Source organism: Panthera uncia, chromosome E1 (genome assembly GCF_023721935.1).
Source record: "Panthera uncia isolate 11264 chromosome E1, Puncia_PCG_1.0, whole genome shotgun sequence".
Taxonomy (NCBI): domain Eukaryota; kingdom Metazoa; phylum Chordata; class Mammalia; order Carnivora; family Felidae; genus Panthera; species Panthera uncia.
The window spans coordinates 44534898-44605125 of NC_064814.1; the positions used below are offsets into that span (position 1 = coordinate 44534898).

General features: G+C 52.9%; 1 protein-coding gene and 1 long non-coding RNA gene across 3 annotated transcripts in view; both read left to right on the forward strand.

The window, feature by feature from the left end:
- The first annotated feature begins 27455 nt into the window (after positions 1-27455).
- On the forward strand, positions 27456-33414 carry LOC125926882 (uncharacterized). Its single transcript, XR_007459189.1, has 3 exons — positions 27456-28097; positions 28239-28421; positions 33019-33414. It is a non-coding gene; the product is annotated as an uncharacterized LOC125926882 (long non-coding RNA).
- Positions 33415-58044: 24630 nt separating this feature from the next.
- DPH1 (diphthamide biosynthesis 1) overlaps positions 58045-70228 on the forward strand; it is a 15235-nt gene continuing 3051 nt past the window's right edge. The window contains exons 1-7 of one of the 2 annotated variants that reach the window (XM_049636765.1): positions 58045-58967; positions 63570-63637; positions 65746-65898; positions 66022-66085; positions 67731-67852; positions 68271-68428; positions 68557-68678. In XM_049636765.1, coding sequence (XP_049492722.1) covers positions 63577-63637; positions 65746-65898; positions 66022-66085; positions 67731-67852; positions 68271-68428; positions 68557-68678 — 680 coding nt within the window. In that variant the 5' untranslated portion in view covers positions 58045-58967; positions 63570-63576. Of the gene's footprint in view, positions 58968-63546; positions 64504-65745; positions 65899-66021; positions 66086-67730; positions 67853-68270; positions 68429-68556; positions 68679-70228 lie in introns of those variants that run through there. The other variant, XM_049636766.1, reaches the window with a different exon arrangement.

The window sequence follows — 70228 nt, forward strand, 5'->3', positions numbered from 1 at the left end:
CTCAGTGGCTCACAACAGAGGCTGGTTTCTGGCTCAGGTGGGACAGCAGGGGTTCTGCTCAGGGATCTGGGCAGAGAACACATCCTCTGCCCAGAACCCTGCCTATCTCGTGGCAGAGGGGACAGAGGACATGGCCAACTACTGCGTTTGGTTTCAAGCAGGACATAGCACTCCTACTCACGTCAGTCACATGGCCCAGCCTGTCCTCAGATGGATAGGGAAGAATACTGGGGTGGGGTGGGGATGTCAGGGAGCACCCAGAGGCCACTCATTCAGAAACTTGGCTATGAAGGGGGCAGAGAAACAGGGCAGCACCTGGAGGGGCGTGGGGTCCTGGGAAGTTGTTGTTGTTTAAAGTTTATTGATTTGGCGGGGGAGGGGGGAGCATGAGTGGGGGAGGGGCGGGGGGGTTGCGGAGAGAGAATCAGAAGCAGGCTCTGTGCTGACAGCAGAGAACCCGACGTGGGGCTCAAACTCACAAATGGTGCGATCATGACCTGACCCAAAGTCTGACGCCCAGCTGACTGAACCACCCAGGTGCCCCTAAAACTTATTGTTTATTTTGAATGAGGGGGAGGGAGGGGCAGAGAGAGAGAGAGAGAGAGAGAGGGAGAGAGAATCCCAAGCAGACTCAGCAGAGCCTGACGCAGGGCTCGAACCGACAAACCATAAGATCATGACCTGAGCCAAAGTCGGATGCTCAACAGACTGAGCCACCCAGGTGCCCCAGGTGTTTGTTTTTTGAAGAGAGAAGAAACTAGAGCCTGTTTGCATGCTTGTAGGCATGATTCAGGAGGAGAGAGAGGAACAAAAACTGAGGCAATAGGAGTGAGGGGGCCAAAGCAACAGACCCAGAGCAGTGCTGAAGGACTACCTCTCAGGACGCAACAGGAGGGAATCCCATATGTTCAAATGACAAGATGATGGAGTTAGCCTCCCAGGTTTCTTTTCTCCCTTAAGTAAAAGGGAGTCATTAGCTGAGAGTGAAGGTAGGGAGGAGGGTGGGATTTTGAAGAGAAAGAAGTCAGAAGGAGGCAGGATTCCATTTGGTGGGAAATCAAGCTCCCCCAGTCACATGAGAGGTTCGTGGGGGACGAGGAGGTAGGTGTTTGCAAACACAGCTCTCCAGTGCCTGCTCCCCTGGCCTCAGCCCAAGTCCCCCTCACCTCCTGCTGGACTTGGGGGCGATTGGCTCCTCTGATGAAGTCTGCTCACGTCACTCCCTGGCTGACAGACCATGCATTAGTTCAGCAAACATTCACTCCACCCCTTCCTACGGGCCAGGCAGCATGCCAGGAGGGCACTGGGGACAAAAGACCCAGTTCCTGGTTCCCAGGAGCTGGCAGTCTTCCCCCAGGTGCCTTCAGGATAGTATGTTGTGGACATCTGTCACTCCTCTTGGCCACCCAACTGCTTAAGCCTCTTCCTGAATTTGGGAGATCTCCCAATTTATATAAATGAGTCCTTCCCTCCCTGTGGAAGCTGGAAAGGTCAAGTCCTCACTTTCCCATCCTTCCTGGAAGATTGGGCAAGGCCAGTAACCCAGACTTTGAAGTGGGAGTTAGCGATACAAATAAGCATGGACCTACAAGGACAGAGGCAGTGGCAATGACAGAGCCAGTGGGGCAGCGGCTATGATAGGAATATTGGAAATACAAGCTGGAGGTGTCTGTCTTTGTTTGGGGCGTTGCTCCTGTCTGTGGAGTCCCCAACCCTCTGGGAGAGTCTGTGGGTTACTTTTAAATAGATGGGCTTTTTATTTAAATTAGTCAAGGCTGGATGTCTGTTGCTTGCAAATAAGAATCCTCACTGATGTGAGGTCCCTCCAGCTGAGCATGGCTTACAAGTCCATCCATGGTCTGGCTCTGCTCCTCTCATTCCCGCTCTGCCCCCTCATCTCAGCTCAGGGGCTTTCTGCTCCCCTCTCCCTGCCTTCTTGGGGAAGCAGCTCCCCAAGTTCCCTTGGGGGACCATCCCTTCCCCACTGCAAGTGATTCAGGATTCAGTCAAGCGGCCAGGCTCAGACAAATTAGACTGTCTTCTAGGAATTTCAACCCGAACTTGAAGCCAAGTGACTCAGCTTGAGCTGTTTCACCCAGGTGGGTCCATCCGGAGGACACTGCCTAATAGTTTTTCCACCAAGACTTCCAGAGCCACCCTGGTTCTTGCCCTTCCCAGACCTGGGTTGTTCAGCTTCTTCTTTGGGTCCCATTTTCTTTCTGCAGTGGTCCACCTAACATCCCTCTTCTTGGCTATCGGGATCCAGATTTCATTCAGCTACCAGGTAGCCATATACTCTAGAGGAGCTGGGTATGGAGGGAGGGAGTCTACTTTATTAGGCTACTCCATTGTCAGTGATTGGTTGAGATAGGAGCATGTGACTCCATTCTGACCAATGAGACACAAAGAAAGTCAACTGAAGGATTTGGGGAGGAGGGGTGTGTGCGTGTCTTTTTCCTCTTGAGAAGGGACACGAGGAAGGGGCGTTCTCTTCCCTGCCTCTGAGTGTGAGTGGGTGAAATGCCTAGTGCTGACACGCTATCTCTCGGCCATGAGGGGACTACCTAAAGACCAAACCAGTTTACCAAAGACTACGGAGCAAAAAGGTGGAGAGAACCTGAATCGTAATGACTTTCTTAAGTCAATGAGTCAACCAATACTGGGATTTCCAACCATTTTCTTTAATTAAAAATTTTTTTGTTTAAGTCTATTTATTTATTTTGAGAGAGAGGAAGAGCATGAGCTGGGCGAGGGGCAGAGAGAGAGAAGAGAGAACATCCCAAGCTTAGGCTCCACGTTGTCAGTGCATAGCTGGACAGCTGCGGTGCTCGATCTCATGAAGTGTGAGATCTGACCTGAGCAGAAACCAAGAGTCAGACGCTCAACCCAGGAGCCCCTCCAAACTTCTGATAGGACATAATAAATCTTGTTTTAGTCATTTTTTAAATTTTAATGTTTTTTTTTTAATTTTTTTTTTAACGTTTATTTATTTTTGAGACAGAGAGAGACAGAGCATGAACGGGGGAGGAGCAGAGAGAGAGGGAGACACAGAATCGGAAGCAGGCTCCAGGCTCTGGGCCATCAGCCCAGAGCCCGACACGGGGCTCGAACTCACGGACCGTGAGATGGTGACCTGAGCTGAAGTCGGACGCTTAACCGACTGAGCCACCCAGGCGCCCCTGTTTATTTATTTTTGAGAGAGAGATAGAAAGGACAGAGAAAGAGGGAGACAGGGGATCCAAAGCAGGCTCTGCGCTGACAGCAGCAAGCCCGGTGTGGGGCTCTAACTCACGAACCATGAGCCGAAGTCAGAAGCTCAACGGACAGAGCCATCCAGGTGCCCCTTGTTTTAGCCGTTTTGAGGTGGGTTTTCAATTACAGCCCCAAAACACCTTCCAATGGGTTCCTCTTTTGCTTAATCAGTCAGACTAGATTTCTCTTGCTTGCAACCAAAGAAGTCTAACTTGTGTACCTGTCACACACATGACTTGGCTCACACGGGACCTCTTCCAGGAAGCCTCCTTAGACCCTCCACCCTCCTCAGTGCTGCCTCCTTTCAAGGCACTCACCAGTGTCTTAAAGTCACCTGCCTCCAGCACTGGAGGTGTGGCACTGCTGGGGTGCCCAACTGGTACATGGAACTCATCCATATGTGTCTGGAAAGTGAACGAATGCATGATTTAGCTGATGTAAATCTAGCCAAAAGCCAAAGAAACCAGGTGCTTTCGTTAGCTGAAGCAGCTTTATTTTGGGTAGATGTAGATATACAATAAGTTTTAGCAGCCATAGGATCCCAGGCGCCTCATACCTAAGAGGATAAATGAGTTTACGGGGCATTTCAGGCCTTGCCTCACAGGCTTTTCCCTTTTGACCCCTCTGCAGAGTGCCTCCTGATCGGCCACTTAAGACACCCTGCAGGGAATGCTTCAAGTGTATTTGTGGTGTTCTGTGTCTTAATCTGAGCAGTAGACTCAGGGATGTTAGTTTTCTTATCCTCTATACCTTAAACATACTATATTTTGATGCATGCATTTAATATTTAATAAAAGAAATACATCATAGAGGAAAAAAAAAAAGACACCTTGCAGAGTCTAGCTAAGAATCTCAGGTACCAGGCCTTGACTTGCCTCCTCCCTGCTGTCTTGAGTCCCGCACTTTCTCCAGGGGCCTACCTCCAGCTGGCCACTTACACATTTCAGCCTCTAACCCCAGGCCAGGGAGCTTTGACCCAGGTAGAAGCGGCACAGGCTTCCTGGTGTGGTCCCCAGGAACTATTTTTCCCCATAAATTGGTTGTTTTTTTTTTTAACATTTATTCATTTTTGAGAGACAGAGCACAAGTGGGGGAGGGGCAGAGAGGGAGACATAGAATCGGAAGCAGGCTCCAGGCTCTGAGCTGTCAGCACAGAGCCCGATGCGGGGCTTGAACTCATAGACTGCGAGATCATGACCTGAGCCGAAGTTGGATGCTTAACCGACTGAGGCACCCAGGCGTCCTAAGTTTTTGGGTTTTCTTTTTTATGGTTTTTTTTTTTTTTTTTGAGATGGACAGAATGTGAGTGGGGGAGGGACAGAGAGAAAGGGGGACAGAGGACCCGAAGCAGGCTCTGTGCTGACAGCCGCAAGCCCGATGTGGGGCTTGAACTCACGAACCCTGAGATCACAGCCTGAGCCAAAGTTGGGTGCTCAACCGACTGAGCCACCCAGGTGCCCCATAAGGTTCTTTTTTTTTTTTTTAAGCCACTCTTCGTCATTTATTTTAATTTAAAAATAATACTTGCCAACTGTGGAAAATGTGGAAAGTGGGGAAGTAAAAAAGGAAGAAAAATCATCACAACCCCATTAGCTTTGACAACCATCGAGAGTGCCTTGCTGTGCCTTCTTCCTGTACTTCCTTCATTTATGTAGGGATATATAAAATTTAAATAAAAATTTTATTTAAAGCAATAAAATTGGGATCATGCTATATAGGAGCTCTGTTCTCTGCGTTTTCTGCTTAACTTAGATCATTCATCCATTCAGCAGCTCGCCAGGTGCCTTCCTCTGTGAGGCTCTGCACTAAGGCAGCCACGGGGTGCTCAGCAGGCAGAGTGACCCCACCCTCCAGGAGAGTACAGTCTGAAACAGATACTCATCAAATGGCCACATCCACATATGATCACACTCCAAAAGGAGAAGTATAGAGAGAGAGGTCCGAGGAGCTATGAGGAATGTGGGGGCCCCCCTTGTCAGTGGGAGGGGGAAGGCTAGCAGACTCTCAAGATTGAGAAGGACTCCACTGGGGGGTGGGGAGCAGGATTCCAGGCAGAGGGAACAGCATGTGCTGAAGGCCCGAGGCCAGAGAAAACACACAGTTTAAGTAACAGAAGAACGGTGTGGTAACAGGCATGATTTGTAGGGGCTGCGGAGTATCCTTCTGTATGAACAGACCATTATTTATCTGTGGAACATTTAGAGCGTTTCTCATTTTTCATGGTTATAAATTATCATGGCAAAATTGGTAACATTAGTTGCCTCCTGGGAGGGCTACCAGAAGCTCGGGGACTAGGGGCACCTGCAGGGCTCAGTTGCTTAAGCAGCCAACTCTTGATTTTGGCTCAGGTTATGATCTCACAGTTCGTGGGTTCAAGTCCCACATTGGGCTCTGTGCTCACACACCCGAGCCTGCTTCGGATCCTCTGTCTCCCTCTCTCTGCCCCTCCCCAACTTGTGCGCATACACACGTGCTCTCTCTCTCTCTCAAAAAAAAAAAGTTAAAAAAAAAAAAAGAATAAGCTCAAGGACTAGGGAGAGGGGAACTTCACTGTATACCTGTCAGGAACGTTTGGTTTATTGCCATGTGAATGTATTTATTGATTCTTTTAAGAGTCAGTTAAAGTAAATAATGTTGGAGTGAACATCTTTGTGTATAAAGCTTTGTCTGAATTTCTCAGCCTTTCCCTAAATCATATTCATTGAGCCAAAGTCTCTTAAGTCACCTTCTGGACAGTTTTGCTCACAGAACCTTAAGTGCTATACCCAGAAGACCATCAGCCTTGGGGACTTTCAGGGACCCCACACTTCCCCATTTGCCTTCCCAACTAGACTGAGCTACTCAGAAGAGACAAGAGCTGTGTGGTTCATATGGAGAAGAGATCTCTGGGGTGGGGAAGCAAAGGACAGGAATGTGTGTTGAATCCCTCCTGTGTTGGTCAGACCCACCCATAACTGGGGGCACAACACACATTCATTGAATATTCCCCCAAGAACTTATTATGAAAGTATTAGTATCTGGGGCACCTGGGTGGCTCAGTTGGTTAAGCATCTGACTCTTGGTTTTGGCTCAGGTCACGATCTCGTGGTCTGTGAGTTCGAGACCCGCTTCAGGCTCTGAGCTGACAGTGAGGAGCCTGCTTGGGATTCTCTGTACTCCTCTCTCTCTCTGCCTCCCCCTCTCAAAAATAAACAAACATTAAAAAAAAAAGTATTAATATCCCCATTTTACAGTCAAGAAAAATAAGGCTCAATAAAATGTGGGCATTCACCCAAGATGGTGGAGCCGGGATTCAAACCAAGATCTCTCTTTTGAGGCCACTGCTCTCTCCCAGGCTCTCCGCCAGCCTCTTTCCCTCCAGCACCCAACAGGCAGCCCCCCTACCTCCCGTGAACTGTGTGCTTGCTCCCTTGCCAATAACTTCATTCCTGCCCCCGTCTTCATTATTTATTTTCTCTCCTGGTGCTTCACACTCATGAGGCTGGGAAAATGGACGAGGCAGATGGGGAAGGAAGTGGAAATTCTGTGTAATACCATCATCTGTATCACAAAACTTGTCTTAAGTGCCAGCCCCAGGGATTTGCTGGAGTTGGTGCGACAGAGGTGGGGCTGAAGGTCAGATTAAATTGGACTAGTAACCCCAGGGGGATACTTGAAAGAGGTTGCTAAAGAAAGCGTTTCCAGCAGGAACGCTAGCGGCTGAGGCAGCAGCGGGCAGCATGCTGGCCGGCCGGCTGGGTCAAGCCTGCTTAACGGGGCTTGGTGGTGACAGGCTTGGGTTCACACGTCCTCCCCCGGAAACCTGGAATCTTGCCTTTTCCCCCCCAATAATGAGTTGGTATAAAAATGGATCTTGAATAAAATCGTCTGCAGTTTTCAAATTTCAAACTGCATTAGTCAAAATATATCAAATTTCCGTGTACTGACTTACCACCTGCTCAAAATCTGATCCTTTTTCAGCTGGAATATATTGAAATATGAATCACCTCTCCTGAGAGGAAAAAGGGAAAAGCAGCCGAGGGAAGGCCCTTTTAAAATGTGCTGGTGGGTGAACTGCACTTGTGTGCTGCTTTGGGCTCCCCCAGCCTCCCCCAGCCTCCCCCAGCCTCCCCTTGGCAATGGTTGCTGGCTGGTCCAAGCCCCTCGGTTACTTCCCCGTGACACCTGGTTTCTTGCTCAAACCCCTATGCTCTGGGCAGTCTATGCCGCATGCTACATAGCATGATCGCCTCAAGTCCTCAGCCTTTAACAAGTGTCAACCACGGGAGCACAGATGCACCACACAGGCCGATCAACAGTCATATTGCTGAATCCAATAGTGATCCTTTCGTCACTCCCTCATCCGCTCACACTCTTGAGAACACTGGACACAGCTGGCCCTCCCTTTTGGAAGCACTGTCTTCTCTTTACGTCAGAGACAGGGCTCTGCCCTTTCTTCTCCTACCTGGCTGGCCGTTCTTCTCGGTCTACTCTGCTGGCCGTCCCTCCCCTGCCTGGTCTCTGCATATCCCGATTCCCCAGCACTCAGCACTTGGACCTTCCAAGGGTCCACATCTATCCCTAGCATCTATCGGGGTGCTCACCCAGGCCCAGGTGTTAAGTACAATCTCCAGGGGGGACAAAGGCCGAGATACACGTCTCAGTCCGGAACCCCAGACCAGCCCAGGTGACATTACCACGTGGATATCTGACAGGCAGCTCCACCCGACGTGTCCTGAAGGTGTTTCCCACACAGGCTTCCCCATCCTAGTAACTGACAACCCCATCCTTCTGGTTGCTCAGGATGAACATCATTCCATGTTCCTCCTTTTCCTCTGTTCTCTTTTCCTTTAATCCATCAAGTCCCGTTTGTTCTAGTCTTGAAACGTCTCCCAAATCTGTCCACATCACTCGACCCCCACTGCCGGCGCCCCATCCCAAACTGCCATCCTCTCTCCCCTGGACCGCTACAGTGGTCTTGCTAGCTGGTCTCCCTGCTTTTATCTCAGCTCCATCACCACCCACAGCCCACATCACAGCCACGAGGATCTTTGAAAACAGTAAGAGCTATCATGTTACTTTCCTGCCTGAAATCTCCCAGTGGCTTTCCACCGCACCAAACAAAATGCAAACTCCCTACCAACCCAGAGCATCCTCCTGACTGGCCCCCACCACCTCTCCAGCCCCACCCTGCACCATTCTCGCCTTCACTGGCTGCACCAGCCTTCCTGTTCCTAGACCGAGGCAAGCTCATTCTTTTGCTTTATTTTATGGTAAAGTACACATAACATAAAATGTACTATTTTAACCGTCTTAAAGCGTATGATTCTGAGGCATTTAGTACATTCACAGTGTTGTGCAAACATCACCACTATGTAGTTCTAGAACATTTTCATCATCCCAAAGAGAAATCCCATACCCATTAGCAGTCACTCCCCATTCTTCCTCCCCCCGGCCCCTGGCAACCATTAATCTGCTTTCTGTCTCTGTGGATTTACCTCTTCTGGATACTTCATACAAATGGAGTGATACAATATGTTTGTCTGGGAGTGTGAGCACTGACTGTTCCTGACCAAACAAGGCCCCCAGGCCCTTGCAGGACCACCTCCTTCTTCTTCACATTCAGGCCTCAGCTCAAACATCACCTCCCGGTTTAATGCAGATGCCCCTATCAGCTCTGGTCCCCCCCCTTTTTTTTTTTTCTCCTAGTCCCTCTTGATTACATAAGTACCCTGCTCTATTTCCCTCTTAGGGCATAACACTCACTGCGAGCGTCTTGTTTAATTATTTGTTTACATGTTTATCGTCTTCCCCCTTGCCTGCTTGTTCGCTGTGATGTCCCCAGCCGCCAGGACAGTGCCGGGCACCCAAGAGGCGCTTTCGGGGCAATTATCTGTGGATTGAATGAACCAGGGCACTACCGGTCCTGTGATGGAGTGTCTACAATGCTATGGAAACGTGGATGAGGAAGAAAGCAAGCAGTGCAGCCCTGAGTGGAGTCCCAGCAGGAAGGCAACCTCCAAGGGCATTGGGGGGGTGGGGGGTGCCGGAAGGGGTAGGACATTCTGGTAGAAGGAACTGCACGGTCAAAGGCCTGGAGGCACGAGAGAACATGTCCAGTTTGGAGGCCTGTGCTGTCTTCTCTAGTTTGCAATTCGTCCCCTGATTGCTTCCCAGCCTCCCGCAGAGAAGACATCATATACAGCTGGGTGTTGGTTTTGATACAAGATGTGAGGTCCTGGCAGGGAAGAAAGGGTGGAGTCTGTTTCATTTGTTTCTCCCACCCTGGTTTCAGCATGTGCGGGACACCCTCACAGACACAAAAGAAGACAGACTGGTTCCAGGTTTTCTGATTTTGGAGTCACCCTGCAACCACCTTTAAGAGAGACGGAAAGGGGCGCCCGGCTGGCTCAGTTGTGAGAGCATGCGCCTCTTAGTCTCAGGTTGTGAGTTCGAGGCCCACACTAGGGGTAAGAGATTAGTTAAAAATAAAATCTTTAAGGGGCGTGCGGGTGGCTCAGTCGGCTAAGCGTCCAACTTCAGCTCAGGTCATGATCTCGAGGTTTGTGAGTTCAAGTCCCGTGTCGGGCTCTGTGTTGGTCGGCAGCCTGGAGCCCGCTTTGGATTCTGTGTCTCCCTCTCTCTCAGCTCCTCCACTGCTCACATTCTGTCTCTCTCTCTCAAAATTAATAAACATTAAAAGAAAATAAAAAGAAAGAAATCTTTGGGGCACCTGGGTGGCTCAGTCGGTTAAGCGTCTGACCTCGGCTCAGGTCATGATCTCGCAGTTTGTGAGTTCAAGCCCCGCGTCGGGCTCTGTGCTGACCGCTCAGAGCCTGGAGCCTACTTCAGATTCTGTGTCTCCCTCTCTCTCTGCCCCTTCCCTGCTTGTGGTCTGTCTCTTTGAAAAAAAAAATATATATATATTTTAAATAGATAAATAAAAAATTTTTTTTAATTTTTTTTTAACGTTTATTTATTTTTGAGACAGAGAGAGACAGAGCATGAACGGGGGAGGGTCAGAGAGAGGGAGACACAGAATCTGAAACAGGCTCCAGGCTCTGAGCTGTCAGCACAGAGCCCGACGCGGGGCTCGAACTCACGGACTGCGAGATCATGACCTGAGCTGAAGTCGGCCCGCTTAACCGACTGAGCCACCCAGGTGCCCCAAATAAAATATTTTTTAAAAAGAGAGACATGGAAAGGTGGGAGAACTCGATGATGTATATTATACATTGTCAACTGTGTTTTGAGGATGGGGGGGCCTCTCAGGAGGGAGGCAGAGCTAGGATGGACCTGTAGCACCCCCATGGGTGCCCTCCTCACTGCCTTAATCTTTCTGGACTAGGCCACTGTCCCCTCTAGGTACTGGGTTGTCTGAGAGCCCTGTGTCTTTTATTTCTCCTGATCGAATCAGGCCCAGCTGACCCAGGCCCTGTGGCTCTGGGAGTCCAGCTGAGCTCCCAGGAGGAGAGGCCCTTCCCCAAAGCTAGTAGGCTCAGGAGGGCAAATTCAATTGTGTGCAAGGCAGGAGCCATTAACCTGTCTGTGGACTTTGGTGCTCCCACTCCCTCTCCCCTCTGTCAGCCGGCCTGTCCAGGCTGCCTCTGCCAGATTCCAGCCTCCCACCCTCCCAAGGGCCCCCTGCTGCCCCTGGTCTGTTCCCAGCCTCCTCTGTCCCTCAGTGCCCCATAGCTCCCATCACCCCTGCCTCTAGGGTCAGAGTGGATTTTGAGCTGAGGAGGAAAGCCAGACCATGAGGAATTCAGCCCCTCCTCAAAGACAAGCCAGACTCTTTGCCTTCCCACCCTTCAAACTTCTGAGTATAATCTGCCCCTAGAAGTCCTTATGGGGGCACCTGGGTGGCTCAGTCAGTTAAGCGTCCAACTTCGGCTCAGGTCATGATCTTCTGGTTCGTGGGTTCAAGCCCCACGTCAGGCTCTGTGCTGACGGCTCACAGCCTGGTGCCTGCTTCGGATTCTGTGTCTCCCTCTCTCTCTCTGCCCCTCTCCCACTCACGCTCTGCGTCTCGTTCTGTCTCTCAAAAGTAAAAATAAACGTTAAAAAATAAAAATAAAAATAAATAAATAAATAGAAGTCCTAATGGGGAAGAGGCCCTGGATGCAGGCTGGGGCCATCTGAGCAGAGAACTATGAAGTCTCAAACACGTGGAGTGTGGTTTAGAGCCAGCTGTCCAGTGCACTGGCTGCTACCTACATGTGGCTTCTGAGCACTTGAAATGTGGCTATCTCACAGGCTTAGTTCAAAAAAGGCTTGCTATACTGATTACGTGTCGAAACGATACTACTTTAAATATATTGGGTTAAAGAAAAAATAAAAATATCTTAAAAGAAGTTCACTTGCTGCTTTTTCCTTTTTTCATGTAGCTGGTAGAAGATTTACAGTACCCGTGGCTTGCATTTCTGTCAGCACTGCTCTTGAGTGATGGGCACGGGCTCCAGGTGGGCACATCTCCACGGACTCCTTGCCCTTTGGGGAGGGGGACAACAGGAAGAGGGCCTGAGCAGGGCCATCCAAACCGTGGACCTGCTTGGAGGAAACCAGTCCTGACACCCACTGGAAGGGCTCCCCGAAAGGAGCACAGCTGGAGGACCGGTGAAGGACGGCCCCCAGGAAGGGGCGTGGCCTGGGGCGAGCAGCAGGGGGAAGGCCTTTGCTGTCCCTCACTGTTCCTCTAGCACAGCACCTACCTGGTGCCAGGTGCTGCCCGGGCACTGCAGATGCAGCTGTGGGCAGCACAGACCCTTGGGGTGGCTCACGCTGTCGTGGGGTGGCAGACCCACAGGTGGCTCCCTGTGGCCCCTGGGGGGAGGGGCAGCGGCAGGGGTGCACCCAGGAATTGGAGAGCCCCAGGAGGTGGCTCTGAGCAGCAGAGAGAGCAAACAGAACTCTCTGGGAAAGTTGGCATGGCAGATCCCCAAGCTGGAATGCCACAGACCTGAGAAGGGAAAGAGGAGAGGGAGAAAGAGAGAAGAGGAAGGAGAAATAAAGACAGAAGAAGGAGAGGAGAGAGGGAGAGATGCCCATGAGGGGTGTGGCTCTGGTGCAGAGAACCGCTTTGGTTCCAAGGTCTGAGTGGTGGTGACAGGATGCCCAGAACGGGGCTGAAGAAGCTGACTGGAGGCTTGCTTTTGCATGGGAACAGCGAGGGCGGTGGGGTGGTAGGAGGCTGCCAGGGGTAACACATTCTCGATAAAACTGGGAGACGTGGGTGGCACCATGTGGGGATGAGTGGGGTGGGGTGAGGGGGCTTGATGAGAAGGGGGGGCTGTAATGGGACCCCTGGGGCAGGCCAGGCTGGGGAGGCTGGCCTCTTGGTTGCCTCCTTCTCCATGTGTCCCAGGAGCCCTCATGGAGGAGGAAGGTGGGTTGGGAACACTTCAGAGTAGGTCTGGCTGACCCTTCCAGATGTTCAGGGTAGAGCTGGCCTGGGGCCTCTCCTGGTGAAGACCTCTGGACCTTCTGTGCCCTTGCCCCAGGCCTCATGGACACATGCCACCATGGAGGACTGTGGCTTCTGTCTTCCCCCGACCCCAGAAAGGGACAACTTGCTCTCTTTCCTGCTTCAAAGCCCACAGCGCCCTGTTAGGCTCTCCACCAAAGCCCCCGCTTCCTGCTCCAGAACAGGGCCAGCTCAGTTCATGCAGTCAGGATGAGGAACAAATCAGGAGCACCTCCAGAGCTAATGAATGATCTGAGCCTTCGGCTCAGGTCAGCAGTCCCCCACCAGCCTCCCTGGTCCTCTTGTGATGGCTCATTATTCCAGTATTCCCAGGAGACAGACGGAATTTTCCCCAACACCGCCTAATTACATTCCAGCTCTACGTGATACAGTGACATGTGTCCAAGCCACACACACAATTCCCAATAAGACTGCGAGGAGAGTGTTCCTGCAGAGGTGCGAACAGCAATGTTTTAATCTTGAAGTGTGCGCTGAGAGCTGTTTCCTGGGAAGGCCCTGGGATGACACCCTCCTCTAGGTCAAGGGCAAGCCTCATTCCGGGGTGATGGCCAGAACTAGCCCTGAGGCCAGACAGGGCCAGACAGGAGAGACTTCAAAGGGAGGGCAGCTGTGGGGAGGGGTGTGTGTGTTTCCTGAGAGCCTGTAACAAGGAATGGGACAGGGTTCTGATCAGGAATCTCAGGAGTATTCCAACTTAATGCAGGGCTCCCTTGGATTGATTCCTTCCCCATGCCAAGTGCAGTCTCTCAGCGTGTTCCCAGCCTGGCAGAGTCCCTGGGATGGGAGAGGACAGGCTGTCTTCTGGAGCCCGGTGTGGCTCTGAGTCTCAGGGACTGCCCACCCCCACCAACAGAGCCACGGGACACTATGGAAGCTCCTGGAGGATGGGGCACGCTCCCCGGCCCCTCCTCTCCCTCCAGCCTTTGTTCCATCACCCACGATGTGAGTCGGAGCCTCTGCAGGGCCCAGGCTCACAATCTTAACCAGACTCAGCTAAGGGTCCAGCTGCATCGGCCTCGTTCTATGTGGTCTTCACAGCTTTCTGTCCTGCCCCTCTCTGTGGCCATTGCAAACCTTCCCTTCTCTCCTTGAATCCCTACCCTTGACCTCCCTGCCTGACCCCTCACCTTCACAGAACCCTCCGACATCCAGCCTCAGGCCTGAAGTCCTCAAATGTCTGGCCCCGCCCTCTTACCATCCCCATCCCAAGGTTTCAATTCAAATGCCTACAGGGGCCAAGCAGGAAACAGAAAAGGGTAGAGATAGAGGCTCAGGGGGCAATCTGGAAGCCAGGCTTATCTTGAGGGCCCTGGGCTCTGGCCAAGTGTTGCCCCGAAAGAAGGGAGGCCCTGGGTTATTAGCTCTTTTGATTTTGCCAGAGGCTGGAAATCAGGCTTTTTTTTTTTTTAAAAAATACAATCGGTTGGCAGCAGATACAACAAAACAAAGAACAAAACAAACACAACTCCTACAGCCTGATTGCCCCTGAGCCAGGCTTTCTGATAGCTGCCTCCCAGTCCGGGGCCCTACTCGCTGACTCTTCGGTCCCCAGCCATGCTGCTCCCTCTCTGCCTACAGACTCGCTCAGGTCTCTCCTACTTCCAGCCTAACCAGAACCTTCCTGCAGCTACCCAGCTACCACTTCCCCCCATCCCAGGCAAACCGCAGTGCTGTGGGCCCCCCTCCTCTCCTGTCTCTCTCTTTCAAGCCCCTGCACCTGGCATTTCACCCCTTCTCGCACACAAACTCCCAGCTTGTGCCCCAATCCAAGTTTCCAGTCCCCTGCTTGCCTCAACTGCTCCTGGGGCCAAAGCGCCCCTTCAAATCTTCTCCCGCCCCGATTTCCTTGACACAGCTCTCTCCTGGGTGCACTCCAACGTGGGCCACTCTGGCCATTCTTTCTCAGCCCCTGTCCTGGGCACCCCTTCCCCTTCTCATTGTATCCACAGTCCCCGGGGGCCACCATGACCCAGGCAACTTCATCCGTGCTTGGCTCTCTCCGGGCTCCAAATCTCAGTCTCCAATGCCTCCCTGAACATGCTCCCTGGATCTCCCAGACTCTTGCTCCTAGGTATTCACAAAATAGACATGACTCTCCAAGCTTCCTCTCCCCTATCCCGGGTCGCCTTCTTGGGGGCCACTACCTCCTCAGTTTGCAAAACACCTGGATTCTGCATTCTCCTTCTCCCTTGGGTTCAGCTCACCAGGTCTTACAGCTTCTGCCTTGGGAGCTCTCTCTGGATGCTGCAGCTACCTCTGGCTAATCTCCTGCCTTACCCTTGCCCTGTGCTGTCTTCCTCCGTCTGATGAGCTTTTCTTTTTTTTTTTTTTTTTTAATTCTTTTTTTTGAACGTTTATTTATTTTTGAGACAGAGAGAGACAGAGCATGAATGGGGGAGGGTCAGAGAGAGAGAGGGAGACACAGAATCCGAAACAGGCTCCAGGCTCTGAGCTGTCAGCACAGAGCCCGACGCGGGGCTCGAACTCACGGACCGCGAGATCATGACCTGAGCCGAAGTCGGATGCTTAGCCGACTAAGCCACCCAGGCGCCCCTGATGAGCTTTTCTTAAACTTGGCTCTGACTGCATCACTCCAAATGTCTGTGACCCTTCTTTCAGGAGGGTGTCTAACTCTTTGTCTACTGTCCCAGGTCCTAAGCCCACATTCCTCTCTGGTCAGGAGCCCAGCCATGTTGACCCGCTGTAGTCTCTTGAATACACTGCATTCTCTTCCATTCATAGGCCTTGGGTCATGCTTGGGTCCCTCTGCCTAGGACGTCCCTCGTTCCTTCACCTGCCTGCTAATTCTCACTTGGCCAGGGGGGTTCTCCCCACTTTGGGCTTACCTAGATCACTGTGTTCATTCAACAGGGCCTCAACATTGTCAGTTTGCATGTAGGTATCTCTTGTCATGTAGAAGAGTGAATATACAAATGCCAGACACATATATAAGCAGAACTCTGACTCCCAATCTACGATAACCAGCCCAAGACACCATCCCATAATCTGTAGTAACCAGCCCAGGAAGCCAGCCTGCTCCTTGTTGGAAATCAGATCCGTAGGACGTTGGACCACATCTCTAATAGGACCACGGTCACTCCTGTGGCAATCAATCCAAAATGTCCAGGACTCGATAAGCTTCCCTAATTTTTGTCCCCACTTCCAACTCAGGACCAACCAAGCAGAGAAAGCCAAACACGGTCCCCTAACCAGTCAGTGAGAATGCCTCACTCCCCCTTCTCCCGGGTCCAGTTTTCCCCATCACGACACCCGTCCAATCAGGACACACCCGGCGACTTTTCTCTTTCACACGAAAACTTTTCCACTCCTCTGCCTGACTTTGAGCCTCTGCCAGGATGTGAGTGACGGTGGCTGACTCCCTTGGAAGAATAGCATGCTCTGAATAAATAGCCCTTCCCTGTTCTCATTCGGTAGGTCTCCGTTTATTTCCATATGTGTAACAAACCATTCTAGATTTGACGGCTTAAAATAAAACCATTTTATGACCTCATGGCTCTGTGGGCCATGGGTTCCACAGGATGCTTCTTCTATTGTTCCCACTTGGGGTTTCTCACGTGGTTGCAGTCAGATGGTTGCAAGCACGGGGGTCACCTGAACTAAGATGCTGGGACACCTTAGCCTCTTCCCCGGCTCCGTGTGATCCCGAGAGTTCGCTCAGTGCGGCTCCTGCATGTGACCTTTCTAGCAGAGCAGCCCTACTTCTTACGTGGTGGCTCGATCTCCCAAAACCACAAAAACGAGGCTGCTGGCTTGCTTCAGGCTGGGGCCTGCAAATGGCACAGCCTCAACTCTATTGCCTCCCACTGGCTACATCAAGACGCAGGCCAGCCCGATTCCTTGTGGGGAGGGACCCTCACAAGGACACAATAGCCCGGAGCTCGGGGACTGACACTGTTCTTGGTCTCTGGGCCCTCGGCATCGAGCGGGGGGCCAGACTGAGTCAGTGCTCAGCAAGGCTGAATGACCCAGTGAATGGATGGAAGGATGGTGGGCCCGGCAGATGGACAGAGAGGCCTCATACTGGCTTCCCTGCCCCCCGGCCCACACCGCCACGTTTCCTTCACATAAACACTGCTCTCTGCTGCTTAATTCTCCTCTATTTTTAAACCTCTCAAGCAGTGAGTAGTGCTTAACATTTTTTGCATCAGGACCCCTTAGGGAATCTCATGAAAGCTGCGGGAGACCCTCTCCCTAGAGAAGAGCGCCTCCATCAAATCCCTTCTGCAGCACACTAATGACAGCTGCGCGTCACTGAGATCTTTACCGCGTGCTGCCAGCGACGATGTGCAGTGCGGCGTGACTGTTACCTGGGCTTATTGCCCCGAACGTGCTGCAAGGTGGATCCTACCATTTCGTTCCATTTTATAGATGAGAAAGCCGAGGCTCAAAAAGGTTAAGGAATGGGGCGCCTGGGTGGCTCAGTGGGTAAGTGCCTGACTTTGACTCAAGTCACGATCTCACGGTTTGTGAGTTAGAGCCCCACGTCGGGCTCTCTGCTGTCAGCACGAAGCCTGCTTGGGATCCTCTGTGCCTCCCCCACCCCCACCCCTCCCTACCCTTCCCCTGCTCATGCTCTCTCTCAAAAATAAATAAACATTAAAAAAAAATGTCAAGGAATAAGTAGAAAGTGGCCCTGGGACTCAGAGCAGGCAGTTCTGACCCCAAAGCCCCGACGCACCCCAGCAGTGCACCTTATAGTTTCAGGGGGTTCCAGGATGCTCTGAAGGCCAGCTGTGAACCTCGGATTAAGAACTCCTCTCTAAGAGTTCCTAGAGCCTTACTTCCTTTTTTTTTTTTTTTTTTTTAACGTTTATTTATTTTTGAGACAGAGAGAGACAGAGCATGAACGGGGGAGGGTCAGAGAGAGAGGGAGACACAGAATCCGAAACAGGCTCCAGGCTCTGAGCTGTCAGCACAGAGCCCGACGCGGGGCTCGAACTCACGGACCGCAAGATCGTGACCTGAGCCGAAGTCGGCCGCTTAACCGACTGAGCCACCCAGGTGCCCCATTTTTTTCTTTTTTTTTTTTTGAGAGAGAGAGAGATAAAGAGTGAGCAGGGGAGGGGCAGAGAGGGAGAAAGAATCCCAAGCAGGCTCCACACTGTCAGTGCAGAGCCTGATGCGGGGCTTGAACTCAGGAACCGTGAGAGCATGACCCGAACCAAAACCAAGAGTCGGACGATTAACCGACTGAGCCACCCAGGTGGCCCCAGAGTCTTACTTCCTGACTGAAGTATCCTACCTGGCCTCAAGACCCTAAATAAGCCAACCCCACCCTTTGCTTCCCACTGGCTGGCTGGCTACTCTGAGCATACCTAGTGCTGCCTTCAGCCCGGCCACCTGACCCTCCACCCCTCCTGGCCCCTCCTCTGAAATGCTCTCTCTCCTCTTGGTCATCACCCAAAAGTTGAGGCTCTCTTCTGGTGCTTTTCCTGATAGTCTGCCCCAGACTTATTCCCTCATCTGCTTGGGGGTTCTTATCATTTCCTGAGTAAGTGCTAACTTCCCAACTTAGTTGTGATCACCTTGAGATCAGAGACCCGCCCTCCTCCCGTCTTTCTCGCCTTCCTAGACAGACACTCATGTAAACACTAACTGCTCACAGACTCCCCCCAGGCCTATTTTCTCTGTTCTTTTTGGTTTCTGGATCCTCAAACCCCAGAGCTGAATGAGACCCCAGAGTGGACCAGGCCAGAGAAAGGATGTGTCTCCTTTCAGCAGAGAAGCAACAGCTGAAATGCAGTTTTGGAACCTAGCCAGGGCCCCATCCCTGCTTGGTCACTCCAGCAGGAATATCTCATGGCATCTGTTTCTTTCTTTTGCATTCTCAGGGGACAGCATGTTGCAGGAAATCCGTGCAACATGGATTTCCCGATAAGAATGAATACAGATTGAAAAGAATGTGCACATGTTGGTCAGACAGACAGCTTCTAGGACAGATCACAAGACAAAAGAAATACCAGCTTCCAGAATCCCATGAGATTCTGTTCTTATGGCACCCTCCACCCACAGTGGGTCAGCAGTGCTCAGCTGTGCCCAGTTCATGGACGGAAAGCAGAGAGCAGAGTGTAAGACTACCGGAGACCCAAGGACAGAGGTGACTGACACCCCCCCACACACAATTCCTACACCTCATATACACCATTTCTGTCCTTGTGGGCTGGCCCCTGCCCCTCATGATCAGCCTGGAGGTTAAGGTTACTATTTTCCAGGCCATGGGTCAATCACGCTGTACTCATTACAACAACACAAGCAAACAGTTTTAATAGTAAAATTCATTTTGTAAGTGAGGGCAACAAAGCTCTAAGTAAATGACTTGCCCAGGACTGCTGTTTTAGTCGAGTGTCATTAGGTACTCTGAGGACAGTTTAATAGAGATAATTGACAAAGGTGTAGGCAGGGCCTAGGGAATCCACGGGGATAACAGATAACAGGCAAGAAAGCACCGGTGAGTGTCACCACCCCTTAGCCTGGAGTGGGGAGGGAGGGGACTGGCAATCAGAACCCAGAACAGAGAAGCTGTGTGGAGAGCACCCCTTGACAAGAGCTGAGAGCAGCCTGTAGGGAGGGGGATAAATACCCAGCAATCACTCTCCTTCCTCCCTCTGATCACCTGCCAGTGCCTCCTGCATGGGAAGTCAGAGGGCAGGAGCCCACAGGTGTTGATATACAGGTCAGCCCCGGGGCGCTTGGATGGCTTAGTTGGTTGAGCATCCGACTTCGGCTCAGGTCACGATCTTGCGGATCATGACTTCAAGCCCCACATCGGGCTTGCTGACACTGTCAGCTCAGAGCCTGCTTCAGATCCTCTGTCCCCATCTCTCTCTGCCTCTCCCCGGCTTGTGCTGCCTCAAAAATAAATAAAACATCAAATATGTATGTACAGGTCAGCCCCTGGCCATAGGGAGGGGGCAAGTGGAATCCTGTAGCAAGCACCTGCACCAACTGGGAAGTGGCAGAGATGGCCACGCAGACTTGACTGCCTGCCAAGGCCAAATATTTAACCCTTCCACTGCCATATGTCCATGGGCTGGAAGCCAGAGAGGCCCAAAGGGGGTGCACACAAGTCTGAGGGCCCTCACTGCCCCAAAGCGGACTTTCTAGTTCTTTGAGAAGATGTGGTGTGGGAGGTTTGAGGAAGTCCCCAGCAGAGGGGAGCTGCGCTTCTACAATTAACCTAAAAGCCTTTTATTAGCATCTTGGCCTAAAAGGGCCCGGACACCCACACAGAACTGGGTCTCCCCCACCCTGAATGGCTTCCAGCTTGGGGTAGAGAAAGGGTTTCGGCACAGGTGTGGGCTGAGGCTCTGCAGTTCAGAGAACGAGCACATGGCACAACCCCTTCAGGGGAAGGGTTAGGCCGCACCCCTGTGACAGGAAGCTCGGGGTGACCTAACGCCACATCATCTCACCGCACCCCATTCCATTTGCAGATTTATTAAATCGAGAGCCAATTCTGACACGGTTTCTTTCAAGCACTTCTACCTTGCAGGTGTGCAAAATTTATTTGAGATAAAGAAAACCATTACAGAGAGAGCCCGCAACCTTCAAAGCCCACCTCTGAGACCAGAAAGAAATAAAAACAGTAGCCCATACAAACGCGCAATTAAGTTTCCAAATACTTGGGAGCCAAGAGAAACACCATCCCTGCGGAGAGCAGGTCTTTAAGGCAATTTTCTTGAACTCTATTCAGCACTCACTCAAAATGCCTTTTAAAAATAACATATGATTTTCCTCCCTCTCCAAAGGCCCCCTTGTTCTTTCTCTTCCAGGTAAGAATGCGACAGCTCTGGAGTGAGAAATTTGCTCATTTTGATAGGGGATGATGGACTATGTTTCCAGGAAGGCAGATAAGAAAGCCAACCAAACATCCCTGCCCACTGGTGCAGGAGGCTTGCTGGGTGTGGGGAGGCCCAGGTACTGGGGGCTGCCCCCCCCCCCCCGGGACCTTCCCTGACCCACAGAAGGCCACAATGCCAGCCAGCAGACCTGGCTCTGAGGAGGTGTCTATCCACAGCCAAGGCTGAGTTCAACAAATGCCCACCTCTCCCAGGGGGATATCTGATCCCCCGTGAGGAGGAGGGGGAGGCTCGTTCGCTGTCAGGTTTGCTCAGAATAAAAGATTCCTTTTTCTTTTCTTTTTCTTTTTTATTATTTTTTTTAAAGCTGCAGAGTTTCTTTAATTTTTTTTTTTAACGTTTACTTATCTTTGAGACAGAGAGAGACAGAGCATGAATGGGGGAGGGGCAGAGAGAGAGAGGGAGACACAGAATCAGAAGCAGGCTCCAGCCTCTGAGCCATCAGCCCAGAGCCCAACGCGGGGCTCGAACTCATGGACCGCGAGATCGTGACCTGAGTTGAAGTCGGACGCTTAACCGACTGAGCCACCCAGGCGCCCCTCTTCTTCTTTTTTAAAAAAATATTTATTTACTTTTGGAAGAGCACAAGCAGGGGAGGGGCAGAGAGAGGGGGAAAGAGGATCTGAATCAGGCTCTGTGCTGACAGGCTGACCGCAGCGAGCCTGATGTGGGGCTTGAACTCCCAAAACGTGAGATCATGACCCGAGCTGAAGTCGGAGGCTCAACAGACTGAGCCACCCAGGGGCCCCAAAAGATTCCTCTTTCTATATAAGGTTGAATGAGGTACAAAGAGGTGCAAAGCGCACTCCCTCTGAGTGCTGCAGAGGGAGACAGGACACACGTTCCAGACTTGCCACTCTGCAACAGTGTGACTTTGGGCAGGTGGCTTGGCCTCACTGAGCTTCAGGCCTCTAAGCCGTAGAATGAGACACTTGACAGGGCTTTTGGGAGAAAGTGTGGTTTATCTGCTAGAGCACCTAAAGGGTTATACTCCACGAGGACAGGCAAAAACCACTGCAGCTGGGACTCTCAAATCATCGCCCCACTCCTGGAAAGGGCCACCACCCAATCACCAGGGCAGGGAGCCAGAGATGGCCACTATGCAGAAATAGCACAGGCCATGGCTGAAAGCCCAGGTTTTGGATGGGACTCTGCTTTGAACCTCAGCTCATCATTCAGTCTCTATACGCCCCATGACCCTTAGCTTCTGTGACCCTCAGTTTTCCCATCTGTGAAATGGGAATGTTAATATGTAGTACCAGATCAAATGAGCTAATTCATGCAAAGTGCTTAGCTCCTGCCTGGCACAGCATAGATGCTTAAGAAGCAGTTCTTCTGTTATCATTATGGCCCTTCCAGATCAGACTTCATGCACTAAAATTTAATAACATTGTTTCCTTGTATTTATTTTTGTAGTTAGTTTCTATTTATGGCAAGTGATACTGGGTTTCCATTTATAGAAGTGTTATCCTTTCCTTTTTAAACACATTCATTTAAGCTAAAGTGGGTCAACATAGAGAAGGAAAAAGAGTGAAAAAGTAGTGCCCCGTGGTGCAAAGATGGGTGAGACGCTGGGAAGGTGTGCGGCAGAGGCTGAAGTTTGAGAAACCCCAAGAAAATAACCTGCGTGTAAAGCCAGAAGCGAGGCCCAAGCTGTACCCCACGTCTACCCCATGGCCATCCCGAGGTTGTTCAGAGGCGGGGGACCTTGGAGTCTCCCCTTCCTCCCCTTCTTTGGACAGACCATCTTGTCCAGGTGGAAGTCCCCAGCTTCCCTGAGGATGACTTTCTCAAAATGAGGGCATCAGTGAAGAGCCGCCAGGGGCCCCTTGCCTGACTGCCTCTTGGGGGGTCTGGGCCCCAGGAGTGAATCACGGATCTTGAGGCGAGTCTGGCCAGAGACCGCTGGTCTGGGGATTGAGGACCGGGGAGTGTGCGGGATGCGGTCCCTTTCAGGAGGGAAACCAAATGCCATCCTTCTACAACTTCTAAGGAGAGACTTGGAGCAGCTAGGAAATAAAACACCATCCTGGCTCTCGCCACCGAGGTGTTACAACTCAGTCTCGGTTGCCTGGCAACCGCGCAGGTGTGTGATAGGGCGAGCGGCGCTCCCGGGGAGCCAACCAGCGCCGGCCGGGCCTGCCCAGGTGGGGGCCGGTGGGGGGAGGGGCCCGCAGCCGCAGCCGCCCGCGGCACCCCGCCACCCTTCTGCTGCCCCTCCTCCTGCCCCCTCCGAGAGGGAGGCGCTGCCGTTGCCTCTGGCGGCCGAGGTTTGGGCGGCTGCCAGGCCCCGGCACCCGTGTTCCTGCCTCCACTGCCGCCTGTAGCCGGTGTTGGGTCACACCAGCTTCAGGATCAAAAGCCAGGAGCCCTGACCTGGTGCAAGGCGGCCTCCTGCCCGCCCCCTGCACACACACTTGAGCCCAAACCACGCATTTCAGAGAAACCCAAGAATGGGGACAGGCGACACCTCCCTCTCTCTCTGGGATCTGGACTCTCGTGTGGCACATAGATACACTTCCCTCCGTCCCCAGAGAAAGTGCTTATGGAGCAGAAGCCTTCGGAGGGGGGATCTGGTGGACTCCTGCAGAAGCATCCAGGTGGTTCTGCAGCTTGCCTCCCAGCACCAACAGCTAGAAATGGTGGCCAAGAGAGCTGGCTTGAAATTAGGCCTGCATTCGGATTCCAGCTAGGCACTGACCGGCTAAGTAACCTTAAGCAAGCCATGTAACCTCTCAGTTTGCTCACCGGTAAAACGGGGGGGGGGCGGGGGGGGGGGAACAGACCTTACAGGGTTGCTGTGCAGATTAAGTTATACATACAGAACATTAAGCATGGCGCTTGGCAAATTCTTAGTCCTCATTTGCAGAAAAATGGTTCCATTAGGGCCTGGAAGCCATTGCCACCAGGAACAAGTCACGGAGTTGCTGGGGAGACTCCCACCCCACCCCCTCTTCTAGTCACTTCTACAGGTGGCTTCTCAGTGGTGGGGCCCAGTGAAGGACAATGGGTCACTCTGCTCCCCATGTGGTGACCGAACCCAGGCAGCAGAAGTCAGGGCCCCTGCATTGGCTGCCTCCTATAGAAATGCTAAATGAGGGGGCAGTTGGTGTGGGCCCTCGAGATTTCTGCCTGACTCGCTCCACCCTCTCCTGGCCCTGCCTTTTCTCTCTCCAAGGTGGCAACCTCCACGGGGTCCTCATCAACCTGCACTAACACTCCTTCCCTCTGCAGAGGCTGCTTACATGCAATTCAGCAGGACCGGCCACTTTCCTCCAACACATACACACACACACCCCTTCAGGAAAGAAAAGGGAACACAAGCCCACTCCCATCCTTTGCCAGGTGGGGCAGTTCTCTCTGGAGACTGCCTCCCCCATGCTCTTCCTTCCATCTTCTACCCTTTACTGCCTTCCACTTGCTGACAGGCAGGCAAGCAGGCAGGCCAAGTGTGAAAGCGCTCCTGCCGGGAAGTGCGTGGAGAAGGAAATCAGTGACTGAGGCCAACCTCATCCAACCTTCTGGGAGTCTCCGGGGAAGCTTTGCTGAACCCCAGGGGCTGAAGACCCAGACTTTGTCCCGCACTCCCCTGCCTAGGGGTGCCTCCAAATCCCTGCACTCCAAATCCACTTGGCTCAGATGTGTTTTCTTAAAAAGATTAATCCACGGAATCCCAGGCAGTCTTTGACATTGATGTTTACATGGGGTTTCTAAAAGCTTCTGCTTTTCAGTGGGAAGCCAACATATTAACATGTTAACAGTTGTGCTTGACTCTGCTTGGGTGTATGGGCTTTTCCTCCCTGCCTCTATCGTTTTCTGTACTTTTCAAATGTTCCACAGATGGCATGTTTTACTTTTGTAGTCAAAATAAACAAACAAAAACAAAAGATTAATTACTGGGCCCGCTCAGCAACCTGTTCAAATCCTTATTGGAAATGTAGCAGGGTTTCCCCAGGGGGTCAGAACCAGTCCCAGTTCCTGGCTCTGGGATGCTTCCTGGAGCCACATGGGGCAGGAAGGGCAGGGAGGCCCTGATGGGACAAAGTGCTCCCATGATGAGCCTTGATCTGACCCCAGGGGGAATGGCTGTGGTCACAGTGGGTGGCAAGAGGTCAGCAGTTTCCTGGGAGTCACCTGCCCAGGTCACCAGCCAGAAACTGCCCTCTGATGAGGCCTAGAAATGAAGCTGACTCCATCCTGCTATTTCCCTTTGCTCAGCCCTGTCTCTCCAGGGACGTTAGGGAAATGGGCCGCTGCTGGGGGTATCCCTCTCTCATCCCTGAAGCTGCCTCATCTGTCTGTCCTGAGCCACTCCACACAGGTCTCTGCTCCTTCCCAGCTCAGCCTGCCTCCAGCCTGATGCAACTAATGCTGCCTAAGACACTGCCCCAGGAAATACCAGCCTTGACCAGCCTTGACCAGCCTTGACCCAGGAAGCTCTGGGACCCTACAGAAAAGGAGACTTACCAGGATGCTAGAGAGGAAAGGGTGTAAACTTCTCGGCTCTTCCAAAATAACTGTAGGACAGGCACTGGGCTCAGCCCTATGTGTGTGAAATCCTTAACTTCCCAATACCCCAGCAAGGTGGGTGTTATTGTTTGTCTTCTAGATGACAAACTTGGAGCTCAAAGAGAATCAGAGGCTGCTGTAATACCCACAGGTAGAAAGTGGAAGAGCAAGAGCCAAAGCCAGATTCTCTGGGGTCACCCTCTTGCTCACGAACATGAGACCGAACAAGGCAGGGATGGAGGCAGCCCACGGCTTCTACGCCCCAACCTTCCACCTTCCAGTGGACCTGCCCAAAGCCTGGGCTTGGACAAACAGCCATACTGTGCTCAATCCCAACAGAAATGAATGGAAGGGGGCTAAGCACAAACACGGAGACCCTTCCGTGGATGCCCGGCAGGAAGCCCTTGCCTCTTCTTGCTCAGAGGTAGGCTGCCAGGGCTCCCCCGTATCACCAGTCTGCTGAGAGTGGAGTGAGGGGGGCCAGCAACTTGCTGAGCTAGGGGAATGTGGAAGGGGAGGGTCAGGGGGCAGCAAAGTGAAAGCAGAGGAGGAGTAATGGCTGGTAAGTCATTGTTTACTGGTAAACTGAGTCTCTCTTTACTGGGAGCTTCTTGAAGGCAAGGCTGGTCTTTTCAAGTTCAATCTCAAGTACCCAGTGGGGCGGGGGGGGGGGGTTTGGTGGTGGTGGTGGGGGCAGCAACCAGAAAACTGGGTAAATGCCTCTGGGGGCCAACAGGGGGCCATCTGGTGGGTGAGCTATGCTGATATCCCACATTCTTCTGAGGACACATGTCCAGCTAATGGCACCAGTGAAGGCCAATGCTAACAGCAGCCACAGCCCCTCCCAAGGCCATGCAACCTAATTCTGTATCCATGACTTGTGCTTTTTCATAGAAGGGGCCCCCGAATTGCATAAGCTTCAGGCTTCATGAAATCTGGATCTGGCTCAGGATGCCTAAAGCTGGAAACTCCCTCTGCCTGTAACGAGGCCCACACCCTGCTCCGTGCTGGCACGGGTTCGCCAGCCTTCCCAGGGAAAGAAATTGAAAACCACGCCCTAATGACAAGGGTTGGTGGGGGCCCTGAAGCCCAGTGACAATCAGGTCTCGGTCATAATTGAGGCCATGTATCCACCAATACAGACCCTCATGTAGTCACATTATCACAGAGTCCAGTGGGTTCTTAATCGTCTCGAGTGGGGGACCTTCTTGAGAATGAAAGCCCTGATGCTCTAAGACGTACCCGCACATGAAACAGTACTTATCATTTTCAGGGGTTATGGATGCCTGAGGACCATCAATTGAGTCTGTAGGAATTGGAGAAGGCCGGGCCGGGCCCCTGCTATGGAGACAGCATGATATGACGATGGACAATGGGTGATGTGGGCTCCATCCCGGCTTCTAAGTCCCTTCACTTCCCCAAACCTCCACTGGGCTTTGCATTAAGTGTTCCCTAAATTCCTCCCAATTCTAGGATTCCGATTTCCATGATATACGCAACAAGCATTTTTCATACGCTGCTCATTTAATTCTCTCAATTACTCTGTGGAACAAATATCCTTTGCTCCAATTTGCAGATCAAGAGACCCCTCTGTCTGCATGTGAGGTAAAGGAACTCCCCCCAAGGTGTGTGGCGAGTGGTGGGGCTCGGATGTGAAACTGGGTCTTGGGGCTCCTGGGTGGCTTAGTTGGTTGAGCATCCAACTTTGTTCGGCGCAGGTCATGACCTTGCAGTTTGTGAGTTCAAGCTGTCAGCACAGAGCCTGCTTGGGATCCTCTATCCCCCTCTCTCTGTCCCTCCCCAGCTTGCGCTCTCTCAAAAATAAACATAAAAAAAAAAATGAAACTGGGTCTCTTGAACAGCACAAGCCTGTGCCTATACCAGTGGCCACAACCAACCCCCTTGGTCCCCTCCTTCTCACACCACTGTCAACTCTGCATTGAAATATGGGGCTTTCTGTCCACCTCTTGCACTTCTTGGCTTCAAGTCACCTGCCTCCCACTTTCTGTCCTCAGGGCCTGCTAGCTACCTGGAAGAAACGAGGACCCCATTCCCTCCCAGCTGGATCAAACCCTACTGAGCCTGACTCCTCCCAGGCCTTTGCTTCCTTGGGGGACAATTGACGGCTGGGGGTTGATTACTGGACACTTAGGCACAGAGCAGCATCAGCCTGGTTTGCATCCCCAGTTTAAAAGCCCAGATTAATCTCCCTGGGCTGGTTCTGTCACACACACGGATATATTTTCTTCTTGGAATTTACAAGTAGTTCCATCGGAGAAATAAACAACCAGAGATAAAAATTACACTGTCACAGCGCAGGTGTGATAGATGTAGGTAGCAAGCCGTCGTGGTCGCCGAGGAGGTGCTCTGCCGACACAATCTACCGAATGAGACCTGGAGGGGCCCCAAGGTAAGGGGAATGAGATGCTGATGGGATCTCAGCCCAACACACGGAAGCAAGAGAAGTGTGGAATCTGCAATTTACATTCATCGCTCTAAATCCTAGGGTTCCCAAGCTAGCCTGGCCAGGGTGAGAGGTTGATTGGCAGGAGGCCTCCTCAGGCTGCCCCGCCTCCCAGCCTCAAGCCTCCGGAACAGGGTCTGCTCAGACAACAGGCCTCACGGAGGAAGCAAGCCTGAGGACACCAGCTTAACCTTGACAGCTCTGTCTCCACCAAGATGTCAACTCCCTGTCTTGTCTCCACAACTACTAGCTGAGGGGAGGTAAGCCTACGTGTAAAAAAAGGCACCTCGGAGAAGGAAGAGCAGGCTGGACCTGGAGTCTGAAGACTATAACCACAGCTAACATTTACTGAGCACTTACTAAGTGCCCGGCCTTCGGTGAAGGACTCAACAAGGATGATCCCACACGATAACCTTATGAAGTAGGCACTGATATCATCCCCACATTACAGCTGACAAACTGAGGTTTGAAGAGGTTAAGTGACTTCCCCAAGGTTCCTGGAATGTATTGGATGGTGGCCTCCAAAAAAGTATGTCCACTGGAACCTGCGAAATAAACTGTTAGCTTATTTGGGAAAAAGAGTCTTTGCAGATGCGGTTAAGGATCTTGAGATGAGATCATCCTTGATTACCTACACGGGGCCCAAATTTAATGACAAATGTCCTTATAGAGACAGAAAAGAAGACAGAGTGAAGCCTCGGGAAGACGGAGGCAGAGATTGGAGTGACGTGGCCACAGGAAGTGCCAACCACCACGGGAAGCTGGGAACAGCAAGGAGTGGAGCCTTTGAAGGGAACACGGACGGCCCTGCCAGCACCTAGATTTCGGATTTCTGGCCTCCAGAACTGTGAGGGTATAAATTTCTGCTGTTTTGGGGGGGCACCTGGGTGGCTCAGTCAGTTAAGCATCTGACTTCGGCTCAGGTCATGATCTCACGGTCGTGGAATTAATCCCCACATCAGGTCCTGCACTGATAGCCCAGAGCCTGCTTGGGCTTCTCTCTCTCATGCTTTTTCTCTCTCTCTCAAAATAAACTTTAAAATAAATAAATAAATAGGGGCGCCTGGGTGGCTCAGTTGGTTAAGCATCTGACTTCGGCTCAGGTCACGATCTCACGGTTCGTGAGTTCAAGCCCCGCGTCGGACTCTGTGCTGACAGCTGGGAGCCTGGAGCCTGCTTCCGATTCTGTGTCTCCCTCTCTCTCTGTTCCTCCCCTGCTCTCACTCTGTCTCTCTCTCACTTGCTCAAAAATAAATAAAGGTTTTTAAAAATTTTTATAAATAAATAAATAAATTTCTGCTCTTTTAAGCCCCTAAATTTGTGGCAATTTGTTACGGCAGCCCTAGGAAATGAATCCAGCCTCACAGACAACAAACAGCAATGCCAGAGGATTCAGATCTGGCAGGCTGACCCCAGACTCAGGTCTGTCCCGCCAGGCGATGCTGCCAGGCCCCAGGACCTGGGTGCCAGTCCTGTCTCCACCGCAATCGAGCTGTGGGGCCTTGAGAAAGTTGTTAAGCCTAGTCTGTTCATCTGCAAAATGAGGGGGTTCGACAGCAAAAGTGGGGTGCCTCAGGGGCTTCCAGAGCAACAGGACAAATGGAGTTCTGAGGAAGACGGGTACAAAGAAAGCACTTAGCAAACCACCTAAAGCCTACAATTTGTGTGGGTTTCTGGCCGCCCACGATATATTCCCCTTTCTGGATGCAGCACCCTGATTTTACCCTGGGAGAACTGGTTCTCCTCAACTTTCCACCCAGGAGCTGATCTCGGCACCCACCTTCTGGGCAGGCACCCAGTCAGCACAGGCTCCCAGGCCTCAGGACTGGTTTGTGGGCCAGTGACAACGGGCCCACAAATACGTTCAAAGTGTTGGGCGGGGGGGGGGGGGGGGGGGAAAGAAGCTCTCTTTCTGAGGGGAGGGAAAATGTGAACACAGAGCTTCTGGAACCTTCTGAGTATGATGTCAAATCAGGGGAAGTCAGGCCAAGAAGCTGAGAAGAAGGAACCAGGTCCTGGTGACACTGCACGATCAGGTTACACCTGAAGGTGAATCTTTTTAGTTTCAGGAGCTTGTAAGATCCCTTGTTTGTCCCAACAGTTCTGGGTTTCTGTCATTTGTAACCAGAGACTCCCAAACCTCAGGTTACCAGTCATGCCCATTTCCAAGCGTCTTTCTAGCTGTGAAGTGTGTGATTTCAGGGCCAGAAAATCTGCAGTGCCTGCAATCCATACCTGTGGATTGTGGGTTGTGTGTGAGCTCACAGGCATGCACGGACATGTGTCCTTTCCACACACGATTCCCCCCAGCATCTCTGACAAGAGATCGTGAAGCCTGCACTTCTTGACAGCCCTCTTAGGAGGCTCCTGGTCACCTGGGGTCCAGATCACGCCTGACCAAACTCTTCCTAGAGTCTTCAAGGTAATACCCGGGAGCCTCTGTGCCTAGCTCCTTTTTTTTTTAAGTTTATGGAAGTTTTTTTTTTAATGTTTATTTATTTTTGAGAGACAGAGACAGAGAGAGTGCACACGTGCATGCGCACGCACACACACACACACACACACACACGAGTGAGTTGGGGAGAAGAGAGAGGAGGAGACACAGATATGAAGTAGGCTCCAGGCTTTGAGTTGTCAGCACAGAGCCTGATGCGGGGCTCGAACTCCTAAACGGCAACATCAAGACTTGAGCCAAAAAAGGATGCATAACTGACTGAGCCACCCAGGTGCCCCCCCCCCAACTTTTTTTTAAAGTAAGCTCTACACTCAACATGGGGCTTGAACCCACAACCCTGAAATCAAGAGTCACATGCTCTACCAACTGAGCCAGCCAGGTGCCCTTGAGTTTAGCTCCTTTATGCCTCTGAAGATGGTGGCCCCCACGTCTCTTCTTCAGGGCAAGCACTTACTCGGCTCCTTCGGGACCTCCTAACATAACCCAGGCCATTCAGCAGGTATTTACTGAGCACTTAATATATGCCAGGCCCAGGTGAGAGCTAGGGATACAAAATAGATTAGCGGATATAACCCCCGTCCACACACAGCTCACAGTCCAGAGGCGTGCATGACTAATCATAGCACTAAATAATTGGCACGGCCATTCAACCCTTAGATACCACCAAGTGGCTGCTGGTCCGAATGACCACTCTCCTCAGGGACACTGTAGTCCCTGTAGTCGCCTAACTTTTCTGTTCTCTTCCATTCTTCCTCCTCAGAGTCTCTTTCCTACTTGGCAGTCAGGGTGGTCTTCCAAAAATATGAAAATGTAAACCAGCCTTTTCTATGGCTCCCCATCATACTGACCATCAATCTGCAGGATCTGACCACACCGACCACACTGCCACCTTCCTTGCTCCCCTCCCACCCCTGGGGGCTGTCTTGCTGGGACGCACCAAGCACACACGCTCTCAGGGGCTTTGCACTAACCGGTTATCTCCTCAGCCCTGCTCCTCTCTTGGCCCGGCCTCCATAGGCTCCTTCCTTCATCTCACCAGGTCTCTGATCAATGTCATCTCCTCATGAGGCTTCCTTGAGCACACTGTCCCTAACTCCCTCCCTCACTGTCTGTGCCCCCACCTCCCTGGTCTTCATCAGCCCTATCTTTGCTTTCTCGTCCATGACTCGGCCCCCTCTCCACTACAGGGGTGTGAGCTCCAAGGAAACAAGTGGTGTGAGGTGATGTCAAAGGGCTAGCAGGGGCCCTGCAGACATGAGGCCTCGAAAACCCTGTTAAAAATCGGGTGTCTAGGGGCACCTGGCTGGCTCAGTCAGGGGCGCCTGACTTTGGCTTGGGTCATGATCTCACGTTTCTTGAGTTTGAGCCCCACATCGGGCTCTCTGCTATCAGCACAGAGCCTGCTGGGGATCTTCTCTCCCCCTCTCTCTGCCCTTCCCCTGCCTGTGCACGCACGCACACGCACCCTGTCTCTCTCTCTCTCAAAAATAAACAAACATTAAAAAATAAGTAAAATAAAATATTAAAAAGAAAAAACTCAGGCCTTTACTGCCAAAGTTGTGAGAAGCCTGAAGGAGTTTAAGCAATCAGAGTGATATGATTAGATTATGTTCCCTAACATCACTTGTCTGCAGCATGGAGCCTGAAGGCAAGAAGCTAGAGCACCATCAGGAGGCTACTGCAACGGTCTAAGCAAGAGATGTGGGACCCGGGTTTGAGATGGTAGAGGCAGGGGAAATGGAGAGCAGGGGATGAATTTAAGCATCGTGGTGGTGACGGACTGGATTGGTAGAAGATGGCAAGAGAGGATGACTCAGTGGGTGCTCAGCAGAGAGGGAAGCAAGTCCTTCACGTCCCGGATTTGAACGCTTCTATTAATGTGACCAAAGATTATAGATGATGTTTTGGTGGGGGGGGGGTTGTTTTTGGAAGGCACATCAAACTTTCTGACTCACTGTGCCTGCAGGCAAATGCTTTCTCATCATAATAACCCTTACAGGACAAGAAGTCTTTGCTGTGAGTGAGCTGGATGGGTCCCGGGGCCGTGGGGAGCTGCTGGATCACAGCCTGGAGAGAAAGGTGCCAGGACATCACACACTGGCTGAGGCCAGAGAACCACTGGGGGAATTTCATTTCAAGAATGAAAAATAGTCATGGGCAAGAGATATACACTCTCTCACGTCCTCCAGGCTAATGAATATTTGACTTGAGAAAAAAGAAATAGTAGGAGAAATGTCACCACGCTATACTACCTAGATCTCTGCTTCTAGAGGTTTCCATGACCACTACCCATGTTCTACTGGACTGCCAATGCACTCCATGATTCCAGACGCCAGAGAAGGAATCCATTGAGGTGGAGGTTCCAAAAGCTGGCGTGTGGAAGATGTAAGTGGAACGCTGGCCAAGTCTGAGCAAGGATACCCTCCTCAGGCAGAAATCAAAGGCCACAGAGGCGTTTCTCAGGCTTTCCCTATTAGCAACTTTGCTAGTGGCACCATTATAACTGATCATCACGGGTTGCACAACAATGTGACTGTACTTTATGCCAGAGAGCTGGACACTTAAAAATGGTTTAAATAGGGGGCACCTGGGTGGCTCAGTTGGTTGAGCGTCGACTCTTAAATTTCGGCTCAGGTCATGATCCCAGGGTCATGGGATCAAGCCCCATATCAGGCTCTGTGCTGGGCATGGAGCCTGCTTGGGATTCTCTCTTTCTCCCTCGAGTTGAAATGGTAAATTTGGTGTTACGTATAACAAAGTATATAATTAAAAAGAACCTTATAGTCCATTGAAATAATCAACTACCTCATGCTTTCATTTCGCCCACAAAATGCCTGTTAGCTGGCTGTCTTCCAGCCTATGGTTGAACCACCACCACAACAGACAATTCACTAACATGCTTAGTGGGTTCCATCTTTTGCATCTCTGTTAGAAAGTTCTTAGAATAAACTGGGTAATATCACACAGGCTAATTTTTTTTTTTTTTTTCTTTAAGCCATCATGGAGCTTTTGGACCTCACCGCAGATGTTCTTCTGAGTCGAATCTTTCCAGAGCTGGGCCTTCCTGCCTATCACACCGTGTTCAGTACTGCCTCCTAAAGTCACTCTGAGTTGTGTCTCCAGGAAATGAGAGGGTGTCCCCACCTTGTCCCGCACTCACCCTCCATCTTTGCACGTGGGGGCACTCCTTCCCTCACAACAGTGCCCGTGGGAGCAACCTAAGAAAGAGCCAACCTATATGGGATTTGGATGTCTGACCTTGGCCAATTAGTACCTTGCTCGGTGTAACCAACCGAGTCACAGATTCAATTCAATTCAGCAAACATTTATCAAGCCTCTCAGCGCCAACCGATTCCCGTCTGTTCTAGAAGTGCAACGAAGCTCAGCCTTGTCTCCATATTACAGTTATTTGTATTTCAAGGTAAAGGGTAGGTTTTAAGTACTTGTAAGAGGCGGTAATGGATGCCTTGGGGAGTGGTGGCCATGGGCTGGGGCCGAGGGAAAGGAGCTGAGAAATGGCCCCTAAGTCAGGGCGGCAGGACCTGGCTGCAGACAGGGAAGGCATGCAGACTGAAAAGCCAGATAAAGCCTGGAGATTTCTTTTTTTCTAAACCTCCCCCCACCTCCTTTTTAATCGAAAAGATAATGTATGCACATAGTAAAAAAAAAATTTTTTTTTCAAAGAGCACAAAAGGGTATACAATGAAAAATAAGTCTCCTTTCCTCTCCCAGACCTCCAGTCTCTCGTATCTTTCTTCAGAGGCATCCTACTGTTAACAGTTTCTTTTGTGTCTTTCCAGAAAATTTCTATCACGTACAAGTATATCTTTCTTTTTAAAAGCAAACGGTAGTGCAGTATATTACCACTGCTTTTTCACTTAGCAATACATGTTGGCATCCGTCCCATATCAGTGCATACAAAGTCATCCATTCTTTAGAGCACGGAATCCCGTTGTGTGGGGGTATTGTAATCTACCCGATCGCTCCCCTACTGATGGACATTTAGGTTGTTTCCAGTTTCTGCTATTATAGTCAATGATAACATGCCTGCTCCTGTATATGTGTTTCTGCCCACAGGTGCAAGGGTATCCGTAAAATAAATGCCTGGATGTGGAATTGCTGTATTTAGACAGCTGTGTCTGGGATTGTGGTTGAGGAGTCCTGTTGGAGCTGTTGTCTCTCCAGGAGAGGAGAGGGTATGTACAGAGCCTCAAACCACCAGCCTTCTGGCACACACGAGCCTGTCACATGCAGCCACGGCATCCAGGGAAAGAGCCCTTCTCTGGATTCTGAGAGAACCAACCTGTGTGGCTGGGGACCCAGTGGGAACTAAGAGTATGCAGACCCCCTCCAGTCAGAGGCCAAGAGTGTGTAAAGGGATCAAAGCTTAATGGTAAGACATTTAACACAATGCTCCATCAGCGTGAGCTTCTACTGGTACCATTATCATCATCATCATCATCATCCAGAAGGAGCCTTCTGGAGTCTTGTCAGTGGCCAGGTAAGCTCCCAGAGTTTGTCTGTTCAACAGTCCAGTTGATTCAAAGGCACCAAACCAGAACCTGCCCAGCATTTGGGGCTGGGTGAGAGCTGAGCCAGCCCGTTCCACTCATCACTGCTTGGCATCCAGAATTCCCAGGCCTTTGCCAGAGTACCTAATAAACACCATACTTCATTCCTTGCCATTGTCACCCACACATCCCCCGACGCCTGCTGACGTCTGCCACGGCACACAGTCAGCATTTCGCCTTGGCACACGGCTCCTTTATGACCCGCTTTCTTTTTTAAAGGGTGAATACAGCCCGAATGATGCCGCCGTGACATAACGAAACTAAATGTGTGTGTTATCGAGGGCAAGGAGGAGTGTGGAAGGTATACCAGAACTCTATACACCCCAAAAAAAGAATTGGCCTTGAGTGTGGAGCCAATCAGACCTGGGTTCAAATCCCAGTTCTGCCACTTACAAGCCCTGTGGCCTTGGAAAGGTGTTTAACTTCTTTGAGCCTTCATTTCCTCACCTGTGAAATGGGCTAAGTGCTTGTTCTAATAGGATTGCTGTGAAGAGTAAGCAAGATAATGGATTATTTATGATTTTTTTTATAGACTGGCCTTATTCCAAAAATGATTTCAGGCAGTTGAGATAATGTATGTAAAGTGTCTGGCACATAGTAGCGGCTCAATAAGGCATCAGTTCCCTTCCCCTGAGCTTCTAGCAAAGTGGTCACTTTCGGATCCAAGCCCTCTGTTTCAGGGTGCTGCGATCGCTTGAAACACTTCTGGAACGTCCTTGTGAGAAAACTAGCTAAATACTTGAGTCCCATCTTGTTTTTAAACCTTAAAAAAAAAAAAAAAAAAATGAATCCCAACAACAAAACAAACCACACTCTGCAAATTGCTCATTCCTTTTATTCACAACACACAGCTTCAAATTACTTTTGGCCTTTTCCAAAAAATCAAACCGACCCTCAAAGGTCAAGGATTCGCCACCACCGAGGCTATTAAGAGGAAAATGTTGTGAGATCTGAAGCAATTTCCCAGGAAGGACTCGTCAACTGTTTTGAGCTGGCGCAGCAGAACTGGAGTAAGAAAGAGCGAAGCTCTCCACCCGCTCCCGACTACTTTGAACCGGCCCCTTCCTTGGGACACTTACAGTCGGAAACCTCTTTGTAGGAAGAACCGGCTCCCTGCTCCCTGGCCCCCCTCTGTGGCTCACATTGCCCTGTCTCTGGGGTAAAAGCAGATGTTGCTGCCTCTGAAGTATGGGCTTGGGTGGCAGTCAGAGACACTGGGTGTGAGGAGAAGGCATTGAGAGGGAAGTGGCGGGCAAGAGTTTGAGGGGATGGAGTGGCCTCTCCTCCATCTTTAAGGGGATACCGACTAAGGAGCCAGGGATTCTGGGTTGGAGATGGGATGCTTCAGGGAGCGGAGAACGGCATCTCCCCTGTGCCCGCACCCACTTTGTTACAACAGCCCCACCAACTGTCGCAGCCAGAGACCCGCCTGGCCCCTCCTAGGGCAAAGGCAGGGCAAACATCTCCTGTGTTCTGCGTTTCCTCAGCTTCATCCCCAGATAGTCTCAGGCCAGAAAATGCCAAAGGACCCACTCACTGCATCCTCTCGTTGCCGGCTCACGGGCTCCAAACCCACAATGTGCAAACAGCCCCTGCCCCTGGCTAACCTGTAGAAGGCCGCAGGCAGCACAGCCAAGTGAAAAGACACTGGACTCCGGAGCAGCCATGTCTGTCTGTGTGCAGATCGCTCGGGTGGCACAAGTAGGGTCTGCAGCCTCCCACCTCCAGGCCTGTTTTCTCATCTGGGGAAGGGCATAATACCTACTCGGGTTGGGGGTGGCTGTCAGGAAGGGGCTTATAAAGATTAAATGAGACGATGCATGCCCTCCACCCATGGCAGCAAATACCCCCGAGGCCCTGGGGTGCAGGCCCGGTACCTGCAGTGTGTGGCTCCTCCCTCTCACAGGAAGCCTGGGACCATGCCCTGAGCTGACAGGGACGAAACGAGCCACCAAGTTCCCAGCAGCCCACTGGGCTCTGCGAAAGGAGGGCAGGGGAGGGGAGCCTCCACAAGGAGGGCACAGAACTGGCTCTGTGAACACAAGACCTCTGGCCTTCCCCAGCTCACCTCCCGGTAGGCTCATCCCAGACATGAGGGGGCTCGACTCTTGCTGTCGATGGGAAGTACATCTTCCAGAAAGCAGTAGGGCACAATGGTTATGCCCCGTACTCAGCCCTGAAAAAACACCTCTGTGTCTGTATCATCCCGCTTAGATGGTTTGCTGCAAGATCTACAGTCTATTAAAGATAAACAAGTCCTTATCCTCTTGCTAATTGGTTCAAATCGATTGACCTTATAAGTGGGTCTAATGTACAAGGGGGTGGCCTGTATGCCGAGCAACCCGTGCACTTAACTAGCTGTCGCTCAAGCGACTGAACAAGGCACATTAACCCAAATTTCTCAAGACACCTTCCCTGATAGGCTGCCGAACCAGCGTTTCCCCCATTGGGCTAAAGCATTTGCTGGGTCAACAGGCCTTCTTGAAGGCATCGGATCCTATCAGGCGGGTGGTGATAAGCCCAGTGTAGATTCCTTGGGGAAGCAGAGGGAGCGCAGAGCCTGTGACCAGAGTCCCTAGGCCTTGCCCTGCCCTGGTTCAGGCCGCCTGGCAGGAGAAGGGACTGAGTCCCAAGTGCTGGCAGAAGACGTACAGGAAGGCACTCTTCCCGGCACTCTCATGATCTGGCTTACATTGCCTTTTGATCTGTTTCCTCACTCGGCCTTTCCCCAGGAAAGCTCGGCTCTATCTCACTGAACCCATCTCTGAGGCTGGGTGACCGCTGCTTTCCAGGTGGGAGCTGACGTTCAGCCTTTTGTTGTTGCCAGTGTCTGAAACGGTCTGGAGACTGGTAAAGACAACACATACCAGGAGATGGCCTAGAAGTCTTGGCCAGGGTGGGGGTGGAGAGCAGCCCTCCCAACCTGCCCTCACTCCCCAGTGCTACCCTGTGGAGGGCTAGCTGCTGGCCAGGAGTGCCTCTCACCCTCCAGAGCGGTGGCCAGCCACCCCGAACTTTCCTCTGCTCTATTAATAAACCTCAGCTGAGATCCTTCTGAGCCCCCTCTTTGGGGTTTGATCCTCACCGCTTTGCCTTATCAGCCTTGCTTTTCACAAGCACTTAAATTCATGAGAAAAGGGAAAAAGTGAAATCAGATAGAAATGCAGGTCTGTTTGCTGTTTTCTCCAATGAAATGGTTCTGGGTAAACAGCAGCCGCCTTTGATGAAATCCCAGCAGGCTTAAACAATAAAGCTGGTTACAAACTCAATCTGGCGGAGATATCAGATCTGAAATTGTTTCAAAAAACATGTCAACATTTTCTAATGCTCCTCAAAAAACTTCCTGGGCTGCCCACTGTGGAGTCTGGGTCTGGGAGATAGGATGGAGGTGACTCTGGTCTTGGCCTCTGCTCAGGCCCCATGGGACTTTCCAAGTCAGGAGCCCAGAGGCTCAGGAGCAAGCTGTTCCTGCTGTGGGGGGCCCTGTTATTTGTAGAAGCCTAAGTGGCCACTTAATAGGCACTGCCCAAGCCGGGCAGGGCCCACTCTCCCTCTCATACACCACTGCTGTTACACCTCCCCCCACCACACTTGGCCTCTGTGCCTCCACCCTTAACTCCCTACCTTCTATTCTCCATACTGCAGCCAGCGGAAGCTTTTAAAAATGTAAATCAGATCATGCCATTCCTTTGCTTAAAACCTCTAATGCCTTCGTACTGCACTTAGAATAAAATCTGAACTCCTCCCGTGGCCTACAAAACCCTCGGGGATAAGCCACTGCTTAGTTCTCCCCCACTCGCTACTGCCTCCCCGGCCTTCTACCCAGACCTAGGACACCCGTCTCTTTTCTGTCTCTGGGCCTTTGCACTCCCCGTAAACTGCCTGGGATGCTCTGGCCTCAACCCACTGTCATGGTTCAGCTCTCAGACCACACCAGTTAGTGTTGCTGTCCTCCCTAGCCAAACACACAATCATAATACAGTTCATTGTCTGCACGAAGTTCAGCCACTCTCTGAAATCACCTTATGTGCTCACTTATTAGCTGTTTGGAATGTAATCTCTCTGCAGACCCAGACTTGTGGGCCTCCTTGGGTACAGCCTATGACCAGCACATAATAGGTGCTCAGTAATTAACCGCTGCATGAAAGAACAACAAGATGTCTGACCTCCCAGGGCAACGCCCAGGAGGCCTGGAGCACACCACAGCAGAAATACCTTGCCAGCCCCTCTATTTGGCCTCCCTGGCTACCCCGCTTCCACCTCACCGGAGGCCCCTTGCAGGCTTTGGGTTCTGGGCCTCGGGAGGTCAGGTCTGGCCTGGGAACTGGGATGTCCTTCCGCTTTCACGGCTCCCTTCCCGAGGGCTGCCTCTTCCTCTCCCCCTCCGCTCCCCCAACAAGCTCAAACAAGGACTCTAGAATGGGGGTGGGCAGAGGCGGCTGGTGGGGGGCTCTGGATCCTAAGCCCTCCTAAGGCCTTCCTGGAAAAGCATGGGCATTGGTCTGCTCGGGCCTCCCGGGTCCGGGGCCTGGGGTGGACAGCGATGCCACCCGAGGGCACAGGTCCCCCACCCTCAGCCCCACACGCCCGGGACGCGATCGATCCCTGCCACTCCGGCCTTATTACCGAAGAGAGCTGCCGGGGCTGGCAGAGGAGCCAGACGGCTGCGGAGGGGGTGGGGAGGCCTCCTTGGCTCCCTGGCCCGGATTAAATATTTACTATGTTTTGTTTGGCCTTTGGGGGAGGGGCGGGGAGGGCGGTCTCATCGATCCCGAGCTGCGGGCGAGGCCTGGCCGGGCTGGAGGCGAGGGCGAAGCCCAGGCCCCGAGCCCCCGGAGCCTCCCCGGGGCGGGCCGGGCAGAGAGCGCCCCCGGGCCCGACCCCTCCCGGGGCGAGGATCGCGCACTGCCGAGCCGCCGGGCCGCGCTGACAGATCTGGGTTACCGTGCGGGGAGCCGCCGCCCGCCCTGGAAACGATTCCCACCTCTCGGGCGCCAAGGCCGGGCGAGGGCCGCGAGCGACGCCCCGCGCTCTGCTAACCCCGCCGCCGCCCGCCCAAGTTCCCGGCGGACTTGGGAACCCGGCGGCCCCACACGACCCGCCCCGACCGGCCGCGGTCCCCAGAGCCCAAGCTATGCTAAACCGCACCACTAGTGCGATCTCTCCTAGCCCGACAGCAGCCCCCAGAGGGCTCCACTCTCCCATTCTACAGATGTGAAATCGAGGTAGAGAAGGGTCGATGCGGAGCCAGATTGGGCGCCCAGGTCCACCCCAAAGCCTGATGGTTTCCTCATCTGGCTCACCCCACGCTCTGCCCACCGTCCTGGCAGGCTTGGAAGCAGGGAGTGTGAAAGCAAGTGGTCTAGCCTGGCAGGGACCCAACGGGGAGCTGGGGGGGCTCTGGGAGTGCTCCGAAACTGCCTGCTGGGGGGCGGGTTTGACACCCTCCTTCGGCAGCCAGATAGGACCCTGGAGTCCCTTTACGTGGGCACACACACACCTGCTCATCACCCATTTACTATTCCACACATGGAATAGGCCCATGGGAGGTGGAGAACACAGTCGTGCCCTCCCCCAGCGCAGTGAGAATACACACAGTAAGAGCTGCCCTTCTGGTCCCTCCACTCCCACATACACTACCACACTAACTCACATGCACACACAAGGGCATGACCACCCTCCCACAATCCTATTACATGGATGTACACTACCGTAAAGAGCTGCTTACACCACATTCTACACATGGAGACACACACTTGTCCACACCACCCCTCTATACATATACGGGTACATATGCATACACACACGCACACATCAACTAAGGAGAGGCCGCCCGACTGTCTCGCGTGTGCCCACCTTATAAACACGCTCACGTGCATACATACTAAGAGCTGCCCCATCCCCTATACATGCACGTGTATATGCCAGCACACACACATTTACACCCAAAGAACACCCATCTGTACCTCTGTACATGCTGGCATAACATGCACACAGAGCGGACCATTCCCTCATCCCGGCACACACTCACACACGTGCACCAAAGTGTCCACCCCCACTCCATCCCTATACATGTGTGACACCCCTGTGCACGCACAGACGTGAGCACGCGTGCGCGCGCGTGCACACACACACACACACACACACAGCACGCATGCGCTCTGACTACAGGCGGCTGGGGAAGAGCTACAGCCTTCAGCCCTGCTCCTATTTAAAGAGAAGCATTGCTGGAAAAGGAACAAAAGCAAAGCTGGCTATAAATAGCCACCTCCCTCCCAGCTTTTCCTGCCCTCCGGCCTCCCGGCCTTGCCTCTCCTCTCTCAGCTCAGGCCCACAGCAGCGAGGGCAGGGCTGTCCCCGGGGGCCGGCAGTGGGGCCCTAGAGGCCGTGTGGCCAAGCACTGACTACTGGAGCAGGCCAGGGGCTCTGGGCCTGGGTGGGTGCAGGGACACTGAGCCCCCCATCTGCAGCCAGCCCTGTGTGCATGTACCCAGCTTGGAGGGAGGAAGGCCCACTTGGGCCTGGGCTGCTGCCTCAGCAGAACTGGAAGGCTGGCAGCTGCAGGGAGAGGAAGGCGGGTCTGCCAAGCATCGGCCACGGCCACGACTGCCCCAGTCTTGGTCTTCCCAGCCAGGCCAGACCTTCCCTGGATTGGTTCCTGGTTTCGTTCTTGGGCCCAGAGTGGGGGAAACTGGGTGGCAGGAAGCCTCACAGGGTGGAGGAAAGCATATCAGGACAGGAAGTGGAGGAGGGGATACAAGTCCCATTTTAAGTTCCAGTTCTGTCGCCTACGGGCCCCAACATCCTCGAACAGGGCTCCTAACCACACCACCCAGCCTTGGGTTCAACCCCCTCTGTACATGGTGTGGGCAATGCTGCGTGAACAATAGGTGTGCCTGCCAGGCCCTTGGGAACGGTGGAGCACCATGGGATGGGGGAGATTACTGACTGCTCTCTGTGTCTGAGAATTGGATCAAAATAACCATGATAATTTATTTCGTTTATTTGGTATTTACCATGTGCTAGGCACTGGGCTGGCTTATTTGATCCTCTGTTAGGTAGCTAGTTTATATTTCCATTTTACAGATTGAGCGACTGAGATTCAGTTGCTTGCCCCCAGATCACACAGGCCCCTAAAGCACAAAGCCAGGTTGCAGAGCCAAGCTGGGGCTGTCTGAGACTAAAACCCTCTTTCCTGAGTCCGATACTCTGGGGGACTGGGGGACCCTGGTCCTCTGGGCAGAGGAGGGTGGGTGGGGCTGCTTCTCCCAGGCTAGCCAGAGACTGGAACTGGATGGCTGCAGGGAGGGAGGGTGGCATGGTCCCCAGTTCCAGAGGCCCCCACCGGCCCCCATCCCTCCTCCCCGCCCCACTTGCTGCATCCACCCACCGCCTCCTCCCTCCCCCCTCCCCCCCTGTCCCTAGTTCCCCAGAGGGGCCTTTCTCCACCAGCCCTGGGGAAGGGGAAGGGAGAGGATGGGGGAGAGCTCAGGCAGACCTACTTTCAAGGCTTTAATCCTTTTTGCTTAAAGGATTTTTTTTTTGCTTGGGGAAGACTTGGTCTGATCAGAGGAGAGACGCAGGGAGCTGACAAGCTGTGGAGGATGGAGGGGGGGTGGCGAGGAGAAAGAAATACATATTTATTACCCTCAATTATTAAAAAATAGATAGTACCAGATCTTAGGTCCTGACAGACACTGCCGCAGTATTTGCAAAAGGACTATTTTCTTTTCTTTCTCTTTTCTCTCTCCCTCTTTTTTTTTTTTTTTTTTTTTTTTGGTTAATTGTGTTGAGATTGTAATGTGGCTAGCCTGTTAGGAAAACCACCCTGGCCAGTTTCCAGTGGGTGGAAGAAGGCTGTGGTACTAGACAGGTGAGCAGAACCTCTACACCCCAGGTACAGGGAAGAGCCCACGCTTTATCGCAGTGGAGGGAGGGGGTGGAGCGGGAGGGGTCGGTGTGTCCCATTTTGGGCTGCATAGGCTGGACCCGTGGCAGGCAGGTGTCCTTAGCTCTTTCTCTCCCTCCACTGCTCTCAGTGTTCCCGTTCTTTTTAAGGAAGTAGCCAGAGAAATGCATTCTGGGCTCCTTCCTAGGGGAGGTGACAGAACTCGCCCTGGAGCTTCTGCGGGCTTCAAGCAGGGCCAGCTCCCCAGACACACCCTTCTCCTCCCATGATTGTATCAGCCTGTTGAAAAGGGGTCAGGTTGTCAGCCTAGTGCAAAGATACAGAGGCATCCGGCAGTACCAGGGCCCCCTAAGGCCTGATACCCAAGAGGTTAACACCCCCATCTTCCCAAGTGGGGCCTAGAAGCAAGCAGAGAGGGATCTACAATGAGGAAAAAGGCCATGAGAAGAGGACTATGGCATTCGTTTCGGTTCTCAGTGTCCCCACAGAGCCTGGCACACAGTAGGCCCTGGCATATGGCTATTGAATAAGAGGCATTGGATGATAAAGACAGAACAACAGCAGTGTCTCACTGAGGCCTTGCTACGTGCCTGGAAGGCACTTTACAACCATTTGTCAAGAATTCTCAGAACCCCAAGAGGCAGGTCGCATTAGCCCCATATTTCAGATGATGAAACTGAGGCCCGCAGAATTAAAAGCATTTGGTCAGGCAAGGTCAGGCAGCTGGTAAGTGGCAGAGCAGGACCCTGGTTCCCACTTGTCCTACTCCACAGCTCTTGGTCTCATCTACTTGGCTCAAGATACAGAGACAGCAAGGAAGCCTGGGAAGACCAGAAATAAGTTCCAGAGGAACCAGGCAAAAAACAGTGACTATTTCACAGATCCGGAGATGAAGACCCTGGGCTGGGACTGGGTTTTCCTCTCTGACTGGGGAGACCTTGTTTGGAAGAGAAGGAAGAAGCCACTGAGTAGAGGTGAGGGCTTAGGCAGGTGGTTGCTGGGTGATGCTTTCCATTGCTCCCCCTGCATTGTCTCAGGGGCCTTCTCCTGACCCTGGGCAGAGGGGTCAGGGAGGTCAGGACAGAGTCAGTCCACCCCCGACAGAGTAGCCCTCTCTGCCCAAGGTGAGCCATCCCCTCTGGTCCTGAGACTCTTGCTCCTGGCCACGGCTGGCCTGTGTCAGCCTGACCACTCAGACTCAGCTCTGGTCACAAAGAGGCAAAACTTCACAGGGTATTGAGATCTGGTCTGCAGGAAGGATGACACAGGATGACACAATGTTACTACTAACATTGAGGGCATTTGCTGAGCCCCTGTCCCAGTCAAGTGCCAAGAACTTTATCAGGATTAGCTTGTTTCATCTTTACCACCTTACAAGGCAGGTACTCTTTTTTTTTTTTTTTTTTTTTTTTTTTATTCTTGACAGAGAGAGACAGAGCACAAGCAGGGGAGGGGCAGAGAGAGAGGGAGACACAGAATCCGAAGCAGGCTCCAGGCCTGACGCACAGAGGAGCACAGAGCCCGACTCGGGGCTCAAACTCAACAGACCACGAGATCATGACCTGAGCCGAAGTGGGACGCTCAATCGACTGAGCCACCCAGGCGCCCCAACAAGGCAGGTATCTTATCAGTTGTCCCATTTTGGAAAAACTTAAGTTCAGAGAAATCAGGTCATTCCCAGGATTTGAACCTGGGTCTGGCCAGATCCTGTGTGCCTAGCCAACCCACTAGGAGGGGAAGGGCTTGTCCGCTGACCCCTGCAATGAGCCCTCCCTACTGGCCTCCACTAAGCAAGGAGAGCCACTAGCACTGTGTCCTCTGCTGGGTTACAGGAGCAGGAAGAGACTGGGGACAGGGTCCTGGATAGATATGGGGCACGTTACTAATGTTACCAGCCAGGAAGCAGCCTGCTTTGGACATTCTGGAGTACTCATCAGCCAACCACATCCTAATGGATGTTGGGCAAGCCACAGCCATTCTCTGGGCTTTGGTCTCCTCAGTTGAGCTATATAAGGTCCCTCCCAGCACCAAATATGAAAAGGCCTACAAAACTGTCAAAACCACACAAACCCCCTGGTCCAAATCAGGAGCAAGGAGAATGCTCTTCCTCAAAGTCCATCCTCAGGAGTTTTTGGTTCTACCCCAAACCCAAGGAAAACTAAAGCCTCTATACGTCTCCCCCTCTGGTTCACCCAAAGCCTGTTTCACTAGAGACCTAGGCCATGTTCATGGCCACAACACACGTGTACACACACACACATACACACACACGGACCTTCCTCCTCTGCAAATAGCCAGAAGGCTTCAGGTCTAGCTGGCTGCTACTTGGGGTAGTATCAAGCCCGCCCACCTAACAGGTGTCACTGACACTGCACGATGGCCTCCATACACCTGGCTCTCTGTAAAGACCTTGGCCTCTCACCCTTCTTTCCTTCTCCTGCTCAGCAGTCCATACAGCACATGGACTAAGGCATGGGCACAGGTGTTGGCTGACACCTCTAACAGCAAAAAGCTGGAAACAGCCTCTGTGCACAACCTGAGGGGATGGGCAGTCATACAATGGAACATTGTGCAGCCATTAAAATAGGTTTAGAATTACCAACCTAGAGGGGCGCCTGGCTGGCTCAGTCGGAAGGGTGTGCGGCTCAATCTTGGGGTTGTAAGTTCGAGCCCCACGTTGGGTGTAGAGGTTACTTAAATAAATAAAACTTAAAAAAAAAAAAAAAAAAAAGAGCTGGGGCACCTGTGTGGCTCAGTTGGTTGAGCGACTGACTTCAGTTCAGGTCATGATCTCACAGTTTGTGAGTTCGAGCCCCGTGTCGGGCTCTGTGCTGACAGCTCAGAGCCTGGAGTCTGTTTCGGATTCTGTGTCTCCCTCTTTCTCTGCCCCTCCCCCACTCACGCTCTTTCTCTGTCTCAGAAATAAACATTTAAAAAAAAAATTAAAATAAAAAAGAGAGAGAGAGAGAGAATTACCAACCTGGAAATTACTCACCCTAATGTTTGAGATACACTGTAGATTCAACAAGACAGGGCCCATTTGCATGAATGTGGGGAAGCGGCACAGGATACCCCACACTTCATTCTCCGGGGTGTGGGATTACAGTGATTTTCTTCCTTTTGCCAATCCAATGTTTTCTGTCATGGGTATGCATTATTTGGGGAGTTCAAAAATTCTACGCAGTGGCTGATGAGTCAACCGACCCTCCTCCTCCCTGGTTCTTAGGTTTCTGCAACAATCGGGCTCCCCCCATTCTGTTCTACAACTGAGAGGCCACCGCCCCATGCCACGAACAGCCATCACGGTCTATGTACACTTGTCCCTCGCTCTCCAATCTTTCCAACCTGCCGGTTCCTTCCGGGCCCTCCTCTGCCCACAAAGCCTTTGAGCCACCTGCCTCACAGGCTTGAAAACACCTTCTCTGTCACCCTACCCTGGCCTTTCACTTCCGGTGTGTGGCTTCTCTCTCCCATCAGATGGTAGATTTCCTGAGTGCGGATGGGTCACTCTCTCCCCACAGTCCCTGGCCCAGAGTGAGAGTTTGGTTATTTAGGAAACAAATACAAGAGAGCACAGGGGCTCAGGCCTGGTCTGAGATGATGGTCTAATTGGGGAGAAAAGGCTGATGTATAAAATGAAAAAGACAAGACCATACACAGAATTAAGTTCTGTGTTTCATGCTTTGGTATAAAAGGGAAGAGCTTATGGGAACTGATCTGTGACCTTGTACTCAGGCTGCAGACTGGGCCACGTTAACGGCCGATAAGGAGAAGTGTCTGATCTCAGTGAGAAAGAGGGATGCCTTAGACAGATGCTTTGGTTTGTGCTTTGGCTCCTCCCCCTAGCCAAGTGGCTAATGGACTTGGGACTGACACCAAGCTCTAGTGCTCTCCAAAGGAACTTGAAACTACTCCCTGGGCTATACCCGAATGCCAGCCCTGCCTACAGCCCCAGCCCCAGCCCCAGCCCCAGCCCCAGCCCCAGCCCAAGGCAGCCAGGTATTGTATCAAGAACACTCCCACCTCAGGGCCTTGCACTTGCGGTTCCCTCTGCCTGGAGAGCTCTTCCCAAGCAAAAGCAGCTCAGATAGCTGCAGAGAGCCCTCCCTCACTTTACTTGGGCCTCTGTTCAAATGTCGCCTTTACCAGAAAAGCTTCCCAGTCATTCTAAAATACCTCTCTGGTCACGCTCTGTTCCTTAATTAACCCTCTAACAGGCTTTTCTTTTCTTTCTTTCTTTTTTTTTTTAATGTTTGTTTACTTATTTTGAGAGAAAGAGATAGTGCGAGCAGGGTAGGAGCAGAGAGAGAGGGAGAGAGAGAGAGAATCCCAAGCAGGCTGTGGGGTTCAATCCCATGGTTCATGAGATCAGGACCTGAGCCCAAATCAAGAGTTGGACGCTTGATCGACTGAGCCACCTAAGCACCCCTAACAGGCTTTTCTCCTAAGCACCTATCCCTACTTGACAGAAAACAGCCACCAGGAGGCTCAATAAAAAGAGAAGACTTGGTTTTTATTCATCCTCCATCCTTTTTATTCATCGCTCCATCCTTAGCCCCACGCCAGCAGTAGGGAGGTACTCAATGGCTGTTAAATGTTTGTCAATGGAGAGACCCTCCCATACTCCTCTTGGCTGGCAGAATAAAAGACAGCCAGCACATCCATGGATCGACAATTCATAAGTGACTGGGATCTATAACATGGTAAATGTGGCTGGCTCAACTGGGGTCTTCCTTCTGGGATACAAAGAATATGAGGCAATTAGCAGCGGGAGGAGGTAAAAGGCCATCTTAAAGAGCAAGCAGCCCTGGGAGACCATATTGGGCTTTGTCCAAGGTGACAAGTCATGGGTGCAGACAGTGGGGCAGAAGCCGGGGCAGCTGGGCTGGGGGGAAGGAGAGGCACCACAGAGGCTGCGACCTCCTAGAGCTACTCCCTTTCCTGGAGGCTTCTGGAGTCCCGCTCTCTCATCTCCTTGCAATAACCTCCCATTTCCAGCCAGCTACCTTGAACCCCTGCAATCAGATCTGTCCACTGGAGGAAGCAGAAATAGCACCCCACCAGGGGCGGTGGGCCAATTACAGGAAGATGCGAACCCGCTGCTACCTCAAGGCAGCCCCAGGGCCCACGATTTGGTGGCACAATGTCCCCCTTGCCTGGTGCATTCTCCTAAGTGTGGCCCCGTGAACTGCCTTGGCCTCTCCCTCTGCTCAGAGGTTTTATTTAGATTGCAGGCCTGGGGTCTGGACAACAACCTGGGAGCCCTCCCTCCCTTCGAAGAGAAGAAGCAGTTCAAAGTAACAAGTCATTTTCACAGATGGGAGAGAAGACAAAAGAGGCCGGCTCCTCACCCCAGGCACCACCTGAGCTGGGCTTATCTCCTCATGTTCGGGCCAGTCTCATTTAAACATTTCAGATCTCTGAAGCCCAGAGCGTCCACAAGAGGTTTTTATTTGCCACAGAATCAATAGTGCAAATTTTGTTCTATAAAAATCTGCCAAGTACAACCTTAAACTTTTCAGAGTGAGAGTGCTATTTCTTTTCCCAACACAGCTCCAGTCCTGTTAGATGTCCTCTGTGGTCCAGCTGGCCCGTCTTTCTGTACCTCCTAGCTTCCTGGGGCCACAGAGGAACAGAGCTGAGCTGGGGTGAGGCAGCAGCAACCCTGGGCCCTGGACGAGCCATGTAGCCCCTCTGAGACTCAGTGTCCTCATCTGTAACCTGGGGCCAGTAGGACCTGCCCTGCCTTTTCTGCTTTTAACGAGGCACTGCAGGGGCACCTGGATGGCTCAGTCAGTTGAGCACTTTGGCTCATGTCGTGATCTCACGGCTCGTGGGTTCCATCCCCACGTTGGGCTCTGTGCTGATAGCTCGGAGCCTGGAGCCTGCTTTGGATTCTGTCTCCCTCTCTCTGCCCCTGCCCCCACCACCATTTTCTCTCTCTCTCTCTCTCTCTCTATTTCAAAATAAATAAATGTTAAAAAAAATTTTAATGAGTCACTGAACAGGGAAAGCTGTAAGATTTGGGGAGAAAAAAATGTGTGTCTTCTTGGTTGCTGGTACTAAAGCCGCAGCCCAGAAGCAGTCAGGTATTGTATCAAAAAATGCTCCTGCCTCAGGGCCTTTGCACTTGCTGTTCCCTCTGCCTGAGAGCTCTTCCCAAATAGAAGCAGCTTGGATAGCTGCAAAGAGCTCTCCCTCACCTTACTTAGTCTCTGTTCTTTTTTCTTTTTTTTTTCTTTCTTTTTAAATATTTATGTTTTTATTTTGAGAGAGAGAGACAGAGCATGAGCAGGGTAGGGGCAGAGAGAGAGAGAGAGAGAGAGAGAGAGAGAGAATATCCCAAACAGGCTCTGCACAGAGCCTGACACAGGGCTTTATCTCACAAACCATGAGATCATGACCTGAGCTAAAATCAAGAGTTGGATGCTTAACCAACTGAGCCATCCATGTGTCCCTCTTTTTCTATTTTTTGAGCTCCAGATTATCATGGTTTGATTTTTTTATGGTTACAGAACAATTTAAAAATTAGATTTAAAAAAATTTTTTTTGAGAGACAGACAGAGCACAAGTCAGGGAGGGGCAGAGAGAGAGAGAGGGAGACACAGAATCTGAAGCAGGCTCCAGGCTCTGAGCTGTCAGCACAGAGCCCGATGCGGGGCTCAAAACCACAAACTGAGATCATGACCTGAGCTGAATCAGACGCTTAGTCAACTGAGCCACCCAGGTGCCCCTAAAAATTAGGTTTTAAAACAACTTAAAAATTAGGTTTTAGTACTAAGTTTTTTGGGTTCCAACTTATGTGTACAATATTGAATCAACATTTCTTTCTTTCGTTCGTTCTTTCTTTCTTTCTTTCTTTCTTTCTTTCTTAATTTGAGAAAGAGAGAGTGTGTGTGTGATAGTGGGGGAGAGAGGGAGAGAGAGAGAGAGAGAGAGAGAGACTGTGAGTGGGGGAGAGGAGCAGAGGGAGAGAGAGAATCTTAAGCAGCAGAGGCTCAATCCCACAACCCCAGGATCATGACCTGAGCTGAAATCAAGAGTCAGACGCTCAGCTGACTGAGCCACCCAGGCTCCCCTGAATCAACATTTCCAAACAATTGGTGAAGACATGACATTAGTTACTGATTCAACACTATTCACCCAGTGTCACTATGTGCTACATTTTATTTTGTGCCGGATGCTGTTTTAATCGGGTCCTGATAGCAGGACGCAGAGCGCATGCTCAGCAGAGCGCATGCTCAGATTAATTAGATGAGTGCATAGTAGTCAGAGAACCTGGGTAGGGAAACCCCAAGAGATAATGTCATTCGCCCCACCTCCACCCCACCCTGGGGCTGAGGGGAGGAGGCTCTCTTGGACCTGGAGCCTCCCTGGCAGGAGCTGTGTAGCAGATGCTGTGAAGGCCTGCCTATCCCTGGCTTTCAACATTTCAGCACACACCAGCCTGACTTCCAACTGGCAGAACCTGCATTTCTTTGCCGGAGGGCTTTTTCTAGCAGTGGGGCTGGCTGTGCTCACCCACAGAGCAGGCCAACAGTGAGGGGGGAATGAATCCCTACACCAGGAACAACACTCAGCCAATGATGGATAGGAGCCGCGTATAAATACCCCTACTCCCTCCCTCCCTTGTGTGGAGGGAACTTTGAGGTGCGTGTTCTAAGACTGTATCCCCAAATTCCCCGGTGGGCTTGAGTTCTGGTTGCCCACAGTGTTAATTTGCTCAACCACAGGCCCATTATTGGCTTCTTCCCTTCTCTGTCACACTTCCGACTCGCCTACTGGCATTTTCTAGGATGCCTCCCAAATATACATCTTAAACTCGAATCCTCTTCTCAGGCTGCACTTCTGGGAAAATCTTTGGGGGATGATGGAGGGACATTAGAGCTCACAGTGACTCACCATGGGTTGAACCCAACTGGAAGCGAGAGGGTGGGAGCTCATTGCTGACGTTGGACAGGCCAACCTCCTGCGACAGAGAGCAGATCTGGAGGGGCAGGGGGTAAAGAGTAACCGGTCTCCTCACTGAACTTACCTTCCAATGAGGAGGGCAGATAATGTAAAAGCAATTGTAATCAGAAAATGATAGGACGCCCAACTGAAAAGTCTGGACCATCCCCCGAAGGAAAAGAAATCCCTGAAGGTGTTTAAGCATGGGAGGGGATGAGAGCAGGTGGCATTGTAGAATGTGGCCACAGCGTAAAACCTGGATTGGGTGAAGGCAAGAGAGGTGGCAGGGAGCTGCCCATAAGGTCAGGGAGAAGAAGGCAGTCCAGGCTAGGGTGGAGGCAGGGAGAGGGGCAGGTGTGAAGGCTGCTGAGGGGAGAAGGGTAGCACTTTGAAATGGACTGATGGGAAGGGGTGAGGTGAGAGGGGTCATCATCGAGGGCCCAGTTCTTGAGCTGAGGGTGCCTGGGAGGTTGATGGTGCCAGATGCCAAGATGGTGGGGGTATGTGGGGAAGGAGTGGGTTTGCTGCGAGCTCAGGTAGAAGTAGGAGGAGAGTTTCAGACAGAAGCTGCGGCCATGGGCGTGCAGAAGTCCCCCCAGAGGTGAGAGAGGGGGTGAGACGGCGCCCAGGGCGATGCTTGGGGAGGTGCCACACTTGAGGATGGCAAGAAGTAGTGGGGTTGGCAAAGTAGGCTGAGAAGGAGCAGCCTGCTCCGTGGGCGAGCAAAGTAGGGAAAGACCAGGGGAGCTGCCATCAGGGAAGCCAAGGGGAAACTGTGGCCAACAGAGTCAAATGCCACCAGAAGGTCAGATGAGCCCAGGAAAATGTCTGGTAGCGTCAGCATCAAGCCACAGTCGAGTGACAGAGGACACGGCCGGAAGTCTGGGTGGAGGAGTAAGAGGGAGGTGAGGGCAAGGAGACGCCACGTGTAGACAGCGCCTCTCAGAGTCACAGCGGGTCCAAAAGGAGAGCGGGAAACAACCCCTCCCACGCAGGAGAGAGCTGGGCCTCCCGTTCTGCAGGCAGTGTTGGGTCCCTTTGTTAACACGCAACACACAGCACACCCAGTGGCCTTCCTGTGGGCGCTGCCTTGCCAAACAGGACCACAGGAGACTCCCTGATCTCCTGGAGGGGCTGTTGGGATGGCAGAGAGGCCAGGGCTGGAGGCCCCTGTCCCCAGCTCTGATCAGGGCCACATACGCTTATCTGTTTTATACTCTGGGCTCTGTCAGTGGCTATCATTCGAAGAAACTGCTCTACTTCCCAAAAACACTTGAAAAGTCATCAATCTAGTCAGGTTACAGATGGGGAAACTAAGGCCCAGAGAGGAAGAAACGTACCCAGGGTCCTAGTGAGTCAGCCACAGAGATGGAACCTAACCTAACACAGCCCTGGGACTCCAACTTTGGTATTCTTTCTACAACCCCACAGTCCCTAGGAAGAAAAGGGCCACGGCCAAGCCGAAGCCGGGGTCACACAGAGCTGCTGTTCGAGGCAGAGCCTGGGGGCCGGTGAAAATAGAGACAGACAGGAGAGGAAACACCAAATGACACACTGAGCACAGCACATACCAACGAGGTGGCCCTTGGCGCGGGAACAGAGCTGCTGGCCCCCAGCGTCAGGCCTGCCCAGCCTGCCCCACATCGGCCACAGCGTGACCTACCGGGCCCTGCCGCCCCCTAGGCTGGCCAGCCTCAGCCGGGCAACCCACTGCCCTGCACGCTCCTTCCTTCTCCCAGCCTGCTCAGACAAGCCCACGAATAGAACATTAAAGGCAAAACCTTCTGAAAGAAAAAGCAGCTCCCTGGTAGGAGTCGCCCCACTAAATGTCAAATACAGAGCAAGGCTTCCTGCCTTGTGTGCTTCTCACTAATGGAGGCACCTTAGCCTCCATATCCCCATCATCCAATCGCCCTATAAATAAATCATTGTGAGAAGAATGCCAATTTTCCCCCCAGGGCCTCATGAATCTCTCTATACAAGCATATGTAAAGGCCCCCTTCACTATGTGTTGGCACAAGAGCCCGGAGAGAGATGGCAGGCTCTGCGAGGGCAATTTTAGAGGCAGAAGCAAACTTTCATACCACCTCAGTGGGCTGAGAGCCGGGAGCCCAGCTTTTCTCTGATGTGAAAAAGGCTCTTCCTCCATTTCCCATGGACGCACCCTGACTATGCTGCCACGGCCCTCTGGGATCAGCCCAGGGAGCCGCCAAGAGGCCCAGGTCCAGGGTCTGCGGAGGTCTGTCTCCTAGAAGCCACTTGGCGCCCCCAGCCGTGCGGAGGAACCTGGTCACCGACGTGCAGTGCACGGAGCACTGGCCCACTCACCCCTGGAGTCCCCCACTGAGCAGCTCGCCAGCTCACCAACGGCACCAACGCGGCACCCAAGGTCGGGTGCCGACATAGGCTCCAGGGCCAGTAGGTCGGGCACATGCACTCAGCACACTGCCGGCTCGCACACCAGAGCTTGTTGCACGCTAGCCAGGTGTGTTTCTGTGCGCGCGCGCGCGCACACACACACACACACACACACACACACACAGTATTGTGCCAACACGGAGGCCTCCAGGGCAACTCTTCTGAATCAGATAGCAGAGCTGTTTGCTGTTTTGGATCCCAACTTCGCTGACTGATTAGACAATAATCACAGGCTCGGAAGCACCAGCCTATCTGTGAGATCAGACACCTTGCCTCACCATGGTGGATGAGAGCTCTCACTCAGAGGATTCAAACATGTTCTGAAGGGGGCAGGAGAAGTCCCTTCTAGAAGACCACTCTGAGCTCTGCATTACAGTCCAGCTAACAGACTAGGGCTGGGCCATGGGAGCGCCACCCCAGGAGGGAGGGAGAACCCCAGAGGTGGGGGGGGCAGATACAGGTGGAGGGACCTGCCACTACCATCCACCTGAGCCACATCCTGGGGCCGTTGCTCTCCACACAAGCACCAGCCAGTCTGGAGGGTGGCTGTTCACAGGTCTACGAGGTTAGCCAGGAAGAGCAACATAGTGGCAAGATCCAGCCCCCAAATAAACCACGTCCCGGCCTTTCTCAAGGGCACGAAAGCAGGCAGGATGGTGCTGGCCCACTGTCCCATCTGTGTCATGAAGAAACCACAGCAGAAGGCAGTAGGTGAGGGCATATCTGCCCAAATACAAAGAGGGGCAGGGAAGAAGAGGATAGGTGGGACGATGACTCAGGGTCCTCGAGCCCCAGGCCCCAGCCGGAGATGCTCCTGGGGGTAGACCAGAAGGGGAGTGCCTGGGAACTACCAGGGAGCTCTGTAACAAGATACAAATGATTCATCAGTGTCCAGCATCCCGCAAAACAAAGGTCACAGGAATTCAAGGCAGATGGGCACGTGAGACAGTGGAGTTTAGGGGTCAAGAGAACAAGTGAAAGAGTGTGGTGGCAGACAGATCTGGGATTGCATTCTGACTCAACAGTGTGTCAGCTGAGTGACCCAGGACAAGGGACTTCATTTGTCATGCCTCAGTTTCCATATCTGTATAGCAGGGGCAAGTACAGACTGACCTCAAAGGGTGATTATGGAGATCACATGACATAAGGTGTGGAGTCACTTAGCCAGGCCCATCAGTAATTACAAGCAGCTATTGCCACTGCATGGACACGGATGGGCACAAGTGGATCTTTGCTGCCCCTGTTTCCAGCCAGCATCCATACCTCCTCCCAGTGGGTTCAACCACGCATGCTCTAAGACCCACGGTGGCTTTGCCTTGCCGTGGTGATGGACACCAACCAAGTCAGCGTGCCTCCTCTCCCCAATTCAAAGGCATCCAAGGAAGTCCCTGCTCTGGGCCCCTTAACCTTGGAGCTAATGTCTCCCTGGGTCTTCTCCCAGGCCTTGAGGAAACCCTCACCCTGAAGTCCCTGTCCCACTCTTCTCTCCGACTCGCTTCTACTCAGGGTGGCCTGGCCAGCGCACCCGAGAAAGGGCTGCTTCCGGCACTCTGCGCGGAGGTCCTGCCTTCTGCTGTCCCTGGAGGCTCTGTTCCCGTTTCACCAGCTATTTTGCTTCCTTGGCCATCTGTTCTCTCCCTGTCATCTCCTCTCTGTTTTAACCTTAACCACTACTTTGCTGCAGATGGTACCAAACAGATCCGTTCTTGACATCCTTCATGATGCCTGCCCCCTCCTTCTCATCTCCAGCAAGCGAACTTCTGCTGTGTCCTTTTTCAGGCTGTGACTCCAAAGCTCAGAGTTGAATTCACCCCACAAGCCTCCCTCCTCAGCCTCATCTGCTGTCAACTATGCCACAGGTCAGGGGACAGACACCTGCATTTTCCTCTTCCTAACAAGACTTCCCCTTTTCGAACCTGGCCAAGAACCTCTGCTGGTGTCAAGTCCACCGTCTGCTCCAGTTATCTACCTGGTGTCCATAAATAGTGCCCTTGAACCCTCTAGAGGGCTCAGGAGCAGCAGCCCGAGATGGAGACCACAAACTCCGGGATTCCTTCCTGCAGTGCAGGAGCCCGTGTGCCCATGCTCGGAGTTTGGGTCTGGAACAGCTTGTCTGTCAAAAATGGACCTGAGAGCTGCAATGAGGATTTGGCCACGTATTGGCATGACGGGAATCGAACCAAAACACATTTTCTGTGTGGTCTGAGCTCACAAGGGAAACAATACGCTGCTTTCCTTGCTTTTATTCTGGCTACTGATGAGAAAATGCATGCATGGGCTTTATTTAGCAACTCGCTCTGCCTCTCTTCTTCTGTTGGTTGTGTCCCGGTGCTCCCCTAAAATTCCTCCTCTTGGCTTCTCTTTTCCGGCACAAGGACGAGGAACTTTGAGGAAAGAAGCAGCCCAGAGTTTCCCAATGATAGAAGCTGTTTTGGTGACATTGGTTCCACCAGGCTGCATTCCCTGAGCGGGACAGAATTAGGCTGGGAAGACTGAAATTCCACTTCTGCACCGGGGTTTGGGATACAAAAGCCTCATATCTCAACCCTCTCAAGCAGGGCTCTTGTATTTCCGCTCTACACTTCCTCTGCAGCGGAAAGAGAAGTGTCTTGGCTGTTGGTGGAACACTCCTCCCTTCTCCTCTCCATCGGAGCTAAACAGGGCCATGTTATGGATAGCTCCAAGAGATGGAGCCTGCTTACCCCTGGCCACATGGAGACTCTCAGGTCACCTAGGGAACCTCAGGGATCAAATGGACGAAGCACTGACAATCCCATGGTCCCTTCCTCCCTCTGCCTCCCCTCCTTCTTCACACAAAGGAGACCCAATCCAGCCACCAGGCCAGCCCATCTGGCTATGGAAACCAAAAGAACAAAATGCATCTTACTGGATTGCAGACCTTAATCTAGCTCTTGCTGAATTATTCAAAGATGGCATTAACTTATAAATGAGTGTGTTTGACTGATTTTGTGGTTGATGTACAGATAAATTCTAATGAAAGACAGCTACAAGATTTTAAATTATTAATTAGACTGCCACTTAACAAAGCCTATTTGGCACTCTATTTCCTTGCTTAACAAGACAAAAACTTTAAGGACAGGTTCTTTATTAGCCCAGAGGCTGTTGATTTGCATTCTGTTTTTATAGCTCTAAAAATGAAAACCATAGATCCTGACCTTAAGCAGGCCACTTCTGGCAAAGCAAAACCCCCAACAGGGCTGCTCTTTCTTCCTGGATGGTGCTGGGTGGCTCGGGGCCTGGCTTGCTCTGCCTGCCTCTCATCTCTGACCAGAGGCTTGCTTTTTATATCCCTGGTTCTGCCAGGGTAGGCCAGGAGATGGAAAAGAGGGCAGGCAGCAGCTGAAGCCTTCAGCTACTAGCACTGTCAGCAGCAGGATCCACTGACGACTCAGGCTGTTCTGGTTCACAGAGGTGGGGCTGTGGCCAGTAGAGTCCTTTCCTGAAGGGATGCAAGGCAGCGCACGCAATTCCTAAAATGTCCTGCCAGAAGACAGGACCCAGCTTGCTGTAACAGGACAACCAGAAATCAGAGCAATGACCCTCATGACTGAATGCCTACGCTCACTGCCTTCCTCCTCTGGGCCTTCAGACACTGAGCCTCCTAAATCCACAAAGCACTCCATTGTCAAGCCCACGAGCCCAACCCTTTACAGAAAAGAGGGTTTTTCTCTTCCACTCTGCCCCCAGGATCTAGGAATGGCAGCTCTTTCTTTTTTCAAACCCTCTTCCAAAGCTGGACTATAAAACTCCCTCAGGTCTAGGACCCCATGAAGGGCCCTGCAGCTGATAGGCAGGGAAACTGCAACAATTGTCTGAACCCACCCTGTAACATTTTGCTTGGAGCTTTGGGGAACAATTCCAGAAGCAAACACTTCAATGGCCACCTCCCTTGGCATTGGCCTCAGGCATACCTTTGGCTTTCAGCACATACCTAGAATCCACACGGAGAATCCGAGTGTCTTGTACATGTGTGCAAAAGAAACAAGTCCTGGTGATCACAATCAGGGACAGAGAGAGAAGAATGTCCAGCAAAGGGCCAAAGTAAAAGTCCTTTGCCCACACAATGTCCCAGCAGAAGGCTGCAGGCCACTGGAGTCGAGCATAGCCCAGCAAAAGGTTTTTCTGCTCTGTTTTCCCCTGGTCAATCCAGGTGGAAACCTCTTTGCTGGAAGAAACTCTCTCATCAACCAAGCCATGAAGGAAGGGAAAAATAGCCCAAGTGGTGAACGCATATGACTGCCAAGCCTCCAGCAGCCACCTCTTGAGCAGGGTAAGTGAGCCTCCTCCAAGGGGAGCAGCCCCCAGGATGCACTGGGCTCATTCCAGGTTGGGTCTCTGGATGGGAAAGACAGGCTCCTGGAGGTTACTCAAGCCTCCCTGGGCACCTAAGCCATATAAATGAATTGCATGGGCTGCTTTGTGGCTCACTTTAAACTAGAAACTGCCGAAAGGCAACAGACCAAAAGGAAAATGAGATGTCAGTTTCCCTCTATTATCTCCATCACAGAGGAGGCAACCCAGACATGGCGGCTTTTTAAAACTGCCTGGGAAGCCTTACGCACCAGGGCAAGTCTACACATTCCAGGCCGAAGCTTCTCAGACCTGGGCTTCTGCTCAGTTCTGTAAAAAGCCCCTTCTGTGTGCAGACACTCAGGCCAGCAACGCTAGCTGCTGAAAGGACTTTTAGTCTCTTTCTGCAGAGAAAGGGAACTGGGTGTATCCGTGAAGTGGTTTCTCCAAACAGCGGCAGGGACTTTTCCCACACCACAGTAAAAGGCAGCTAGCGTTTCCCCCGCACTGCCCAGGCCCACGTGGAAGACACAAGTCACACACAAGTTTGTGACTATTGACACGATGGGGCAACCAAGGCTTCCCGGTAGGCCTGAGCAAGCCTGGACCACCACAGAGCCTTTACTGCGTCCAGCGAAGGTGTGGTTTCTTCACCCACCTGTCCCACCTGCTAGTGGGGTCTCCTCCATGACCCCCACGCCTGCTCCTCTCCGCCCATCTTGAGGCTTCGCTTCCCATTCCTCCGCCACCTCCCCCTGCCCGTTTTCTCCTATCCTATCCTACTGTGAGGTCAGAATCCTGTGCTTACGACACCTCGGTCTGTTGCCATGGAAACAGGGGCGGATTAAGGCAGGAGCGCTGAGCGCAGGGATCAGGCCCCTCAGCTACCTGAGCTCTCGCCTCAACCGGCTCCCGCAGGGCCCGGGTCGCCAGACACAGGCGCCGAGACTCGCCGGCCACCCGGCCGGGTCCAGGGACGAGAGGGTCCCGGCGGAGCGCCGCAGTTCGCCCGGACCTGGAAAGGGAGGGAGGCAGACGCAGAGGCCGGGGTAGCTGGAGACGGGGCTTGCGGGCTCACGGCGTGGTCACCTGCCCTCCCTGGGCCCTGGGGACAGCTCCCCGCGCGGCAGCCACGTGGGGGCGCGGCGGGACTTCCCCAGCACCCGCGCCAACTTTGCAACGCTCTGCACCGAGCCGGGCGGCGGAGGGAGAGGGAGGGTCGTGGTTAGGTGGTCGCGCGGGGCCAGCTCCCCTCAAGTTGAGCCTGGCACCTGCCGCGCACGCAACCCGCGCTGCCCCCCGCCTTCGCATTTTTCTGCTCCAGTCAGAGAGGAAACTTTGAAGAACCGGACATCAGGCGCTGGCCACCTTCCCTCGGCTGCTGGGTACCCAGAGCCCGTCCCTGAGGACCAAAGCAGACTGCAGGAAAGGTGCCCGTGTCCGGGCCCCGCCTGAGAAGCGAGGGCGCGCAGTGAGCGCCCGGGCCCGCGGTCACTGACCGCTGGCCGCACTGGAGCGCGGGCTACACCCGGCACGGTCAAAGCGGCAGAACTGGCAGCATGTGCCCGCGCAGGGGATGGAGCCTGCAACTGCAAAACTTTATAATGGCAAAGCAAAGGTCCCAGAAGGCCACCTCCCCTTCCGTCATGGGCAGCTCACTGTGGTCTCTAAATGACCTCGCCGAGCCAGATCCCTAGGCCTGGCCGCTAGATCCACGGAGCAAATCCCGTGTCTCGCAACTGGTCACCAACAGGGGCTTGAGCTCCAGCAGCAACCCCTCCGCAGGTGCGTCCCCGCAAAACCCGCCAGCCCGCCAGGGGCTGCTTCCCCGGCCAGGAGCCCCGGCGCCGGGCAGCTCTCAGGCGGCTCCCAGCCTCGCGGCTCTGTCCCGTGCACACTAAACTCCAACTTGCCCCTTCAGCTCCAACTCACCTTTGCGAAGCATGTTGGCCGTGGGGCCGCCACTCCGAGGTCGGCCTAGGCGCGCTCCCTCCCGGAGTCCGGATTCAAATCCTTGGGCGCCGGCTGCAGCTAATCCGAGCGCGTCGAGGCGGGGGCAAGCCGGGGATCCGCTTGTGCCCGGCAGCCAGGCCCCTCAGGGGCATGGTGAGCCCGAGCCCCGCGCCGAGGGCACCGGCGCCCACTAGCAACCGCGGCGCTGCCTGGCAGCCCGGCGCGCTCGTTCAGCCCCGGGACAAGCGGCTTGCTCCGCGGAGCCGGCGGCCTGCCTCTGCAGCCCCGAGCTCTTTGCAGGCGGTTTTGAGAGGGGACGCCGCCCCCCGGCCGCCCGGCCGCCGGGCTGCAGCCCCCTCCTTTCCGCCCCCTCGGGCCGCCGCCGCCGCGGCTGCTGCAAAAGGGCGCTCGCACGCACCGCCGAGCTCCGGGGAAAGCGCCCGGCGCGCGTTTGCAGGACCCGGTGATCGGCGGAGCGGGGCGCCTCCCTTCCTCCCCCCAACCCCCCGGCTTCCCCCACCTTTCCTCCTCCCTCCCTCCTTCCCTCGCTCGCTCGCTAGCTCCCTCCCTCTCGCTCCGCTCCCCGCCCCCGCTCACGGAGCGCCTCCCATACAAAATTTATGAAAGTGCTCTCAGCTCGCGGTGCCGAGCGCCGTCCTATTCCCAGGGCAGCGGCGCTCAGCCGCACGGCGCCGCCTCCCAAGGTGTTTTCGCTGCGCCCGCCCCCGGGGACGATCCTTGGCCCGCGTTGGTCCAAGTACCTGCCCCAGCCCCGGGCCGGCCGTCGGGTCACTCGAAAGCCCCTCCCGGGCCCCTCGGGCTTCCCGGAGCTCGCACCCGCAGCCCAACCCCCGCCCGCTCGCCCTTCCCGGCTGGAGGTCACCGAGACAGGCGGCTGGAAGCGTGCGCTCTGCCCACCAGCTGGGGCAGGAAGACAACCGCCATGAGACCCCAGTCACAAGTCAGCACCCCTGCCCATATCCTCTCTAGCGGGCTCCGCTTGCTTCTCGGAGGCTCGACGGCTCCTCCTCGCCCAGGACAGCTCCCGCGGACCCAGCCGCTTCACATCCACCGTCCCCCGATACTATTCTTTTGTCGGGGGGAGGTGTGGCGAACGCCCAGACTGGTCTAGTCCATTCAGCAAGCATTCAGTGAGGCCCAGTTGTAAATCCTAGAGAAAGAGAAGAACCAAAGTGGGGCTCAAGTAGGCTATCCCCGCCTAGGGGGTTCCCTGGTCTCCTTCAGTCTACACAGACCCCGCCCGGGGCTTCCTGAAAGATGGTGGAGGCACCGCCTAGAAAGCTGGCCCCGCGGGGGGCCAGTTGAGTTGAGCTGAGAAGGTTCAGGCCTGGAGAGATCCTAGGTGGAGGCGGCACCCCCTACTGGCCTGGGATAAGAGGGGTCCTAGGAAAGGAAAAAGTGGGCTAAGTCACTCATTCAATACACATTTATTGAGGGTCTATCCTGTGGGACACTACTATTCCTAGGGATTCAGCCAATGGAAAAGACAAGGTCTCTGCCTTTGTGGAGTTTATAGTTAATAGGGAGCAAATGAAAAAAGTCGAGATCAGGCAGTGCTTGGAAGAAAAGCAGGATATAGTACAGAGTTGATATGAGGGGGTCAAGGAGTGCTGCTTTGAGCAGGTGATGTCTAAGAGAGCTAACTGAAGTGAGAATGAGTTGTGATTCCATGGAGAAAAACTTGGTATGATAGGAAGGTTCAAAAGAAGGCCAGTATCATTCATTCACACATGCATTCAATGGCACCCAGGCTCTGTATTTGAGCTAACTACATAGATATGGACTTCCAGAAGCTTATGGCATAGTTTAGGAAGAAAGACCCACAAGCCATCTTAGAATATGATGAGGAGACATCAAGTGTGGGAGGGGGCTCTGCTAGCTTTGTAAGGGGGTGAAGGACCATCAAGGAAATCTTCACTAAAGAGATGCCATTTAGGTTGGGTCTTGAGGGCGGAGAAGGAAAAAGGACATTCCAGGCAGAAGAGAATGTGCAAATGCTTGGTAGTGGAAAAAGTAACTTTGTTCTGAAGATTAAGAAGATTGGTCCATCATGGGGGTGCCTGGGTGGCTCAGTCGGTTAAGCGTCTGACTCTTGGCTTCAGCTCAGGTCATGATCTCACAGTTCATGAGTTCGAGCCCCATGTTGGGCTCCACACTGACAGTGTGGAACCTGCTTGGGAGTCTCTCTCCCTCTCTTTTGGCCCCTCCTCTGCTCACATGTGCTCTCTCTCTCTCTCTCAAAATAAACTTAAAAAAAATAAAAAAAGATTGGTCCATCTTGGGATGAACTGAAGGTGAGGCATTCTCTTAGCTTTGACCAGCTGCAGGGCTGGACTGACCTCACACCCTGCCTGAGCCCTGCCAGGCAGACATTAAAGCTGAACTTAAGGCACTGGGCACTGCAGAGGCTCTCCATGAGTTAACTGAGGCTCAGGGAGTCTGAACAACTTGCTCAATGTCACAGAGCAGATCAGTGCCAAAGTGTAGGCCTGAATCAGGGTATGCTAATCCTCCTTCCAACTCCATGAGCTGCCTCCCCATAACCCCCTTGCCCCACAAACTCTAGCATCTTAGGCAAAGTTGGCTGGGGCTGGGCGTGAGTGTGAGAAGCAGAGTTATTTCAGGCCTCAGGAGGGCTGGATGCTGCTTTGGAGTCCAGCCAGGGGGTGGGGGTGACTGTAGGCGGGTGTTGTGGTGTAACGCGGGGGTGCACTGTGCCTGCCTTCTTGTCAGGCAGTAATTACTCAGACTGCTGAGTAACTCAGGCAGGGAGACCCCCCACAAACAGATGGAGGTGTTCTCAGCCCAAGTTGAATGGCAGCCCTCAATGTCCTTCACTGCAGTATCTTGGGGGACAGGTTAGATGTCTTCTAGACATCACCTGGTTTCCTAATGGGTACAAGAACAGCTCATTCAGCACAGAGGCTGTAGGGCAATGTTATGAGGATGGGGGCCTTCCATCATCAACAGGCCCCACCTCTGCCTAGGGAAAGACCCTAAGGGGTGGTGTGCTTGCTAGGGAGAAGCCACTACTCTGCTAGAGTCAATCCCCACCCGCCCCCTTGCCAAACTCACAGCTGCAGCCAGAACTAAAGCTGCCTGTTGGCTGGGCCTTCGTGTCCTGAAGGGGCAAGGGCTGGACTCAGGGGATCCCTGGAATTGAGATCTTGCACCCTGGGGGTCCAAAGAACCAGGGACATTCCGGGCTGGACTCTTATCAAGGCAAGAGGGGAGTTCCTGAGACCGATGTTGGCCACAGTTCAGTCCAAAGTTATAACTGTCCTAAGAGCATCGGTCAGTGGCCTGAGGGGCAGAGCATTGACCCTTTCTGGCCCTCCCCTTGGCTGCTCACTCTCAGCCAGCCCATATATCCCTCTTCTCTGGGCAGCCTCCCAGGCAGGGCCTGTCCCTGGCTGCTTGTTTTTCACTTCTCCATGCACTTTAATTAGGAGTTTCCAAGCAAGGAGGGCCTCCAGGGGAGCCCGAGGCCACAGAGCTACCTTAAAGGGCCAGCAGTGCTCACATCACCACCACCAAAAGAGGAAGATGGTGCCAGAGGGCTGGATGGGCAAACAGCCCTGGGGGACCTTTGCTCTCTAGGGCAGACCTTGTTGAGGGCCAGTCCTGCAGGTACTCTGCTCTTCCAAACGTCAAGGCTGCCTCACTGGCCACTCTGCCTTCTCTTTGGGATCACAGGAGCCCAGGCCCAAGCCAGAGAAAGACTATCTAGGCTTGGGGGGCAGCCTAGGCAGAGCAATGTTGGCCAGAATCCAAACGGTTTAGGCTGTTCAAATCCTTGGACCGTCTCCCTGCCCCAGGAAAGCACCCTCAGATTTGGGGTCTTCCCAAATTGGTAGTTTTTCATATGGGAACCTTCCACACTTGGTTCTAAAGGTAAGAGCCCTCTGGTGCTCCTGAAATCAGCACCAGGACTCAATTTGGAGCTGGGCTGAGTGGAGCTGAGTTCTGTCTTGTTTGGGCAGTGGGATCCTCTGAGTTAGAGAATGTGGCCTACCTACATGGCCTCCACTGCTTACCAGGAGGGGATACTGGGAGAGGAGCAGAAGGGAGACTTGGGGGGGGGGGGTGTCCCCATTCACAAGACAGACTGTAGAATTCGGGCAAGGAGTCGGCAAATAGAGGAGCACTGGCCTGGGAATGCCAGGTCGGGCGGGCCGGGAGCTGAGCGGAGAAGCCTGGGCAGCCAGGAGAGCGCAACTGCTGTGTTCTGGGGGCTCGGGAGAGCCCCGTCCTTCCGGGCTAAGAGGGACTTGCGATAGTCCCGCCCCTATCATCTCCTTCCTGGTCCCCGCCCAGCAAATTCCCGCCCCTCGCTAGCGATCGGCGGTTGATCGCAATGTCTGAGCTCTCGGCGTTCTTCTCACGCTGCCTTTTTGATCTCCACGTGGGCAGGCTAGTGATGGCGGCGCTGGTGGAGTCGGTGGCTGCAGAACCCGGCGGCCGAAGCGGCCCTGGCAGAGGTAAGTACTACCATTCTGCGGCCGCAGGACCTCACATCGCAGGTTAGGGCCCTCAAGTTAGGGACAGAACCAGCCCCCTCTAACAGTGGCGGCCTTTCTCCACCGGACCCCGAGGGCCCCGCGGTCACTGGGTACCGCGGCTTTCGCTGGAGCCCAGAGGGACCGGTCTTCCTTTTTGCAGTCTTCGGGCTCGATCGGGAGCAGCCCTTCCTAGGAGCCTGTAGTCCTCACGCCGGAAACGCTGCCCTCCTGCCTTGGCGGGCAGACAGGCTCAGGAGGACTCACGGATAAGGCGGACCCGACCGGGAGGAAAAGAACTGGAGCGTTGCAGTGGCCATTCTGCAAGTGGGCCCTCAGGCAGTGCTTTCAGGAAAGAAGCGGGTTTCATTCACCAGGCACTTACTGAGCGCCCACTGAATGCCAGGCCTCTACTGGATGGAGGGACTAGACGACAGTCCTGCCCTCCAGGACCTCTGTCTACCGGAGAATGCTGATGTAAACAGAAGATTACAGGCACGTGACAAAGGAGGAGGAGCCTACTGGTCCTGGGGACTAATTGAGCTACTAAGGCCAGCAACTCCCACACCCCCAAGACCACAAGGGACTTGGCCCTGTCAGAGGAGCTTTTGTGAGGGACCCAGGGTTCTGAGCTGGTTGTTCGAAGGCCTTCGAAACAACTGAACAAAAACGATGGCAGGGGTGACATTCACCTCTGGTCTCAGGATCCCAGCCTGCCATGCTAATTCTCCACTGCACCATCATCACGACCACCATCCATCCACAGGCAGAGGGTGAAGGGTCATGTCTAGGAGCAACCCTCCCATAGTAGTCAAGGGCCCTAGCAGAAGTTCTGGCACAAACTACAGGTTCAGTAAATATTCATTCAATACATTTCTTGCCTTCCTTGTCACATTCCCAAACTATCTGGTTCCTAAAGATATAGTAGGGGTTGAGCTAAACTGAACTGTGGAGAGTAGGATGCAAATTAAGAGCTGCAGTTTTGCTATGGGCTACACTGTTTTCTTTAATCAAAGGGTTGTAATTTGCATACCTGCATTTGCTCCCACTAGACTACCAGCCCCTAAAGAGCGAAATCACTTCTCTGTCTTTACCTGTTTGCCCCCAGTCCTAATTAGAGTGTGTTCTTTCCATCTTTCCTGGGGTGGAACTATGGGACTAGGGAACTTGTTAAGTCAGTTAAATGTTTGTTGTTTGTTTCCCTTTTTTAAAAAATTTAACCTAATTTAATTATTATTATTATTATTAACTTTATTTCATTTTTTTTAGAGAGTGCAAAGAGGGGCAGAGGGAGACAGAGAATCCTAAGCAGGCCCCATGCTCATCGCTGAGCCAGATGTGGGGCTCGATCCCACAATCCTGGGACTATGACCTAAACCAAAATCAAGAATCGGATACTCAACTGATTGAGCCCCCCAGGCGCCCCATTTATTTCTCTTTTAAATGAGGAGAGGGAAGAGTGTAGGAATTCATCAGTGTAGACCTAGTCAGTGGGACATGAGTAAAGAGAGCAGTCTTTTGGGGCGCCTTGGGATTCTGCTGGCTTGTGAGCTCTCTCTCAAAATAAATAAATAAACTTAAAAAAATAAAAGAGGGCAGTCTTTTAAAATAGTACTTGTAGTACTTGTAACAGTTGGCTTATACATCTCATATTTAGGACCTCAGAACTTCAAGGTGGTCTCAGGGACTGGGGGAAGAGAGACATTTTCCCAGGGTGCTAGGGTGGCTAGGCTTTCCCTCAGAGTTGTTCTTTGTCAAGGAGCAGTTGTGTGGGCTTTTTTCTGTTTGTCCTCAGTTCAGTCTCCTGGTATCATTTCTGTTCTCCGGAGGTAAGGTATGAACTATGCCCCGTTCATGGGCTTAAGTCTCTGATTTCCAGTAATCTCTCAACCTGGAAACTAATTATGCAGCTGTCTTCCTTGCTTAATGGATTCTCTTTCCAGCTTCAGAATGAATTCAGTGGGGAAGAAGGCTGGGCCAAGCCCCTTGGCATCTGGGATCTGGGCTTGAAACTTGGGTGGTGTTAACAGCTTAGCTGGGTCTGGCTCTGTTTTAGGCCAGGAGCCAACTCAGGCCTTGCGTTGTCCTAGGTCGAGCCCCTCGGGGACGCTTGGCCAATCAGATCCCCCCTGAGATCCTGAACAACCCCCACCTGCAGGCAGCCATTCAAGTCTTGCCTTCCAACTATAACTTTGAGATTCCCAAGACCATCTGGAGGATTCAACAGGCTCAGGCCAAGAAGGGTGAGCCCTCAAGCTTTGAGATGGGGTAGGGGTGGTGAGGTTGCCTGGCTCAGTCAGGGGTAGTAGCCCCATCCCAGCATTTTTCCAGCCCTCTGCTCTCATGTCTCTGCTCTTGTCTTTCAGTGGCCTTGCAAATGCCTGAAGGCCTTCTCCTTTTTGCCTGCACCATTGTGGATATCTTGGAAAGGTGAGGCCTGGGGCACTGGAGAAGAAGCTGAGCCAAGGTTTTCCCCATGCCTGTTACAGCTCTGCCTGTTGACATTTTTTTCCTTCTGGACCTTGACCTTACCCTATCCCCTCCCATAACCATACACACACAAAGGGGAAAAGCCAAAACTAAACTCCCAGCCTGCTGAGATCCCAGCCTGTCCTGCTTGGTTTTGTCCATATAACTCTCTTTCCCTAAAATATTTAGGGGGGAGGAATGAGTCAATTCCAGTATCTTCAAAGCTGAGTCCAGAGCAGGTGGTGGGGTCTGAAGAGGAACCTAAGAATCCTTAGTGCTGACCCGGAATGAGCTCAGTTGTCAGCATCAGGTCTAGCCAGGGTGAACTTTTTTCTCTGGCACACTTGGGGGAGTAGGGCAAAGAGGGGCTTGGTGCGGTAGAAATGTCTAGGAGATGGTATTCAGTTCCTCTTCCCTCTTAAGTTTCTTCATTACAATGAGACATCCTTGGGGGTCGGGGGTGGGGAGTGCTCAGCCATCTGGAACCAACACTGGAACAGGGAGGGGGAATGGAGAAAGGGGAGGTCATCTCGTGATGGGAACCTCCCACTTCCCTGCTGCTGCCCTCCCCCACCCTGCTTCTTATCCTGCTGCCACAGACTCACTTCCCAGCTCCCACCCTCTTGCCCCTTGGGGATGCTCTCTGGGGCTCAGGCCAATTTGCATACATTTTAATCTATAAAAAATTAAGTGCTCTGGCTGACTCAGATGCCTGGGCTGCATTTTAAGGAGTTGAATAATCTGCTTCTGTGCACAGACTGATTTGGGGAAGGGGGAGGAGGGGCGGATGCTGACTGACAGTAGCTCAGCTTTCCCCACCACACCCCCAGGAGAGGAATGGGGAGACTCTGGTCACCAAGCCAGGCCCCACGCCCCAGGGGTGGGTCTCTCAGGGAAGAACTGGTCCTCCAGTTGCATTACCATGGTGAATTTGGGGAGAGTGGGGTCTTCCCCACCCACCCCTGTCCCCTAGTGATTCAGGCCTGGCAGCAGATCTTATGGCAATGTGTTGGCCAGAGCCCACTCTTTCTGACGCACGAGGTATGTGGGTGGTGCCATGTGCTGTGGGGGAGCTGTTCATGGGTCCCCCCATCCTGGGCACAGAGGGCCCTAACTAAGGGTGGGGATCCCAGCCTGTAGCAGGGGGTCTGGGTGACAGGGAGGCCGTGTGTACCCATACGTGCCTGCCCACACACACCACAAGGTCAAGGCCTGGGAGTGGGTGCCTTTGCATGTGTATACGCACTCGTTGCTCTGGGTGGGATGATCGGGGCATCAGAGGTCTGTATTTGACCCCGTGTATGCCCAGCTGAGGGGTAGGGGTCCTTCCTGCAATCTGAGCTTGGACACAGGAACTGGGTGCTACAGAGACCATCCTCATAGAGCTACATTTCCAGGAGCTGCTGCCAGGACTGGGGGATGTGGCAGCTGGGCTCCTCCTACTCTTTGTTGGCAGAAGTGGCAGCTGCCAGCCCAAGTGATTGTGGGGGGTAGGGAGAGAGGAGCTGGGCCCTGAGATACCCCCACAGGGGTAGGTCTGTCTCCCACCTCACCCTTGTGTCACCATCTCATTGTTCCCCCTGGCTCCACCCCCCCCCCCCCCCAGGTTCACGGAGGCCGAAGCGATGGTGATGGGTGATGTGACGTATGGGGCCTGCTGTGTGGATGACTTTACTGCAAGGGCCCTGGGAGCTGACTTCCTGGTGCACTATGGCCACAGCTGCCTGGGTACGGTGGGCCGGGATCTTGGCAGGGAGGCAGAGGGGCAGAACTGCATGCTAATCTCCCATCACAGTGCCTTCTTGTCTTGCTTGCAGGCAGGAGGTCCCTCCCAGTTTCTGGGATGGCCTTGGCCTTCCTGCTCTGCAGGTGGATCTTTCCTTTGGATTTGGTTGCCTTGGAAACAGTGTTGCTGTCCCAGATGTGGGTGTTTGAAAGGCTGTTGGTGGTAGAGCAGGCTGGGCCCCTGGCCGAGTGACAGAGAAGGAGCTTCTGAGGGACCTGTGACCACCACCCCCCTCACACCCCCTCCTTTTATCCCTAGGCTGAAGCCACTGGTCCTGGCTGCACAGAGGCTTTGGCCCTGGCAGGCCCTCTGCCCCTCTGGCTTTCCAAAATAGTCTCCTGATCTCTACCCTCCTCCCAGTTCCCATGGACACCTCGGTCCAAGACTTCCGGGTGCTGTACGTCTTTGTGGACATCCGGATAGATACTACCCACCTCCTGGATTCTATCCGCCTCACCTTCCCCCCAGCCAGTTCCCTTGCCTTGGTCAGCACCATTCAGTTTGTGTCAACCTTGCAGGTAAGTGGACAGATAGCACCATCCTCCAGACTATTCCTGGGGTCCCATGTGAGGTGCTCCAGGCTGGTCATCTGGCTCTGGCTCTCTCCCCTCACCCACTTGCTTCCCTTCTGTCATTATCCTTACAGGCAGCTGCCCAGGAGCTGAAAGCTGAGTATCGTGTGAGTGTCCCACAGTGCAAGCCCCTATCTCCTGGGGAGATTCTGGGCTGTACGTCCTCCCACCTGCCCAAAGAGGTGGAGGCTGTTGTGTAAGTGAAAACTGGGGGGCCAGTTATAGAGACATAAGAAGTGTACCCTAGAAGGGAGCCTGATGTTCATCATATAGGAAAGAAAACGGAGTCTAAAGCTCCTTAACTGTTTGCTCAAGGTCACCATGTAAAATGGGGACCACATAGGGTTTCATGTTTCCTGTCTCCCTCTCAGGTGCTCTGTCCATCTAGGAGGCTAGGCCCAGAGTAGGCAGGAGTCAGGGGGCCTCACAGCAGGGGCTGAAGGTGGGCTAGAAATGGTGGGAATATAATTGGAGAAGATGGATGGGCACGCCCAGGCTGCAGCCCCATTAATTTAGCATCCGGACAGCTAACAAGCAGGAGCAGCATGTCTCCTGCCGCCTAATTATTTTAGGTAATGGAAATGCTTAATGTTGTGTGAATGCAGCCAGCCTCAGAGCCGACAGCTCCCCCGGCTGGGACTGGGGAGGGGAGCCCCATTCCTGGCTAATGGAATGAAACAGGGAGGGGCACTCCCCTGACTCAGCCCCACCACTGGGGCTGCAGATGCTGGCCCCACAGGCCTTGCTGCTCCCACACAGAACACCCCTGCCCCTAGACAGGCCCACATCAGGGCCTTCCCCAGCCCAGACCTTGCAGCTCTACTCCCCAGGGGCATTCCCCCTGTGCCTGTGCCCGCATAATTCTGAGCTCATAGACACCTACCCTTGGGGGCTTCAAGGTGTGTGTTGGAGGGAGGGACACTCTTGAGTGTTGGCCATTCATCACAATTCAGTGTGCTCTCCAAGAAAGAAGGAGCTGCCGTGGCAGATTGTCCTTTGTCTCTGGCTTCTCCATGGCCCGGGAAGCTACTTTTAAGGACAGTATCTCCCAGGGCATGTTTGAATACATCCTGGTGGTTAAACCTAGAATCAAGTCCAAATAGACTGCTTAATAGCTGTGTGACTTTGGGCAAGTTTCTTAACATCCCTGAACATCCGTTGTATCTCTTGTAAAATGGAGAGAGACACTATAGGTAGCTTGGAGGATTATTTGATAAGACTGAGTGAAGTCCTACATGTCAAGTGCTTAGTCCAGGCCTGGTGCGCAGAAGGCACAAATCCAATACGGTAGTTGTTACAACTCAGTAACAGGACCTGAGAGCCAGTTTGGGCGGAGAGACCCAATGTCTACCCTGAAACCATGTTTACAGCATCACTGATACCCTGAACACTACTTGCCAGGTTTGTGTTGAGCTAGGTGAGGGAGAACCTGTCCTACCACCTCCAAGTTAGGATCTCTGGACCCCTGACTGGCCTTCTGATGGTCCTGGCTGCCCCTCTACCCTTCCTGCAGAAGGTTGAGCAGTGGGGAGCAGTTCTTAGATTCTGCATGACATAACTAAAGGGGCCTTACACTCCTCTGATTCAAACTCCTTATTTTGCATGTGAGGAAACCAAGGCCTCACAGGAGGTGAAATAAATGCCAGTTCTCTCTCTCTCTCTCTCTCTCTCTCTCTCTCTCTCTCTCTCACACACACACACACACACACACACACACACACACACACAGACCAGCATAGCTGGCCA